The sequence below is a fragment of the Hibiscus syriacus genome, unplaced genomic scaffold (assembly GCF_006381635.1).
Source record: "Hibiscus syriacus cultivar Baekdansim isolate YM2019G1 unplaced genomic scaffold, ASM638163v2 tig00110893_pilon, whole genome shotgun sequence".
NCBI classification, from domain to species: Eukaryota; Viridiplantae; Streptophyta; class Magnoliopsida; order Malvales; family Malvaceae; genus Hibiscus; species Hibiscus syriacus.
Window position 1 is genome coordinate 610,021 of NW_024062901.1, and position 65,252 is coordinate 675,272.

Below are 65,252 nucleotides of genomic sequence, written 5' to 3' on the forward strand. Positions count from 1 at the left end.
GATGAAGGGGAAGGAGAATAAGTAGAATTCAACCCGAGTCCTCTACTCAACAAGAAGTACGCACTACTGCTTGAGTGTATAACATCAAGACCCATGAAGAGCGTGATGATCCAGAGATAATTGCATGTACTTTTCTATTGTATGATAAATGTGTAGTGGTATTGATTGATCCAGGTTCCACATATTCATAAATTAGTAGTAAATTGGTGAGAGAATTGAGAATTCAGTTAGAAGCCACTAATAGTGATGTGATAGTGACAAATCCATTAGGGCACAGTGCTCGGGTAAATAGAGTATGTCGAGGGTGTCACATACGGATTCAGGGAATTGAATTCCCTGCTAATCTGATAGAATTAACCTTTGACAAATTCAAAGTGATACTAGGAATGGACTGGTTATATCGTTATCATGCTAATGTTGATTGTAGACTGAAGAGGGTAATGTTAATCAGATCAGAAAGATTGGAAGTTATAATGTTCAGTGAGAGATAGAATCCATTGGCAAACGTAATATCAGTGATGTCAGCAAAGAAGTTATTGCTATAAGAATGTCAAGGTTTCATTGCGAATGTGCTGGATATTAGAACCAAGGAGAAAATGATTGAAGAAATTCTCATAGTCAAAGAGTTTCCAGATGTTTTTTCCTGCAGAGTTGCCAGGTTTACCTCCAGATAGTGAGGTGGAATTTTAGATTGAGATAATGCCTGGAACAACGCCATTGTAATGACACCGTACAGAGTGGCTCCAAAAGAGTTGCATGAGTTAAAGATTCAATTACAAGAATTGTTAGATAAAGGATTTATAAGACCAAGTGTGTTGCCTTGGGAGCTCCAGTGTTATTCGTTAAAAAGAATGGTGCGTCGATACGTCTCTGCATTGACTATAGGTAACTCAATAAGGTGACTATTAAGAATAAGTATCCTCTCCTAGAATTGATGATTTGTTCTATCAGTTGAAAGGAGCTTCAGTTTTCTCTAAGATTGATTTGTGATATGGATATCATCAGTTGAAGATTCAGGAGAAAGATATTCCGAAAATGACTTTTAGAACGAGGTATGGTCACTACGAGTTCATTGTTATGCCATTTGGAGCTACAAATGCACCGGCTACCTTTATGGACCTGATGAATAGAATATTTCAACCTTATCTGGACCAGTTCGTAGTTGTTTTCATCGATGATAAATTGGTGTATTCGAAGTCGAATAAAAAACATTTGCAGATTCTACGACACAAGAAGTTATATGCCAAACTATCTAAATGTGAGTTCCGGTTGAATGAAGTAACATTCCTTGGACATGTGATTTATGCGGAAGGAATTCGAGTTGATCCTCAGAAGATAAAAGCCATTCTAGAATGGGAAGTTCCAAAGAATGTATCTGAAGTTCGAAGTTTTCTAGGACTTGTAAGTTATTATCGAAGGTTCATTAAAAACTTTTCGGTAATAGCTTTACCTTTAACTAGACTAATGAGTAAAGATGTGGCATTTTCTTAGACTCCGAAGTGTCAAGAAAGTTTTGAAACGCTGAAGAAGATTTTGACAGAAGCTCCAGTATTGGTTTAACCTGAATCTGGCAAGAACTACGTTGTTTATAGTGACGCGTCCCATAATGGCTTGGAATGTGTTCTAATGCAATAAGGTAAGGTAGTGGCTTATGCGTCTAGACAATTGAAACCACATGAAAAAAACTATCTGACGCACGATCTGGAGTTTGTTATAGTAGTGTCCGCTCTTAAGATTTGGCGTCACTACTTATATGGTGAACGTTGTTATTTATATACTGATCATAAGAGCTTGAAGTATCTGATGACCCAGAAAGAGTTTAATTTAAGACATAGAAGATGGGTGGAAATTATAAACGATTATGATGTGGTAATCGATTTCCATCCTAGAAAAGCAAATGTAGTGTCAGATGCTTTAAGTCGAAAGACGTTTGTAGCCTTATGAGCTTTAGATGCCAAGTTGTCATTGGATGGTGATGGTGCAATATGTACGGAATTAAAACTTAAGGCAACATGGTTGGATTGAGTTAAATAAGTACAAACCAAAGATGAAGGATATTTGAAGAGGTTACAACAAGTAGAGAATAGAGAGCTTAATGATTATTAGAGTAAATCTGATGGGAATTTGCATCACCGAGAGAGATTAGTGATTCTTGATGATGAAGAATTGAAGAATGAACTATTAATAGAAGCTCACTATAACCCATTGACGATTCATCCAGGAGGAAACAAGATGTATATAGATCTCAAGAGTTGATATTGGTGGCCAGGAATGAAGAGAAATATTACAAAATTTGTATCTAAGTGTTTGACTTGCCAGCAAGTCAAAGCTGGGCATCAAGATCCGTCAGGACTATTGCAACCAATGTCCATTCCTCAGTGGAAATGGGAGCATGTGACGATGGATTTTATGACGGGATTGCCATTGACACCGAACAAAAGAGATTCAATTTGGGTAATTATTGATCAATTAACTAAATCAACTCATTTCATTCCAGTAAGAACTGATTTCTCCATGGATAAGTATGTTGAACTATACATCAGAGAGATTATTCAATTGTATGGTGTACCTATTTCAATTGTTTCTGATCGAGATCCTAGATTCACATCAAGATTTTGTAAGACTTTGCATGGTGCGTTAGGAACTTGATTAAACTTTAGCTCAATGTTTCTTCCTCAGACCGATGAACAGTCTGAACGGACTATCCAAATTCTGGAGGATATGTTGAGAGCTTGTGTAATAAAGTTTAAGGAATCGTGGGAAAAATACTTTCCACTTGCCGAATTCGCTTACAACAATAGCTATCAGTTATTATCAAAATGGCTCCCTATGTGGCTTTATATGGGAGAAAGTGCCGTACGCCTTTGAACTGATACGAGCTTAAAGACCAAGAAGTTCTTGGCCCTGAGTTGATTCAAAAAGTGGAAGAAAAAGTTCAAGTGATTCAGAATAATCTCAAAGCTGCAGCTGATAGACATAAATCATATGTTGATCTTAAGAGAAAAGAGATAGAATTTCAAGTTGGAGATAAAGTATTCTTAAAGGTGTCTCCGTGGAAGAAAGTGTTGAGGTTTGGACGAAAAGGAAAGATTAGTCCTCGGTTTATTGGACCATATAAGATCATTAAGAGAGTATGACCAGTGGCGTACCAATTGGCTTTGCCATAGGAAATGGAAAAGATTCATAATGTTTTTCATGTTTCCATGCTTTAGAGATATAGGTCTGATCCCTCCCATATTGTGACACCAGAAGAGATAGAGGTTCAACCTGACCTGACTTATGAGGAAGAACCGGTAAAAATATTGGCTCATGAGGTGAAACAATTACGGAACAAGACTATTCCATTAATGAAGGTATTATAGAGGAATCACATGGTAGAAGAAGCAACATGGGAACGTGAAGAGGACATGATAAATCAGTACCTTCGTCTTTTTATGCAGTGAAAATTCGAGGACGAATTTTCTTAAGGGGGATTTGTAACATCCTCAACACCGGGTTAGTGACCAAATTGTAAAACTTCAAAATTTAGTGACTAAAGTAGATAAATTGAATAGTTTAGGGACTTATATGGAAAATTCTCTGTAGGACTAAATAGTAAATAAGGATGAATGGAAGGGAAAAATGGTTATTTGCTAAAGGAAATAATTAAATCTAATAGTGGTTATATTATAACCATGTGAATTGAAGGGAGGCAAAAATCAAGTTTCCAGATAACTCTTATTCTTCTTCTTTAAGAAGTGAAAGCCATTGGAAAAAGGTGAGTTTCTTGTTAGCTGATTTTGTATTGAATTTAAGCTTGGTTTATGATTCTTAGATGATATTTAAGCTTAAGGAAAGCTTAAGTTGTTTTAAAACTATAAGATGAAGGAGTTAGGAAAGATTAAAGATAAGGGGACTCTAAATGAAATCTTGGAAGAGAGTTTATAAGTAGAATTTGAAACTAAATTTGACTTATCATAAGCTAAATTAAGAAGTATGAAGTGTTAGAATTGAAATTAGAACATGTCAGAAATTTGGTAGGATTCTTGATTTTAAGATATATGAGGAGATTTGGAAGATAAGGACGTGTTATATGAATATAAATTGATTAGAGTACGTGTATGTAATTTTAAGTGTATGAAAAGGGTAAAAGAATGAAAGGTTTAGATTAATATGGGTAAATTTCGAGTTTAAAAGTGATTTACGGGCTATGAGTATCGGTACTGCTTCATCCATTATCGATACTTCAAGGATAAATGAGTGAAACTTGGAGTAGAGGTATCAATACTGGTTGAAAAATATCGATACCACAATCCCGAATTTGACAAGATATTCATGAGGTATCGATACCTGAAGGGTAGTATCCATACCACAACTAAGGAAGTATTGGTACCATACATTGGGTACCGATACTACTCTAAGTGGAAAAATGAAATTAAGCCTTTCTTTTAGTTTAAGAAATTAAGAATTGAATTATGATATTTGGAATGCTGATATGAATATAAAATGTATGATTATGTAGATATCAAGCATAACCAAGTTCGGGAACGACCGTAGAGTTAGGATCGATCCAGAGAGATAAAATCATAGAAGTGGATTTGGAAGTTAGTGAGACTAAGGTGAGTGCATACTATAGATGTAGTTTTATGGAAATAAGACTTGTGATAAGTCTATTTCCTATGTTAACTTTCATGGTCCAATAGTTATGATCATTCATATATGATGATCATTATAAACACATGGATAAGTGTTATATGTGTATATGTTTTGATACATGCTATATAACCTATGTGAACATAATTAAACAACATAAGCTACATGACATGATATAGTTGATTATATGTACATGTGGTATATGGTATGAGATAAGACAGATGTGATTAGAAGGGAAATGATATAAGTACATGAACATATGATGAATTAATGATTATATGGAATATATATAAATATTTAAGCCCATGTCACGTGAGATGAGAGCTATAGGTATAGTTAGCATGCCAAGAGTCGAATGATTATATGAGGTCCTTCGGGACATATACGAGGTCCTTCGGGACATACATGAGGTCATTCGGGACAAATTTCACATACCACTTAGTGGATCTTTATACGAGATGTGGTGATATCATATGTGTACAACCTCAATGTACTCACATACCTTAAGTTCTCAGTAATGTACATGGGCCTATAAAAAATACAAAAAGTGTTTACATTATTATATGTTATTATTGTTTATAATGGATCATATATGACATGATTGAATAATGATATGATAGTTGTGATTGTATTTGAAATAATTAGATTGCATGTTCATATTTTTAGGAAATGCATTATTGTATTTTTATGCCTCACTAAGTCTATGACTTAGCGTGTAAGTGTTTTACACGGAGGTAGTAAGAAGTAGGATGATCAAACCTAGGATCTGCAGAACAACATACCTCCACTCGAAGATCGGATCAGAAGTAAATTGCACAGTATGTATTTTGTTGTATCAAAGGTGTTGGCATGTAGAATAATTGTGATTTATGTATGTTGTTATCGGTTTTTGTAATATTTTGATTGTACTTATGTAAATGGTTAACTTTATATTAATGAAAGTTTAAAATTTCCATGATTTCTGTAAATGTAAACGTTTTGAATAGCCAATGTGACACATCGGATTCGTATTCAGGTCGGGTACGAGTTGGGGTGTTACAATGTTATAAAATGGGGTGTTTTGGTTGAGAATTGGGGAGTGAAGTAGTGGTGAGGAAATGAGAGAAGAGGAAAAAATCTAGAGAAGAATTGAAAGAGTAAGCATCCGAGAAGAATATTAGAGAAATTTTGAACGAAATTTTCTTCCAATCATTAATCTGTAAGTATTATTCGAATAAAATTTTATTCATATTCAAATAAAATATCTCTATTTCTTATTATTTAATATTAAAATATTAATTTTAATTTGTTGTTGCAGGTGAAAAAGAAGTGAGTGAGAAATTCGAAAAGGGTTTTTTATAAAATCAACTTGTCGGAAGAAACTCTAAAGTAAGTGTAAAAATATTTTATTTAAAGTATTTTACGATTTATTATTAGTTACATATTGACTTAGTAAATATCAGTTTACGATTTATTGTTTTGTAAATATCATTATTATAATTTTAACATTATTGATTTAATATTTGTAGTAGAAATGTTAAGATGATTAGATTAACATATTTGATTTAGTATTTGTAGTATAAAAATAAGATTTATTATAATGACAAAAATAATATTTATTATAATGACGAAAAATAATGACACCGTTAATTATCCATTAATAACCCGGGTAGGTTGGTGGTTGGTGGTTGGTGGTTGAACGAGAAAGTATAACGAATACCCCGAGATATTATAAAATGGGGTGCTTTGGTTGAGAATTAGGGAGTAATAAATTCGAAGTAATAATAAGAAGTTATAAAATATCTGAAGTAATAAATTTAATCATTATTATAATGTAATCATAGTATTTAATCATTATTTTATAAAAAATATTGTTAATATATTTATATTTTTTGCAAGGTTAAATAATATTGTAGTAGAAAAATAATATTTATTATAATGACAAAAAATAATGACACCATTAATTATCCATTAATAACTCGTGTAGGTTGGTGGTTGAAAGAGAAAGTATAATGAATACCCCATGATATTATAAAATAGGATGTTTTGGTTGAGAATTAGAGAGTAATAAATTCGAAGTAATAATAAGTAGTTATAAAAAATACGAAGTAATAAATTTAATCATTATTATAATGTAATCATAGTATTTAATCATTATTTTTATAAAAAAATATTGTTAATATATTTTCATTTTTTGCAAGGTTAAATAATATTGTAGTAAAAAAATAATATGTATTATAATGACGAAAAATAATATTCATTATAATGACGAAAAATAATCGCACCATTAATTATCCATTAATAACTCGGGTAGGTTGGTGATTGAATGGGAAAGTATAATTAATACACCGAGATTTTATAAAATGGGGTGTTTTGGTTGAGAATTAGGGAGTAATAAATTTGAATCAATACTTCGCTTTGGCTTTGTCTGATCTTGATTTAAAATGTTCATGTTACCTACAAAATTCAAATTAAGAATTAAAAACATAAAAGAAAAGAAAAGAAAAAATGAAATTGAAAACTAAAAATTAAAAATAAATTAAAATAAAATGAATTAAGCGAAAACGAAACGGGTTGCCTCCTATCAAGCACTTTTGTTTAACGTCGTTAGCTCGACAACCCGATTTTAAAGGGTGGAATCTTCCAATTCATTCTCCTCGACTAATCCAATCGAAGCGTGTTCGAAATATGGATTTGATCTTTGGCCATTCACTTTGAATCGTGTTCCTGAATTATCTTCTATGAGGAAAAATCTAAGTCATCGTAAATGGTCCTAGCCACTTCGATCAAAGTTAACCTTCAAAAACTCAAGTTAAGAATTAAATAACAAAACCTTTTGATTAACATTAAATGATTTAAAGGATATCCTTCGATCGTGGAACTCTCATCTTTTCTTTAAAAATTTGAGCGCTATCGTAAGCGTTTTTTAGATTTTTTCTAACTCTTAAATGTGTAGTTTTTGTGTTTCTTTAATTGATTCCATTTCCATATTGAATTACCTCACCTCCCAATAGGCTCGATGTTATAGTTCAACTAGTAAATGACACGGTTTACCAAAAGCAAGGCAGTATGGAGACATCCCAATCGACCCTTTATAAGCCGTTCGATATGCCCAGAGCACATCAGGTAACTTTAAGCTTCAATCCTTCCGATCTAGCTTGATAATATTTTCTAAAATTTCCTTAATTTCATAATTTGTTACTTCCTCTTTCCCATTTGTTTATGGATGGTAAGCCATGGCGATTCTTTATGTCATGCCAAACTTCTTGATAAGCACCTCGATAATGCGATTGATGAAATGTGTTTTTCTGTCACTGATAATCGCCCTTGGTGTGCCAAACTTGGAAAATTAATTTTTTTAGAAAATTCAAAGTAGTTCTCGCATCATTATTGTGGGTTACTTTTTCTTCAATCCATTTCGAAACATAGTCAACACCGAGAATAATATAAGTGTTACCAAAAGACGAAACGAAAGGACCCATATAATCAATACCCCAAACGTAAATTTTTTTTTGCATATATGGATTGGATTTAAGGGCATTTCATTTCTACTACTCAAATTACCTGCTCATTGACACTTTTCACATGATTTTCAATGAAAATAAACATCTCTAAAAATATTCAGCCAAAACCACATTTTAAGATCTTGTGAGTAGTGTGCTTCATCCAAAATTACCGCCACACGAGTATTAATGACAAAAATTAAGGATTGCGTTCACCTCCTCTTCAACGAAACAATGCCGAATTACCTAATCAAAGCAGTTCTTCCAAAGATAAAGGTCATCCCAAATCTAAATTCAGGATTCCCTCTTGATTCGGTTAATTACCGCTCTTGGTAAGTGTACCAAAATTTTACCCGTCGCTAAGTAATTCACTATGCCGACAAACCATGTCAAGTTTTTTTGCTACGCCAACATTAAGTGTTCTTATAGAATTTCTTCTTTAATTGGCGGGTCAGATGTGATGATAGGAATTTGGCTCAAGTGATCGGCTACTAAGTTTTCTCGCCCATTCTTATCTTTTATTTCCAAGTTGAATTCTTGAAGGAGTAGAATCCAATGAATTAATCTCGTCTTTGCTTCCTTCTTGCTCATCAGGTATTGTAATTCTGCATGATTAGAAAAAATAATAATGTTAGTACCAAGTAAATATGATCGAAATTTTTCTAAAGAAAAAACTATGGTAAGAAGTTCTTTTTGGGTTATAGAGTAGTTTTTTTAGCCGAGTCTAAGGTGCTGGACGCATAAGCAATAACGTGCGGCTCATTGCCAATTTGTTGGACAAGAACCATGCCAATGCTAGTGTCAGAGGCATCACACATCAGCTCGAATTGATATTCCCAGTTTGGTAGTTGCACAATTGGTGACGTGATTAGCTTTTCCTTCAATGTGTTCCACGATTTTTGGCACTTCGGATTAAAGTCAAAAGCTTGATATTTTTCGAGAAGATTGTATAACGGCTACATTATCATCAATAAGTCCTTGATAAATCGTCGATAAAATCCTGCATGGCCAATAAAAGAATGTATTTCCCTTACCGTAGTGTGGTAAGGGTGTAAGTGAATAACATCGGTCTTGGCTTTATCAATCGCAATATTGTTAGAAGAAATAATGTGTCCTAGAATCAACCCTTTATCAACCATGAAATGATATTTTTCATAGTTTAAAACAAGGTTGTATTATAGGCACCTCTTTAAAACATTTGATAAATTAAAAAGGTATTCAGAAAAAGTATTACCATATACCGTGAAGTAATCCATGAATACCTCTATACCTTTCTCTACAAAATCAGAAAAAATGTTGAGCATGCAATGTTGAAATATGGAAGGCACATTGCACAGTTTGAAGGGCATTCACCTATAAGCGAACGTTCCGAAAAGGCATGTGAACGTCGTCTTTTCTTGATCTTCATGCGCCACCAGGATTTAGAGGAAACCTGAAAATCCATTGAGACAACAATAATGAGTTTTACCAGCTAATGTTTCTATTAATTTATCAATAAAAGGTAAAGGAAAGTGATCTTTGTGAGTTAGAGAGTTTAACTTCAAGTGATCCGATAATTTCTTTAATTTGATCTGAGGAGCTTGCAAAATAGAAAGTAAAAGTTTAGATTTCAAAGGTGTAGTAATTTCATCAGAACAAATAGAATTAATGGAAAACGTTTATTCAAACTCCCTAAATTCACCATCAAAATCGTCCAATTCTCTTCAAAACTTGTCGACAAAGTTAGTTTCAATAAATTCATCAACCGAAGGCTCAATCAATTCAACAAAATTAATACTTTGAACATTTTCATGATATCGTATTACTTTATAAACATTAAATTTAATGATTTCATCGTCGACTTTCATTGTGAGAATACCGCTCCTCACGTTGATTTTTGTATTGGCAGTGCTAAGGAAAGGCCGCCCAAGGAGAATCTCAGATGAAGTATTTGAGCTGTCATTTTCCATGTCAATGACATAGAAATCAGGTAGAAAGATTAGTTCGTTCACCTTTACTAAGACATTCTTCAAGAGTCCTTCTAGGTAGATAATTGAGCGATCCACTAATTTAATGGTAACTCTTGAGTCCTTCAATGGTTCGGCTGAAAGAGTGTTGTAAACAAATAAAGAAATCACATTTATTGAGGCTCCCAAATTGCACATCACCCTCTTAATGCCCACTTCGTCGATTTTGCAAGGTATGGCAAACATGCCTTGGTCCTTCAACTTCGGTGGAAGCCGTTGGATCAGAACCGCATAAATGTGCTCTCTAAGGTTTACTTTCTCATGCTTAGTAAGACTTCTTTTAGTAGTACAAATCTCTTTAAGGAAATGGGCATACCTTGGGAAAGTTTATTTCAACTTTCCGGAAGACGTCTAGGATCTCTTTCTCCTCGACTTGATTGTCTTTCTTTATGAATCTTTATGGAAAGGAGGTGGAATGATATATGAGGATGGTGCGTATTTGGGTACCGAATTCTTTTTTTTTTAAATTATGGTGTCATCCTCCTTTTGGGATTTAGCCACCCTGGATTCACTTGTGCGCTCACTTCTTCTTGTAGTGTTGGGCAGCAATCGGTTGGGTGGTCTGGCATCGTACAAATCCCACATACTCTGGCTAATTTGTTCTTTCCTACAACAAAGGAATTAACAATATTAGTTAATTTATCAATCTTATTTTCAAGTGAAATAGTAATTACCTCGTGAATCTGTCGGCTAGGTTCACTCGTGGTGCCAAACTGCTAAGAGTTGGCTGTCATTGTTAAAATTAGCTCCCTTGGTTGGTTTGGTGTCATGTTGATGAGAGCTCCACCACTAGCAGCGTTGATCATTTTCATCTCCATGGGAAGCAAACCTTCATAGAAATATTGTTGAAGTGTATGTTCGATCAATCCGTGTTGCGGACAGCTCGCATATATCGTCTTGAATCGCTTTCAGTAGTCATAAAGTGACTCATCGTTCTTTTGTTTAATTCCTAGGATGTTTCGCCTCAGTTCACTTGCCTTCGTTGTTGGGAAAAACCTATCAAGAAAAATAAGATTTAAATCAACCCAAGTTTTTATCAAATTTGGTGGTAAGTAAAATAACCATTATTTTACAACGTCATAAAGAGAAAATGGAAATGCTCGTAATTTAAATTGGTCTTCGAATATTCCCTAGGGTTTCATGCTTGAACAGAACAACTGAAATTCAGCTAAGTGCTTGTGCGTACTTTCGTTAGGAAGTCCGTGAAAGGTCGGAAGTAAATATATCAAACCCGTCTTGAGTTGAAACGGTGTTTCGCCTTGAGAGAATGTGATGTAGAGTGGTTGTTGTACCGCAGGAGTTACGGGTAGTTCGCAGATAGTTTCATCACCCATTGGTTCTAGGTGTTGTACATTGTGCGTCAGAGCAACAATGGGTGTTTTATCGGCATTGATTGAGTTGGTGGATTGCATGGAATCTGTTGATTCCTCGTATGTGGCATCAGTTGTGTCTTCGAAACTTGCTTGTTCTTGTCGTTTCTTTATTTTATACTAAAGTGTTTGACCTTGGATTCGTCTCGCTCGCGCTTCGATTTATGGATTAAATTCTTCTAATGTGCCTTGATTCTTCCTGTTCATAAATAAAAAATAAATAAAATTAAATCAATAATTCTTCCAAATCACCGGAAACGGCGCCAATTTTGCCACATGTTGTTATTATGTCAAAATAAATAGCCTTAATCTCAATAAAATAAATAATAATAAGTATAATAGGGAGAGTAAGGGTCTATCCACAGGGACTAAGAGTTTGACGATTTCCTCACTTTTAATCTTACTTCAGGCGTGATTTGTAAAAAACAATTAGAGGGGAGATTTTGGAGGGTTGAAGTGAAGTAATAAAAATGATTGAAATAAAATAAAATAGTAAATTAAGAAAATAAAATTCAATTGGTAAAAATCAACCTTGTGCTAAAGCTTTTGCCTTGATTTAATCAATCTTTGAATAGGATTTTACGTCTGGGCTCATGCCGGTTACAGTCTACAGGGCCCAACCCCTGTAACATGTTTCTCTCTCAAATGAATCGAGAATCTAAAATCAATTTTCATATCTCAACTCTTTTTGAATTAATAGTGGCAATCGCTTATTAATTCAATGCTTTTAAATTCTGGAAAAACCTGACTCAGACTCTATCGTGTCAATTGAGAATCTAACCCAATTTCAGTTTCCCTTAGCGGACCGCCACTAATTGTGTTCACAGGAAGTCGAATATGCTATAGGCCGATCTTTCCTCCGAACTATTACTCGAAACCGAAATTCAATTCCAACGTGCACTTTTTGAAATCAAATCGCTTTGATTGTAAAAGTATGAGTGATTATCGATCTTTGATTTTTGAAAACTGAAAATGTAACCCTTGAGGGCATGAAGCGCTTTTCGATCCTCACGGCTTAGAATCGAGTCATTGCTTTAGCCTTTGGCTATGAAAATCTTAGCTAAGCATGATTGAATTCATGCTTAGCACTTTAAGAAAGTAACCTAAAAACTTGAAAAAAGAAAGACATAAATCTTTTATAAAAACTTAAAGAAATAAACATGAGTTGAATGAATTCTGAATGAAGAAATCGATGATTTAGAAGCTTATCCCAATGGGGTATTTATAGTCCTAAAAAAAACTAAAAGATAACATTTAAAACTAAAAAAAATAATTCCTAAAATAAATCCTAATTTGAATTCAAAAATTTGGCTGAGTCTTTGATCTTCACACCACTGCAGACTGGATCTTCTAGAAGTTGTTGACTGAGCCTTCTAGAAGTTATTGATTGGGCGCCACATCAACTGCCACATCATCGCCATGTCAGCTGCCACATCAGCTGCTTATTAGATGCCATGTTGGGTGTATCATGTCCCAAGTTGTGCCCACTAATCCGATCATAAATCTAGAAAAATAAAAAAATTGTATGATTTCGTTGTTCTTAGCATAATTTATGGAATTCAATATCTTGCATCAAAAATTAATGAAAATACCCAAATTAGTAACTAAAATTATCTAATGAATGAATAATTAATCATAAAATAATTTATAATTTAAGCAATAATCACATACAATAGAGTATGAGTCTCGATATCAAACATTAATAGACATATTTTTCATTTTAAATCTTATTTTAGTATTTATACTAACATAAAAGTATCGGTATCATGAATTCATGTCTTTTCATTTTTTACTTTCAAAAGTTAAATCGATACTGATAATGTGTTTTTTTATCATGTAAAAAAGATTTATTGAGGTTGAAGTTATCTATTTATTTCTTTTTCACATTGTAACCCTTTAAATGTTTAAAGTTATTGCTTAATCCCCTTTAGTCAAGGTATGCGATTCGCGTCTAACTCTCATAACATAAAAAAGGATTACAAGATTTAAATATATATTTATGAAATACTCTTCTCTTCTGTGCATGAAATAATAATGAGTTATGTACAGCGGCAGATATATATGGTTTCAGGGGAGTCATTGCGCACATATTATTTTGAGAAATGTGTTAAGTTATTTAATTAAACTATATATATATATATAATTTATGATTCTTTGGTTATTTTGATTATTTGTCAACAGAATTTGTGTCAAGTAATTTCATTGATAAACCTTACATCTCGCAAAGCCAACAATTTGTCTCTAAAAATATGTAAACCATCCCTCTCCGGTAGTTAAAATTGGACATTTTTCTCTCAATATAATCCCTTGTTACGGTTCCATCTTCATTGCAAAAGAAGCCTTGAGCAGACCAAGGTGGCCAATAATGAAAGCCCTTCCGGCCTTGGGCTGCTTTCTTTTATTCTTTTGTTTTTTCTTGTATAAAGCAGTACCCACTTCTGCATTATCCGACAACGAAGCGTCTTATATCGCTCGCCGTCAGCTCTTAGCTCTCCCTGAAAATGGTGATCTCCCCGATGGGTTTGAATATACAGTAAAAACAACAGAAACATTCGAAAATGAAAGGCTTAGGAGGGCTTTCATCGCTCTTCAGGCCTGGAAAAAGGCTATGTACTCCGACCCTTTGAACATTACCAGGAACTGGTTTGGGTCCAATGTGTGTAGCTACAAAGGTGTGTTTTGTGCTCCGGCATTGGATGATCCGAAGTTAACGGTCGTGGCTGGTATTGACCTCAACCATGGCGACATTGCCGGTTATCTTCCGGTGGAGTTGGGGTTGATGACCGACCTTGCATTGATCCATTTAAATTCCAACAGGTTTTGTGGTATTATCCCCAAGAGCTTTTCAAGGCTTAATCTTATGTACGAATTTGATATAAGCAACAACAGGTTCGTTGGCCCATTCCCTGAAGTTGTAATGACATGGACAACCATTAAGTATCTTGATATAAGATACAATAATTTCGAAGGTTGTTTACCACCAGAGATCTTTGAGAAGGAGTTGGATGCATTGTTTTTAAACAATAATCGGTTCACTTGCTCAATCCCTGAAACAATTGGAACATCTTTGGTCTCGGTCGTGACATTTGCCAACAATAAGTTCAAAGGGTGTATTCCACGTAGCATTGGGAAAATGCGGAGATTGAATGAAATTCTTTTCATGAACAATGACCTTGGTGGTTGTTTTCCCCCAGAAATTGGATTGCTTGCCAATGTCACTATTTTCGATGTTAGCTTCAACTCTTTTACCGGTAGTTTGCCACAAAATATATCGAGCTTGAAGAGCATTGACATTTTGGATATTTCTCACAACAAGTTGACGGGAGCTGTGCCTGAAAATGTTTGCAAGTTGCCAAGCTTGTCTAATTTCACCTTTTCCTACAACTATTTCACCGAGGAGCCTAAAGGCTGTATATCGCCTGAAAGGAACAACGTTGTGTTGGATGATTCTGATAATTGTGTGGCTGGTCGGTTAAATCAGAAGTTGGATAATGAATGTCAATCGGTGGTGAGTAATCCGGTTGATTGTAGCAAGGACGAGTGTTCTTTAGGGCCTTCACCTCCCAAGCCTAACTCACCAAAGCCACCGGTTCAAGCTCCTCCAATGCCGAATCCACAACCAAAACCATCACCTGGTCCAATTCATCAATCTCCAGTGACTCCTATTAGACCACCGACTCCTATTGTTCCTTCACCTTCACCCTCAGTTCCGGTACCAGTTCAATATCCACCTCCAACTTCAGCACAAATTCAATCTCCACCACCAGTACCAGTTCGTTCCCCGCCACCACCAGTTCCGTCTCAACCTTCGATACCAGTTGAATCTCCACCTCCGGTACCAGTTCACTCCCCACCTCCAGTACAAGTCCACTCCCCACCTCCTGCACCAGTCCACTCCCCACCTCCTGTTCCAGTCCATTCTCCACCACCACCAGTCTTCACCCCACCTCCGGTACCTGTTCAATCTCCACCTCCGATACCAGTCAATTCCCCACCTCTGGTTCCAATCCACTTCCCACCTCCAGTTCCAGTCAATTCTCCACCACCGTCAGTCTTCTCCCCACCTCCGGTACCAGTTCAATCTCCACCTCAACCACTCCACTCCCCACCTCCACCAGTCTTCTCTCCACCTCCGGTACTAATTCATTCTTCACCTCCGCCAGTCCATCCTCCACCACCACCTGTTCGTTCACCACCACCGCCAACACATGTTCTCTCTCAACCCCCGTTGGTACACTCACCACCACCACTGATATACTCTCCGCCGCCACCTGTCTACTCTCCACCTCCACCTGTCTACTCTCCACCTCCACCGGTTGTCAAACTTGCACCACCTACCAAAGTGGATATTGTCCTCCCACCAAATATTGGATTCCAATACTCGTCACCACCTCCACCAATGTTTCCAGGCTACTAAATAGTACTATAGTGTTAATGTATTTCTATTGTATGTTATGCCTGTTGGGTATAGAAGGAAAGGAGCAAAGAACATAAATACATCTATGCTGTTATTTAACTTTCCTAAGTGGGTTTTCAATTTGTTTTTAATAGTAGCATATGATCGACGAAAAAACTCTTACATACAAGAAACTCCACAATTGATTTCATCTATTCCGTTTACACCTTTTAAACAAATAATGATAATATGAATTGAATGCCTTAACTCCTTTTATGTAATAAAGAGCTATATAAATCACAAATGAGAAGAGTGAAACAAAGAACAAGGCAAACTACATCACATAAATTATTATATGAAATCTTCTACCACCTCATATATAAGGATGAATATGAATTGGGTTAGGTTAGGTTAGGTTTTCAATCAATCTAACTTGACCCGATAAAAATATATTTTCCACCCGAAACTCGACCCAATTCAGGTTTAGGGTATCTTCATCCGACCCAAAACTTGAAAAATCTTTTGAAATAAAACTCGTACTCATATCCGACTCAACCCAACTCAAAAAATAATGTATATATAATTCTTAATTTTATTCAATACAGTAAGGATTTAATTGAAAAAATAATATAGATAGTATTATTATTGTAATTATCCTTAAACATATACGATATAATTATATTATTTTTTGAGTTTGGTCGAGTTGATATTTTCAATTGTAAATGTAACACTCCAACCCGTACCCGACCCGACCCGGATACGAGTCTGAGGTGTCACATTAACTTTTCAAACTTTGACTCTTGACGAAAAACAAGAAAATTTAAAACTTTCATTAAAATAACATTGTTATTTTACATAAGATAACTAAAACAAGACAAATTCGATCAAAGCATTCGTAACTAACACTTTTCTTACATGCCAACACACTATACACAATCAAAATACATACTTTCTTAGTTACTTCTGATCTGATCTTCTAGCAATGATGTCATTCTTGTCACCCCTATTTCTGCTCTTCTGAATTCTTGGTGCCTACGTGTAAATCACTTATACGCTAAGTCACAGACTTAGTGAGGCATAAAATAAACATACAACAATAATATCATGAATACACACTACTATCAATCCACTAAGACATTGCAATGCACTTGTAGATATCCCATTATGACAAATAAGTATGATATGCATGAAAGAACAATTATGTGTCATAAGAGTTTTCTTTTAATTTATCTTTGAATGCCCATGTACATTATTGAGAACAGAAGGTACGCGAGTACACTAAGGTTGTGCACAATGTTGTTACCACATCGAATAAAATCCCACTAGGGGTACTGAATATTTTTCCCGAATGACCACTATGTCCCGAAGGACAACTGATAATCCATCGACTCTTGGCATGCCAATTATACCTACAACTCTCATATTAAATAACATGGGCTTAATTACCAATACCTTTCTCATTTCATATCTCTTTCATCACTGTCCATGTAAACACATAAGTCACTTCATATGACCATTTTCATTATTTCACATACCTGGAAGGATTCTCTGATAATGGCATTCATTCATATAATATCATGTTAAATCATGAATGAATTATGCATGGAATCACTATAACATTAACACATATATATCTATGCATGTGCATGAATAGAGAATCATAAATTTAATTATAAGAGATAGACTTATCGCAAGTCTTATCTCAATACAATTCTATCTAGGATATGCACTCACCTTAGCCTTGCTTGATTTGACTCGATTTTAATCCTTCGATTGTTCCGGAACAAGCTTACGTTCACTATCTACATAATTATACATTTATAGATATTAGTAATCCAATTGTATACTCTAATTTTCCAATTCTTAAGCTAAAGGAAAGGTAATTTTCATTCTTATTTATAATAGGTATCGATACCACCATAGGGTATCGGTACCCCTACAGCAACCTGAAAATTTCATCTTAAAGGGGGGCATCGATACCCCCTATAGGGTATCGATACCCTTATTGCATTCTGTTATTTTTTTTCGTTCAAGTGGGTATCGATACACCTTCATAGGGTACCGATACCCTCTGCCCAAAAATTACATTTTGAACACGAAATTTGCTTCTTTTTAGCTCAACACTTCATATTTCACCTCCTTTAATATCTCTAACTTGCATACACCTACTTAAACTAATTTATACCCATTCAATACCTCTTAAACTTAAAAATCCAATCCTCCACATAGAATTCAAGAATCTCACTCAAATTCTAACATGTTCTAAATCTAATTCTAACACTTCATATTCCTTAATCAAGTTGGTGACAAGTCAAATTCAACTTCCAATTCTCATTATGAACTTTATTTCAAAATTTCATTCAAGAACTCCTAACCTTTAATTCTTCCTACACCCTTCATCTTGTTGTTTTAAGATAAATTAAGCTTTCCTTAAGCTTAATTATTGTCTAATGATCAAAACCAAACTTAAATCTCAACTATTAATCAACTAATAAGAATTTTTACCTTTACCTTGGCTCACACGCACAAAGAAGAAAGAAGGAAAAGAGTTGTCTAGAAGCTTGGATATTTGCTTCATCTCATGCACGTGGCCTCCATATATATCTAACCAAATTTAATTATTTACTAACAAAATGACCATTTTGTCATTCCATTCTTAATTCTTTGAAATTTGATCATACACAACATTTTCATATAAGTCCTTGAACTAATCAATTAATCTACTTTAAGTACCAAATTCCATAACTTTACAATTTAGTCACTAACCCGGTATTGAGGATGTTACAAATCTACCCCCTTAAGAAAATTCGTCCTCGAATTTTCATTGTGCAAAGAGATGGGGGTATTGGTTCCTCATATCTTCTTCACGTTCCCATGGTGCTTTCTCTATCTTATGATTCCTCCACAAGACTTTAACTAATGAAATAGTCTTGTTCCTTAGTTGTTTAATCTCATGAGCTAAGATTTGAATTGGTTTTTCCTCATACGACAAATCCGGTTGAATCTCGATCTCTTTTGGAGTCACAATGTAGGAGGGATCAGATCGATATTTTTGAAGCATTGAGACATGAAAGACATCATTGATTTTCTCCATTTCAGGTGGCAGCGCTAGTTGATATGCCACTGGTACAACTCTCTTTACGATCTCGTAAGGTCTAATGAACCGGGGACTCAATTTTCCTCTTCGGCCAAACCTTAAAACCTTCTTCCATGGAGACCCTTTTAAAAACACTTTATCTCCGACTTGAAACTCAATTCCTTTTCTTTTTAAGTCTGCATACGATTTATGTCTATCAGCTGCTGCTTTGAGATTACTATGGATCACCTGCACTTTCTTTTCCACTTCTTAAATCAATTCAGGACCAAGAACTTCTCGGTCCTTAAGTTCATACAAATTCAAAGGTGTAAGATATTTCCTCATATAAAAAGCCTCATAGGGAGCCATTTTAATACTTGATTGGTGACTATTGTTGTACGTAAATTCAGCAAGTGGAAAGTACTTTTCCCACGATCCTTTGAATTCTATAACACATGCTCTCAGTATATCCTCCAGAATCTAGATAGTTCGCTCAGATTGTCTATATGTTTGAGGTTGGAATGATGTACTGAAATTCAGTCGAGTGCCTAATGCTCCATGCAATGTCTTCCAGAATCTCGAAGTAAATCGAGGATCCCGATCAGAAACTATGGAAACAGGAACTCCATGAAATCTAATGATCTCCCTTATATATATAACTCAGCGTATTTATCCATGGAGAAATCAGTTCGCACCGGAATGAAATGAGCTGACTTAGTCAATCTATCTACGATCACCCATATTGAATCTCTTTTGTTCGGAGTTAAAGGTATCCCCGTTACAAAATCCATTGTTACATTCTCCCATTTTCACTGAGGAATCGAAATTGGTTGCAATAATCCTGACAGAACCTGATGCTCAGCTTTGACTTTCTGATAAGTCAAACACTTATATACGAATTCCGTAATGTCCCTCTTCATTCCAGGCCACCAATATTGATTCTTGAGATCCATATACATTTTATTTCTTCCAATATGCATGGTCAATGGGCTACAATGAGCTTTCGTTAACAAGTCTTCCTTCAATTCATCATTATCAGGAATCACTAGCATCCCTTGATAATATAGGTTCACATCAGTCTTCAATTCATAATACGTAACCTCTTCATTCCTTATTTGATGTAGCTTCTTTGAACAATTTTCATCTCTAGCTTATAATTCTTTAATTCAATCTAGCCATAATGGCTTGAGAGTTAACTCTACACATATTGCACCGTCTCTACTTAACGATAGTCTGGCATCCAAAACTCGTAATGCTGCAAACGTCTTTCGAATTAAAGCATCTGCTACCACATTTGCTTTCCTCGGATGAAAATCGATTACTAAATCTTAATCCTTTAAAAATTCCACCCATCTTCTTTGTATTAAATTCAATTCTTTCTAATTCATCAAATACTTTAAACTCTTGTGATATGTATATAAATAACATTTTCCCCATACAAGTAGTGGCGCTAGATCTTAAGAGTGAACATTACTGCATCCATCTCCAGATCGTGCGCTGGATAGTTCTTTTCGTGTAGTTTTAATTGTCTCGATGCATAAGCCACCACTTTACCTTCTTCCATTAACACGCATCCTAAGCCATTATGAGACGCATCACTATACACTACAAAGTTATTGCCAGACTCGGGTTGAACCAACACTGGAGCTTCTGTCAAAATCTTCTTTAACCTTTTAAAACTCTCTTGGCACACCGGTGTCCACACAAATTTTATCTCATTCCTCAATAATTTAGTTAGGGGTAATGCTATTATCGAAAAGTTTTTAACGAACCTTCGGTAATAGCCAGCTAACCCCAGAAAACTTTGGACTTCTGACACATTCTTTGGAACTTCCCACTCTAAAATGGCTTTAATCTTTTAGGGATCCACTCGAATTCCTTCTGTAGAAATCACATGTCCAAGGAACGTCACTTCCTTCAACCAGAATTCACATTTGGAGAGTTTAACATAAAGCTTCTTTTCTCTCAAAATTTGTAGAACAATATTTAAATGTGAACTATGCTCTTTTTCTGACTTTGAATTCACTAAAATATCATCGATGAACACCACTATGAATCGATCCAAATAGGGTTGAAATATTCTGTTCATGAGATCCATGAAAGCAGCCGGTGCATTCGTAACTCCAAATTGCATAACAATAAACTCATAGTGCCCATATCTCATTTTAAATGTCGTCTTTGGAATATCTTTATCTTGAATCTTCAATTGATGGTAACCAAAACGTAAAACAATCTTCAAAAACACTAAAGCTCCCTTTAACTGATCAAATAAATCGTCAATTCGGGGGAGAGGATACTTGTTCTTGATGGTCACTTTATTGAGTTGTCTATAATTAATGCAAAGACACATGGATCCATCATTCTTTTTGACGAACAAAACTAGAGTTCCCCATGGTGAGACACTCGTTCTGATAAACCCTTTATCCATTAATTCTTGTAATTAGATCTTTAATTCTTATAACTCTTTTGGGGCCATTTTGTATAGTGACATGGCAATAGGTGCAGTTCCTGGCATTACTTCAATCTGAAATTCTACCTCTCTATCTGGAGGCAAACCCGGTAACTCTGCAGGGAAAACGTCAGAAAACTCTCTGACTATAGGAATTTCTTCAATTCACTTCTCTTTAACTCTAACATCCAGTACACTAGCAATAAACCCGTGACATCCCTATAGCAATAACTTCTTTGTCGACATCACTGATATTACATTATCTAATGGGTTCCATCCTTAACTAAATACAATGACTTCTATACCTTTTGGACTTCTCAACGTTACTTTTTTCAGTCTACAATCAATATTAGCGTAGTAACGATATAACCAGTCCATTCCCAGTATAACCTCGAATTCGTCAAAAGGTAATTCCATCATATTAGCAGGGAATTCAATTCCCTGAATCCGTAGGGACACCCTTGACACGTCATATTGACTCGAGCACTGTGCCCTAACGGATTAGCCACTATCACCTCACTACTAGTAGCTTCTAACAGAATATTCAATTCTCTCACTAAATTACTGTAAATATAAGAATAAGTAGACCCTAAATCAATCAGTACAAACACATTCTTGTCATACAACTAAAAAATACCTGCTATTATCTCTGGGTCATCTCGATCCTCGTTAGTCTTAAGATTATACACACGAGATGTATAACGTATCTCTTGTGGAGCCGATGACTCTGATTGACTTCTTCCTCTACCTCTACCTCTTCCTCTCTGGTTAGCCGAGGCAGACCTATCTGGCTGTGCAGATTCACCAGCTAACATGGGACACTCCCGAACAAAATGCCTGGTGTCCCCACATTTAAAGCGGGATCCAGAAATCATCCTGCAAATCCCCGAGTGATTCTTTCCATAATATGGACATGGTTTAACTTGACTCAGATTAGATCTTCTATCTCCATATCCCACTGATTGTGTTTGTCGTCCCCTCATCGTATTTGATCCCCTCGCGGAGGATGCCATAGACTCTGATCTCGCTTGGGGTCGAGAACCAACATCTCTACCCCTTTTTGATGGTGCAACACTCGATGATGCACCCGATCTTTCTTATGTCTGATCTTGGGAATCTCCGAACCTCTCATTCTGAGCTCTTTCCAGAGCTTTAGCACGATTCACCACTTCTTGAAATGAATATATATTCAACACAATAACACATATCTTTCAAACGATGATGCAATCCCTCAACAAACCACTCGCAAGCATCCTTCTCTGTAGGAATTAACTCAACAGCGAAGCGGCTTAACTTATTGAATTCACATTCGTACTCATACATTGTACGGTTCCATTACTTCAGATTCATGAACTCTTACTTCATTTGTCGGATGAACTGATCTATGATATATTTATGCTTGAACTCTTTTAAGAACAAGGACCAAGTTACCTGATCACTTGTCATTCTCAAGGTAACGTTGGTCCACCAATTCCTTGCTTGCCCTCGGAGCAAGGAGACTACTCCATCCAACTTGTCAACATCAAAACAATGAAGTCCTTCAAGTATAATTTTCACGTCATTAAGCCAAAGGTCTGCAGCAACAGGACCTTCTTCAGCTTCACCTCTAAACTCTGGTGCTCCTAAACCCTTCAACTCCTTTGTTACATTCATTCTTGGAGTTGAAGTAGCAAAAGGTTGGAAACGCGCCAAGACAGCGTCCAGTGTTCTGAAGAACACATCTTGATCACTCACAGGCACTCTGGAGGGTGCCTGATCTTCACTCTACCTAGCCAAGACATGTGAATTACTGCTTTCAGTGGGCCTATCGTCTCCCGCTTCACTTCTAGAGTTATCATGTCCGAACATCTATAAAAACCTTCACATATCGTTCTATTAGCAAAACAACATACTTACTATTATATCAGATCAAAAGTTTTCACTATTTTGGTGGCACGTACACTTTATAAGACTCTCTAGACTTTGGTTTATGCCGAGAATCGACTAAACCATAGCTTTGATACCATTAAATGTAACACCCCCAACCCGTACCCAACCTGGATATGAGTCTGAGGTGTCACATTGACTTTTCCAACTTTGACTCTTGACGAAAAACAATGAAATTTAAAACTTTGATTAAAATAACATTGTTACTTTACATAAGTTAACCAAAACAAGACAAATTCGATCAGAGCATTCGTAACTAACACTTTTCTTATATGCCAACACACTATACACAATCAAAATACAAACTTTCTTAGTTACTTCTGATATGATCTTCTAGTAATGATGTCGTTATTGTCACCTCTATTTCTGCTCTTCTGAATTCTTGGTACCTACGTGTAAATCACTTACACGCTAAGGCACGGACTTAGTGAGGCATAAAATAAACATAAAACAATAATATCATGAATACACACTACTATCAAACCACTAAGATATTACAATGCACCTGTAGATATCCCATTATGACATATAAGTATGATATGCATGAATGAACAATTATGTGTCATAAGAGTTTTCTTTTAATTTATCTTTGAATGCCCATGTACATTATTGAGAACAGAAGGTACGCGAATACACTGAGGTTGTGCACAATGCTGTTACCACAGCTCGAATAAAATCCTACTAGGGGCACTGAATATTTTTCCCGAATGACCATATGTCTCGAATGACCACTATATCCCGAATGACCACTGATAATCCCTCGACTCTTGGCATACTAATTATACCTACAGCTCTCATATTAAATAACATGGGCCTAATTACCAATACCTTTCTCATTTCATATCTCTTTCATCACTGTCTATGTAAACACATAAGTCACTTCATATGACCATTTCCATTATTTCACATACCTGGAAAGATTCTCTGATAATGGCATTCATTCATATAATATCATGTTAAATCATGAATGAATTATGCATGGAATCATTATAACATTATCACATATATATGTATGCATGTATTATACATTTATAGATATTAGTAATCCAATTGTATACTCTAATCTTCCAATTCTTAAGCTAAAGGAAAGGTAATTTACATTCTCATTTATAATAGGTATTGATACCCCCATAGAGTATCGGTACCCCTACAGCAATCTAAAAATTTCATCTTAAGAGGGGGTATCGATACCCCCTATAGGGTATCGATACCCTTATTGCATTCTGTTATTTTTTTTGTTCAAGGGGGTATCGATACACCTTCATAGGGTACCGATACCCTCTGCCCAGAAATTACATTTTGAGCACGAAATTTGCTTCCTTTTTAGCTCAATACTTCATATTTCACCTCCTATAATATCTCTAACTTGCATACACCTACTTAAACTAATTTATACCCATTCAATACCTCTTAAACTTAAAAATCCAATCTTCCACATAGAATTCAAGAATCTCACTCAAATTCCAACACGTTCTAAATCTAATTCTAACACTTCATATTCCTTAATCAAGTTGGCGACAAGTCAAATTCAACTTCCAATTCTTATTATGAACTTTATTTCAAAATTTCATTCAAGAACTCCTAACCTTTAATTCTTCTTACACCCTTCATCTTGTTGTTTTAAGATAAATTAAGCTTTCCTTAAGCTTAATTATCATCTAATGATCAAAACCAAACTTAAATCTCAACTATTAATCAACTAATAAGAATTCTTACCTTTACATTGGCTCACATGCAAAAACAAGAAATGAGGAGAAGAGTTGTCTGGAAGCTTGGATATTTGCTTCATCTCATACGCGTGGCCTCCATATATATCTAACCAAATTTAATTATTTACTAACAAAATGACCATGTTGTCCTTCCATTCTTCATTCTTTGAAATTTGATCCTACACAATATTTTCATATAAGTCCTTGAACTAATCAATTATTCTACTTTAAGTACCAAATTCCATAACTTTACAATTTAGTCACTAACCCGGTATTGAGGATGCTACAAATCTACCCCCTTAAGAAAAATCATCCTCGAATTTTCATTGTGCAAAGAGATGGGGGTATTGGTTCCTCATATCTTCTTCACGTTCCCACGTTGCTTCCTCTATCTTGTGATTCTTCCATAAAACTTTAACTAATGGAATAGTCTTTTTCCTTGGTTGTTTAATCTCATGAGCTAAGATTTGAATCGGTTCTTCCTCATACGTCTAATCTGGTTAAATCTCGATCTCTTTTGGAGTCACAATGTGGGAGGGATCATACCAATATTTCCAAAGCATTGAGACATGAAAGACATCATGGATTTTCTCCATTTCAGGTGGCAGCGCTAGTTGATATGCCACTAGTCCAACTCTCTTTATGATCTCGTAAGGGCCAATAAACAGAGGACTCAATTTTCCTCTTCGGCCAAACCTCAAAAACTTCTTCAATAGAGACCCTTTTAAAAACACTTTATCTCCGAATTGAAACTTAATTCCTTTTCTTTTTAAGTCTGTATACGATTTATGTCTATCAGTTGCTGTTTTGAGATTACTTTTGATCACATGCACTTTCTTTTCCACTTCTTAAATCAATTCAGGACCAAGAACTTCTCGATCCTTAAGTTCATACAAATTCAAAGGTGTAAGACATTTCCTCATATACAAAGCCTCATAGGGAGCTATTTTAATACTTGATTGGTAATTATTGTTGAACACAAATTCAGCAAGTGGAAAGTACTTTTCCCACGATCCTTTGAATTCTATAACACATGCTCTCAGCATATCCTCCAAAATCTGGATAGTTCGCTCAGATTGTCCATCTGTTTAAGGATGAAATGATGTACTAAAATTCAGTCGAGTGCCTAATGCTCCATGCAATGTCTTCCAGAATCTCAAAGTAAATCGAGGATCCTGATCAGAAACTATGGAAATAGGCACTCCATGCAATCTAATGATCTCCCTTATATATAACTCAGCGTATTTATCCATGGAGAAATCAGTTCGCACCAGAATGAAATGAGCTGACTTAGTCTATCTATCTACGATCACCCAGATTGAATCTCTTTTGTTCGGAGTTAAAGGTAACCCCGTTACAAAATCCATTATTACATTCTCCCATTTTCACTGAGGAATCGAAATTGGTTGCAATGATACTGAAAGAACTTGATGCTCAGCTTTGACTTGCTGACAAGTCAAACACTTAGATACGAATTCCGTAATGTCCCTCTTCATTCCAAGCCACCAATATTGATTCTTGAGATCCATATACATTTTATTTCTTCCAAGATGCATATTCAATGGGCTACAGTGAGCTTCCGTTAACAAGTCTTCCTTCAATTCATCATTATCAGGAATCACTAGCCTCCCTTGATAATATAGGTGCACATCAGTCTTTAATTCATAATCCGTAACCTCTCCATTCCTAATCTGATGTAGCTTCTTTGAAAACTTTTCATCTCTAGCTAGTAATTCTTTAATTCGATCTAATCATGATGGCTTGAGAGTTAACTCTGCACATATTGCACCGTCTCCACTTAACGATAGTCTGGCATCCAAAACTCGTAATGCTACAAACGTCTTTTGACTTAAAGCATCTGCTACCACATTTGTTTTCCCTGGATGGAAATCGATTACTAAATCGTAATCCTTTAAAAATTCCACCCTTCTTCTTTGTCTTAAATTCAATTCTTTCTGATTCATCAAATACTTTAAACTCTTCTGATCTGTATATAAATAACATTTTTGTTCAAGGGGGTATCGATTCACATTCATAGGGTACTGATACCCTCTGCCCAAAAATTACATTTTGAGCACAAAATTTGCTTCCTTTTTAGCTCAAAACTTCATATTTCACCTCCTTTAATATCTCTAACTTGCATACACCTACTTAAACTAATTTATACTCATTCAATACCTCTTAAACTTAAAAATCCAATCCTTCACATAGAATTCAAGAATCTCACTCAAATTCTAACATGTTCTAAATCTAATTATAACACTTCATATTCCTTAATCAAGTTGGTGACAAGGAAAATTCAACTTCCAATTCTCATTATGAACTTTATTTCAAAATTTCATTCAAGAACTCCTAACCTTTAATTCTTCCTACACCCTTCATCTTGTTGTTTTAAGATAAATTAAGAGTTCCTTAAGCTTAATTATCGTCTAATGATCAAAACCAAACTTAAATCTCAACTATTAATCAACTAATAAGAATTCCTACATTTACCTTGGCTCACACGCACAAAGAAGAAAGGAGGAGAAGAGTTGTCTGGAAGCTTGGATATTTGCTTCCTCTCATACACGTGGCCTCCATATATATCTAACCAAATTTAATTATTTACTAACAAAATGACCATGTTGTCCTTCCCATCTTAATTCTTTGAAATTTAATCCTACACAACATTTTCATATAAGTCCTTGAACTAATCAATTATTCTACTTTAAGTACCAAATTCCATAACTTTACAATTTAGTCACTAACCCGGTATTGAGGATGTTACAGTAAACCCGAACCTCGCCTACCCCGATCCTATATTCCAAAGAAACTCAACCTTACCTAACCCAAACTTAAAATTCTTTTAAAAAATTTGATCCAAACATAACGATCATGTTAGCTCTTACGAAAAACCGAAATATGCCAAGAGGGGGTCAATTTGGGTGAATACAACCAAAAAAGGAAAAGATTTGCACAGCAATTTAAAGTGGTTAAGCTTTTCTAAACCAAAATCTACATCCACTACCTTAGCATCCACACTAAGGATTTCTTAATTCCACTAGATTTGCTTACCTTCAAGCACAAGGTGTAACCTTACAAACTCTTCAAGGTTTATACCCCAAAACCTTGAATACACACTCTATCAAAGAGTAAATACAAATTTAGAAAACAAAAGAAAATCTCACAAAGGAAATTTATTTTTTTAAATATATTTTTTAATTAATATATGGTAAGTACAAGACAATATATGTTTAAAGATAACTCTCAACCTTTCGACATTGAACGCTTACACCCCTGACATATATGGTGCTCGAACCTGAGTCCTCAAGAAATGATAACAATTCCTTTACCACAGAAGCCACTTGGTTCGTGCCACAAAGGCAAATTAGTTTACACAAATTAAACACTGGCCCAATACACACTTGAGAAAAATAAACAATGTAGCTCACAAGTGTGTTTGTAACAAAGAATTTGATAATTTATGCACAAAAGAATACTTTGATGTTGGTAGGTTGGTTCAATATGATTCTTGTAGACCTTGGGAAGCTGTGACCTTCAATTTATATCTTCTCCATCAATTCTAGCCATTTGGAGCCGTTACCTACAACCAAAAACAACATTTAATACACAAGGGATCGATCCTTTGATGAAAGAGGTTGATCATTTTTCAAATAATTCAGCTGTTTCAAGAAAGGGATCGATCTTTTAGGGGAAGGGATCGATCATTTTCATCGAGGGGTCGATCTTTTTGATGAAGGGATCGATCCTTTTCCTTGAGGGATCGAACTTTTTGTGAAGGGATCGATATTTTCAAGTTAATTTGGACTTTGAATTTTGTTTTATAAATTTTTGATAAATTCAATTAAGTCCAAAATTAAATTTGCAATTAATTGTTATATCAAAATCTCAATTCAACAGTCTCACCCTTTTTGATATAACAAAACTTTTTGAATTTTTTTTTAAAAAAAATGCTCCCATTTGAAAAATAATAAAACAATTCAAGAATTTATGAAAAATTTTAAGCTCTAATTTTAATTTTAAAAAATTATTATTCATTTTATACTCACTTCTCCCCTTTTTGTTATATTAAAAATAATGCAACAATCTTAGTATCATATAATAAAGGAGATAAAAATAAACCTAGAAACAATTAAAAACGTGTGGAGAAATATATATATATATATATAATGTCCAGAATTTTGAAAATTTGATTAAAATTTAATATTTTTTATTAAATATAAATTGAAATTTATTTTTAAAATTTTTTATTTTATAAATATGTGGTATTTTATGTTCGAATATGATCGAATATTGAATATCATTAGATGATTATAAAATTATAATATTGATATTAATTAAGATAACATTTTATTAGATGTAAGATAGATGAGTGTTTGATTAAGAGAAATAATATAAAGTATATTATTCAAAACATGGGAGTCACACGTTTTGGAAGATATTTTTGGGAGAGGGCCTGATTTTTTAAAAGGGGGAAATGGAGAGAAACAAACGGGAGGAGTCTTCTACATTTTCCAAAGGAAAAGGCCAGCCATGAAAGAAGAATTAAAAAAAAAGGAGGAAAGGTAACAAATTTTGCTATTTTAGTCCTAGATTTTCCACTTTTAGGTTTTTTATATTAAATACAAGTTTGTTCTTCATTAAAATTTCTGTTATATGACACCAATAATTCATGGATTCAAATTTTTATGTTATTCAATTTCGAGGTTAAATATTTTAGGATTTATAGACCCAAATGAAATAAAGTTAGATTTTGAAGGATCAAAAGTGGTTTTACCAGTACCGAGGAGATTTATAGGAAAATCTGGGTAAGGTATCAGTGTGGTATTGGTATCGAAGTTATAAGTATCGATACTAATGAGGGAGTACCAATACCAAAATTGAGAGAATCAATACTCTATAAAGACTTGGAAAATTTGAGAATTTCATTATGCTATTTTGGTATCGATAATTGTTTGAGTATCGATACCTGCCAAGTGTGGTTTCAATACTCTCATATGAGTACCGATATTGCTAAGCTTGGATAATTCTAATTGTTGAACTAATTTGATAACATATAGAAAGTGAAGATCATTGATGATTGGGTAATGTATTGAACGAAAGACAATGATGTTAAAGGTAGTATCGATAATCGATATATATATTACCGTACGAATAATTATTCCGGGTGTCTCGCACGGGAGCACCTAATCATTTATTTTACATCCGGTGAGTCACACGATAGCACCTAGAGGAAGGTGATGCTTCGCACGAGATACACACCCAACGACTAAATATAAGAAAAATATACATATAAAAGTTTATAGTTGTTGTACTAAAATGGGAAATGAAGGAACACTTTTGTGACCCAATGTGATATTTTTTATTCGGGTATAATTCTCACTCTGGGTGGATGATAAATTTAGTTGGTATAGTTCCTGGGCTAGGTCGAGGGTGTTACATTTATTGGTATAAGAGCTTAGTCGATTATTGGATAACTTGTTTGAGTCCTACATGCCCAGATCAAAAAGATACTCGAAAACTGAGACTATGATATTATTCTCTCATCGTTGGTTCGAAAGTTTTTATGCAGCTTTGATCAATAAAAGTGTAAAGATAGATAGATTGGATAAATGCTTTAAAGTGATTGAAAATTTAGGGTAAACTTCCCATCGAAAATATATATAATATATTAAAATATGTAAAAATAAATAAATAAATAAATAAATAGAGAGATTGAAATTAATCTTTTCATAAATAAGAGAATGAAGTGATTCTCCATTAATAAAAGTGCATTTGAAAAAAAAATGATAATGGTGATATTATGGAAGTAGAATGAAAGCTAATACTCTAGTGATAAGACATGAATAAGATTGAAAATATTTGAAAAGTGATAAATGATTCTTACGATTGAGATATTGATTCAGACAGTCTTCTATAGTTAGTATTGTAAACATAGAATAAAGACGAAAACTTTCTCATAGCCACATCTCGATTATCAGGGTATGCAACAATCATTATTTCTATTAACATGAGCACAATACGAATTGGTGCTAAGATTTCATGTGAACTATAAAAAGTTAATTGAGTTAAAATAATAATAATAAGCACTTATTTCCTAAGTTGATATGACTCGCGAAACAAGTCTAATAAGATATCTTGATTGTTAAGAGTTGGTTCCTTATATGAATCGTATTCGTACCTTTGAGGTTGCTCACTATGGTGAATGTCTTTGTAGATATTATAAAACTTGATACTTCAATATTATCTTGTCGTCTCTATGGTTGATTTCATCGGTGACATTCTTAGATGTGTCCTAAGGCTAGAGTCATTTGATATAACCTTTTATTACTTTGATAAAGGTATGTCTTCTAAAATTTTATTATATAAGCTAAATGATAGTATTAAGTTTCGTTTGATTTGACCTTAGACCAAGAAGTTGAAGACTAATGTTATTAGTGATAGATGATGCATGGTTGCCCGTAGTGGCCTTAAGTGACAATTGGAGGATTCAAAATAGACTGGGGATATGGTTAAAAGGGTTCTCGAACTGAAAAATGTTAAAATTTAGATTTGATATTGATAATGTTGAAACAATATCAATATTTATTGATCCTAGAGAAGTACATGAAAATAAATAAATAAAATGTTATGTAGTATCAATATTGTTATTCACAAGCATCGATATTGTTAATATGATATCAATATCATATAACCTCTCAAAATTTTTTTAAAAAAAAACAAGTGAGTTATTTTGGTATTGATGCCTAAGGTTGATACCGATACTGATGAAGGGTAGTATCAATACTCAAGATAGAGTACCAATATCTCAAAATTTTAAAAAAAAATCAAGTGAGTTATTTTGGTATTGATGCCGTTAGGATACTTCAACACTTTTAAGGATTCTGAATTGACCTCCGATATCTTGATGTGTATTTTAAGTATAGATTGATCTTACAGATCTTTTCATTATCCCGATAAGTTAAAGTCTTCTTAGTTTTGATAATTTCTTACTTGTAATTTTAAAATGATTTTTCCCTAAGTGATTCGATAAATCTTTTAATCATTTTGATAAATAAATGCTTTCAAAACTTGATAAGCTCCTAATAGTTTTTTGGAAGTGGTGTTTCTTATTCAATTTTTGATAAAGTTTAGTGATCGAGTTAGACCTTGAGGTTATGTATCGAGTCTTCGTAAGAGCTTAATAGGATAACCCTTGTGTGTATAAGAAGAGAAGTCTCTAATATTAATCCTAATTCATTTTAAACAATTATTATATCAAATAATTGATTTGAAAAATCGGACATCTTAATACGAAAGCCAAATCGAATTATTCCCTAAATTAAAGGGCTAAGGTGAAATTAAACCTAAAGTTGAGGCTCTAATTATTAGCCTAATTGATTGTGTTAAATGAATATCTAGTTAAAATTTCAATGACTATGTTGTGAAGAATATAAGGTTAAGGCTTTAATTATTACCCCGGATTAATTTTAATCAATTATTAAGTCGAATAATCAAAATGGAATCTCAGACATTTTAATGCGAGGGCCAAATTGAATTATTCCCTAAATTAAGAAGTTCAGGGAATAATCAAAACGTAAAACTTAGATATTTAAACTAGGGACTAAATTAAAAGTAATTTAAACCTAAGAGTTCAATCTACAATAATCTAGAGCTAAATTGAAAACATGCAAAATAAGAGGCAAAAATTTAAATATTTAAAAAAGGTAATTCAAGAATTTAAAGAACTAAATTAGAATGCACAAGAAATATAACAACATAAATACAAACATAGAAAGTTAACAAATCGAATAAAAATGTTTAATAATTAAAAGTTAGTGAATTAGTAACTAATGAATTAATATCTTATTAATACTATTAAAGTAGAGATTAAATTAGAATATATAAAAAATTGCAATTGTAAATAAAATAGTGACCAAAATCAAAGAATTAAAAAATCAAAACCATATTCGAGATAAAATTAAAAGGAAATAATCCAATGAATAAAATGAAAAGTAACAGAATAACATGTCCAAATTCAAAAATAACAAAATAGAAATCAATGACCATTATATAAATCCATGCTAAAAGTAGATGAACTAATGGGTTATTTTTCGCTTTATTTTAACCTTAATAGAAAAGAAAAGAAAATTGGGAAAATTGGCAATACTTCTTGTTGAGAATTTAATGCTTAATTTATCACATTTTGTTCCAATAAGGTCAACTAATCTTGTAACTGATCTCGTAAATCACCTTAAGATTGCTCTATCGCTTCCGACCTCTTATCCATGACTAGACAAACTTGGTGTTACTTCCACGTAACCCTCCATGAATTATTTTCTTGGTTTTATAACTTTTTCTTGTAAAATATTTAAATAAATAAATGAAATGCATGTATGTAAAAAAAAGGTGTTGCTCTAGAGTGATCATCTTAAAATATTTTCATTGAACACAACGGTTTCAGTACATCAAATGGTCAAACTTTATAGATAATGAATAGCTTTAACTCATAGCTTTTCTATCTCTTTCAGGAGCCAAGTTAAGTTCCAAGCAGAATCTGGTGGTAAGTTGTCAATTTGCTTTAATCTCTTGCAAAACCTGCTAAGTCGAACAACTTGTGACTCCAATCACTTGCTTGAGTAATAGCCTCCTTTATTACATTGTCTTTTTCGTCCACCTTATGTTTCAATCCTTGAAGTTGCAAACAATATTGATCATTTTCCCTCGTAAGTAACTTGATGCAGTTATAAAGTTCTTGCGCAAGATTTCTATAATCATGTATCATCTTTGTCAATGTGCTCAACATCTCATTCTTTGCTTGACATATCCCTAAATCGTTTAAGGTTGTATTGTGTTTTCCTTCTACAATCTGTAGATCATGAGATAACTTCTTAGCTCAACCTTTATGCACTTTGCACTTCTTTTAATTTTCATTGTTCAGTGTCATTCTTTAATTTAGAGACTCATTTTGCCCATTCCTCTAGAGTATCGTCTAAACCAACATTTTGCAATGCTCGACTATTTCTTTGGAAAACCATCTTGTATGGCTTCCATTTCTCTACTCAGATTATCCTTTTCGTTTTGCAACTGACGTACTTGAGCTTCGTACTTCAGTAGACGCTCTTCGTCTTGGATGCCCCCATTAATGCTTTTATCCTTGAACACTCTAGGCTCTACCTCAACTAGACCTTTAAATATCGAACTAGGTTGACCTTTTATCTCAAGCTCCAATACTTTATTCTCTAACAAGCACTGAATTCAAAACTTAATGGCAATGCAATTCTCTATATAATGTCCTTGAGTTCCTGTATGATATTCATAATTGGCTTTGACATTATACCACTTTGGATATGGAAGTGGTTAAGGCTTCACATATTGTAGGGTCACTTCTCGCGCTTCCAACAGCTTACTATACAAGTCTCCATATGAGATAGGAATAAGATCAAAACAAAGACTACCACTTTCTAGCTTGTAGTCATTATTTAGGTGTGACTTGGTTGAGTGAGGACATGTTTTTAGAACTAGTTTGAAAACTAAGTTGCTATAGTTGGGTTTAAATTATCCTTCGTTTTCGCATTTTCAAGCACTATGATGACTATTGGACTTCTAGAGAACATGAATTTACGTTACTTGAAACTCAACAACCCTGCTTGGATACGATCTCTGAGTTTATTTTTCAATGCGCCATAATTTTCTGTAGTGTGTCCTGAGCTTCCTATGTGATAGCTACATTTGCCATTAACATTATATCTCTTATGATATGGAGGCTCTTTTAGGTTGGACTGAATTGGAGTCACAAGGTTATTTTCCACTAGCATAGGTAACAGATTCTCAAATACCAATATATCCTTATCATATGACTCATCTTCATCTCTTTGAACTTTTATAGTTATGACCTCTTACTTGGTATCTCCAGATAACAACTTGATGTTAACGATGACAGTGTGTGATTTCTAGTTTGCTAGGATCACCTCATTTTATAGTAATCTCTTGTGTATCTAACATTAAAGATTGTTCTCATTGTTCTTTTTCCCTCTTATGTAGAAACCTCTTTTCTTTTGCCAATGCATCTATTCTATTCATCATCATATCCATTTACTCTCTCATCTCTTGTATTTCTCGTTGCTCTTTTTCAGATATGTGATCTTTAAGCATATGGCATTTTACTCTTCTCCGAGCGTCTTGACAATGCCACCTCATAGATACATCATGGCCTACTTGATCAAGAAACCTCTTATTCATCGTGAAAACCTTGTAACCAATGAAAACTCACGAATCGACACATTTTATGTATGTCATGAACATATGATGCAAGGAAAAGAAAAGAACAGAGGATACAAGTTATGACATATAGAACCATAAAACAACAAGTAAAGTGTAATGGTAAATACAAATGCGAATATGCAAATGCGGGATACAAATGCAAAAGATATTGATATGTCATGTTTATGTAATGATAATGAAACACGCAAGGCAAAGAGATTACTAAGAAATCAAGTTAGTAAAATTAAAAAAAATAAAGGAAACTAAGAAAATCTAACTGATAAAAAAATTGTAAATACGGTAGATGAAACACAAATAAATTCAAAACCTTAACCACATGCATTCTAATTCTCTTAGGGTATCTACATGGCTCTAAAGGGGTAGACTTGCTAAATTCTCTATATGAAGTTTGGTTATAGAAAAGGTTCTCAAACAGTCTTTACAACATGATAAGGTTAATAAATACTTCAATTCTGACCCATTACAGACTTTGCGAATCGAATTCAATTTAGGGGATCACACTATTAAATGTATATCATGGAAGACAATATCCAAATAGACACTTGGAATGTTTTCCATAGGTATTTTGCCAGACCTACACGAGGAAGACCAATGTTCCCCTATGGTGTGGCGTTTTCCCCTAATTAGGTGAAATGGGATGAAGCTTGGGTATAGAGCTTATGATATGCAATAGTTCTAAATATATTCAATCAAGTGAAAGCACTAACAAAAGAGAAAATCTTTTTCAATTTTTTTAAAAACATAATGAATTGTAAATTAAATAAATTCAAACTCAAAATTTCTAAATTCCAAATATATGGTAACCGTATCGTGGCTCGACTCTAAATTTTTGTTCCAAAAAAAGTTCTCAGTAGAGTCGCCAAGTTGTCACAACCAGCCTTTCGAGAAAAAGCAAACTAGTTGCAACGATGAGTTTTTTGAAATGATTTTGAAATAAAATGTTGGGAGTAGCCACCGATCATTTTTAAGGTGCGGTGGGAATACAATGAAGGGTAATTTTAGTAAAATATTTTTATTTTATCGAAAATATCAAATTTGGGTCTGCGAAAACAAGAAAACAAGTTTGGGAGTCAATTATGTGTGGAGAAGGGTTAGCACCCTCAGAGTGCCCATAAATTGGTACCTAGTTGATTACCCTATATTTAAAATTGAAAATTTTAAATTTTGAGGTTTTATTTAATTTAAAATTCATTATGGATGCAAATTTGAAAATGATACTCGTTTATTGAAATCAACAACATTCACCCTTAAGCATTTATGTGAAAGCTCAATTATTGATCACAATAAACAAATAGTGCCTTAGAGATTAAGAAATCATAATGTGAGGTTTTGAAAAGGATGTCGATTTACTTTGGGAATTACCAATGGTCACCCCCTGACCATAACAAAGAGGATACACTATTAATTCCTTGAGCATTGCCTTATTATTTTAAAATCAATATGCAACCAGACAACCATTTAAAGACCTAATTATGCTAGGTGGGTTAATTAAGGTTTTATTAACTTAAAGTGTCAAATTATGAAAAAATAAAAAACCTAGAGGACTAAACCTGAAAATGAAGTCTCTAATATTAATCCTAATTCATTTTAGCCAATTATTATATCAAATAATCAATTTGAACAATCAGACATCTTAACACGAAAGGCAAATCTAATTATTTCCTAAATTAAATGATTAAGGTGAAATTAAACCTAAAATTGAGGCTCTGATTATTAATCTAGTTGATTATGTTAAATGAATATCTAATTAAAAGTTGAAGGACTAGATTTGTGAAGAATCTAAGATTAAGGGTCTAATTATTACCCTTGATTAATTTTAATCAATTATTAAGTCGAATAATTAAAATTGACCCTGAGACATTTTAATATGAGGGCCAAATTGAATTATTCCCTAAATTAAGAAGTTTAGGGACTAAAGTGTGAGAAATCTAAATCTAAGGAAAAATGTAAAACTTAAATATATAAACTAGGGACTTAAAAGTAATCTAAACCTAAGAGTTCAATATATAATAAAGGCTAAAGAAGCTAAATTGAAAACATGCAAAATAAGAGGTGAAAATTTAAATAATTACAAAAAAGTAAAAACAATAATTTAAAGAACTGACCCCACATCGAGCCTAATCCCACTTTCCTCTAATCCTCATTTCTCTCGACTGTGATTCACCAAACCCCTCCCCAAAGCTTCTCTCAACCGCCGTTCAACAACGAAATTTGCTCCGTCAACGTTCTCCTACTCGGGCCACCCCTATTTCAAACTTAATCCTTTTCTATCTTACCCAAAATTTAAACCGAGCTCATCAACCTGCATGTAAGGCTAAACGACTAAAGAGGCACGACTATTTGACTACCACGACCATCCACGACGACCTTGACTCCGACGGGATGTCCTCAACGACTAAGGCCCCGTTTGGTTCATGGAATATTTCATTCCTACGGGGAATGTTTTTTTTCGGGTTGAAGATACCCACGTTTGGTTTTGACTAAGGCCCCGTTTGGTTCATGGAATATTTCATTCCTACGGGGAATGTTTTTTTTCGGGTTGAAGATACCCACGTTTGGTTTCTCCACCTTCTCAAATACCAGTCAAAAATTAATACCAACAGTGTTTTTTTTTTCCGTTTCTCCGGGAATGTTATTCCCCCATCTCCCTCAGGTATTTTCTTATTCCCGTCCCCTGCTTCCTAAAATATCCTTCTCCCCGCTTGGTTCTGCTGAAACAAAATTTTCTTCTTCTTCAATTTGGCGTTGATTTCTGCTTCTGGCAAATTAGGTTTTGCTTGGAGCCCTTCTAAAGACGAGAATTCCTTCTCCTGCTGATGACGAGAAGAAGCTTAAAGCCCAGCAATTCTTCTCCTACTGTCTTTTTCTCTTTCTTTTTTCCTTTCTCCATGAATGCACAAAAGATTTGATGTACAAGCAGTCTGCTTCAATTTCCGCCGCCACTTCTAGGCAATTTTGTTTACTTCTGTCAGAATCTATTTTAGATTTCAGGTTCATTTCTTTTTTTTTCTTTCACAGGGCAAGATTGTTTTCAAAACTGCTGGAGTTTTGCTGGATGAAATGCGAGATAAGGGATTCCAGGCACTTAAATACAAGGTTATTATTCTTGATGAAGTGCATGAAAGATCCATTGAGTCTGATCTTGTCCTTGTTTGTGTGAAGCAATTTCTACTGAAGAACAAAGACCTGAGGTTAACGATTAACATATTCGTTCAGTTTCATGTATTATTTTCTGTTTTCAAATCCATTTAATTTGTTCATTTTAAAGCCAGCATGGAGTTGGGGAATGCTTTTCTGTCACTCAACCGCTAACTCAATCTCAATGATAAATCTGTGAATTCCCCAGGGTGGTTTTGATGTCTGCAACTGTTGATATTGGAAGATACAGGGATTACTTCAGGGACCTTGGTAGAGGTGATAGAGTTGAGGTGCTGGGAATTCCCAGCTCTAGCCAGAAAGAAGTTTTCCAGCGACAAGTTTCATATCTTGAACAGGTCAGCTGAACTTTTGAAATTTTTGGGGATTTTATATCTGTTCATTGAGAGACACATTGTCTGATGGTGCATCATTGAGAATCCTGCAAAAAAAATGTATTCTTCACGAAGTATTAGAGGCAATGTGATGTTAATAACATGTTTAAGGGAAACAACTTTACTGTTAATGCCTTTTAAATTTATCATGAAAGATGAGTTTATTGTTATCTGTGTGTGGTCTATGATAATACTTGGCCATGTCAAATGTGATAGTGAGATTTGGATTTTTTAGATAAGTCGCAGAGGCATTCAATGGTTTTCAAGTGTATATGAAGTAATAAATTATGATACTGGAGCCATTCTTTTCATGGACATATTGATTGTGTTACTTCTTTTTTTACCAGGTAACGATTTTCTTGGAATCAGTTCAGAATTAATAACTTCAAGATATTGTTTTGGTCCATGCCCTTCAATGGCAGATGCTGAAATCAAGCCTGAAGTGTTTTGCCACTAAGCTACATTAATAATATTTTTCATTTTCACATAGCTGAAGCCAAACTTGGATAAAGAGCTAGATCCTATGGCCGGAATCATGGACTTAATGAAGGTAAAGTTTATTCCATGATTTATTCATGGCGTGTTTTATTGACAAATTCCCAATGTCTAAATTAATGCCGGTTTGTGTAAATTACAGAATATGTACGAGGAAGGGGATGAGGATATGAAAAGAACAATTGCCAAAGCATGGACTGATGCAAGATCTGGCAAGACTGGTGATTCTTTGAAGGGTTTTCGTTGAATTCCATATGAAAATGGGTATTTTGGGGTGGATTTTAGCACAATGGTCTTTCTATGCTTATTGTGGGATATTGTCTTCTTGAAGTTGCAGAAAACTTGTTTCTGGATGTTTTTTTTCTTGGTGTGATGAAGTATTGAAATTTGGAAATAGGTGATGTTTTCTCCATGTTTAAACTATTGTTGGATAAGTTAGATTAACATGATTCGTCTGTTTTAGTCTCTTTGCTATTGGATTTGGTTCGGGGGAATAGGTTCCATTGTGACCTGAACTCAGAAAACGTGGGTGTTAGTATGCAGCTTATCCTATGTTTCAATTCCTTCTGATTGCATGAATTTTGACTTCTTGGCAAAGTAATACCCTGCCTCTCCCTTTTTAGATTAGAGAGACAACAGTTGTCTTTAGGAAGACTTCATGATACAAAGTGATTCTGGTGGCCAAAGATTATGTTTATAGCTCTGTTTTGGTACTTAATTTTTCTTTTATGTATATAATATATTAAAACGACATGCACCTCGAGAGTTGAAACCAATAATCGAATCCAACCGTGTAATATAATTTGTTTTTCCATGTCATGCATCTGATAACATATCTGTCCATGGATTTGGTTGTGGCTTTTGTACCCAAATCATTATTCACCAAATAGTAAACTATTTCAAAATTTTATAATTAAATTGAAAAAAAAAACAATTTTCTTTACCATGTACAAACTCAAGTTGGGGCAGGATCCAATACGTAAATCTTTTGTCCAAGATTTGGTTCATACAGGTTGGAAGAATAGTTAGATCTTTAAACGAATCTACTTGAACGGAAGATAAAATAACTATATCTAACAAATAAAAGACAAACATCCCAAGAAAAAAACAACGAAATCTACATTACAAATGGCATAACCCATATTTGCCATTAGTTTCGTTTCCAGAGAGGAAGAAAACTTCTATAGCTCTAAGCCGTATTTGTTTTGTATGCAAGATTTACACATGATCCATTGAGACAGCAGAAAAAGCAATGTTTTATTTTATTTAAGCATTGCAAAAAAATAATGGATTTTAAAGCACAATGAGAAGACATCAATATTTTATTAAAATATTAACAAAGATAATGATGAATGACGATAAAATATAAAATTATAGACAATATGATTTTTGGTGTTATATTTTCTTATTTGAATTATGTTTTTTTAATATAAATTAATGAGATAAATAATAATGATAAAGTATGCATAATTAAGTATAAATATAAAAGATAAATAAATAAATTATTGTATATAGAAGATATAATAAATATTATATCTTAGATAACAAAAATAATTTACATCTTTTTATTATTATGAATATATATGAAGAATTTCCACAATGTAAACATTTAGTTAAATGTTGATGTAAAATTTTAATATATTTTTACATAAATTATGTAAAATTTAATATTAATTAAAATTAAAATAATACATGATATATTTAAATACTCAAGTAATATACTATCAACAAATAGAATTTTTATATAAATAATTTTTATTTAAATATTTAGAATTTCACTTGTTAAAAAACAAATATAGAACAAGGACAATTTGGTAAAATATACATTCCAGTAATATTTTATTCCTCCAACCAAACACTGTAATCTTACATTCCTGCCAAATCAACCAAACACAGTAATGTAACATTCCCAGTAATCCTATTCCCTGGTAATCTTTTATTCCCACTGGTAATCTTACATTCCGTGAACCAAACGCACCCTAAGGGTTACTCTGGTGAGGATTCTCTTGGATTCCTCTCTCTTTCTCCCATTTTATTTGTTTGGTTCGAACATGCCTTGAATAATAATGGAAAATCGTTGCTGAAATATGAAAATAGAATCTCTTTCGAATGGTTTTTTGCTGCTTTGCATTGCTTCTTCGTGTAAATTTTCGAGGGGCCTCTCCATTTGTTACAATTGTTTTGGGTTTTAGAATCCCTAAAATTTATAGATTTACAGAGATTAAAATCTAAAAAATTCTTTCTAACTTCATTCTGTTTTCTGTTTGTACGATGGTGGTGACGAGGACCCGTTCTGGAAGCTGCTGGAATGTTGGTGCAGCTGGCGTGGAGACCTTGTTGGCAGCTTGGACAATCTCCTGGATGTGGAGTAAGGAGCTGGCGGTTGGAACTGATGGCAGCCAGGGTTTCATATACCCTGGCTGTGACAAATCTGAAGTGTTGATCGAGAATGATCCAAGGGCTGAAGTTTGGGCGGCGGCAGCTTCAAATGATGAACACCCTTTGATATTAGGGATTTCAATTGATTGGGCTCGCGTAATAGGTTAATTGGTTGGTTAATATGGCATGGGGTGTAATTTGGGTTTAATTTATTTGTAACTGGGTTATTTGTTAATGAATTGGGAGTTGTAAATGTGTAGGGTTTTAATTGGGTAAATGATAATGTAAATGGGCTACTGTTTGGGTAAAATGTAATTGGTATAGGACTTTTAATTATGGTTGGATATCATAAATGTCATAATTTACATGAGTTGGGAATTGTAAATGTGTAGGGATTATGCTAGAAGATGTCATAAATGTCCATTTACATGAGTTCTACAAACTCCATCATGTATCTCTTCTAAGATCATATTTGCTTTTTTTTGTATATACTCATCTTAACAAGACTTGATCATGGCTTTTCTTATATAAGACTTCCTCATCAAGAACATATACGGTTGTCATCCTTTTGATTGTTCTTTTATCAGTTTCGATGGCTTCTCCTGGATAGCTTTGGTTTTTAATGTATTGCAGAATGTCGTGGTACCAAGGTTTAGTGTCTTTTATCTCTTCAGTTTGGTAACAATTAGCCATATACTCGTATGACTACATGTCAATTAGCATCATGTCAGACATCCCTTCAGCCTTGAATGTTGCTGCCAAGGTAACTAAGGTATCGACCATTTGATTTTCTTCTCTAGGCACGTAATGGAAAGTGGCTTCATCATACTCTTCGAGTATATCCAATATGAGCTTTTTGTATTCCACCAGCTTTACATCTTTTGTCTCCCACTTTCCTTGGAGTTGATAGATTATTAAGGCAGAATCTTCATATACCCGTAAGATCTTTATATTATGTCCAATAGCAGTTTGAATCCCTAAAACACAAGCTTCATACTCCGCCAGGTTGTTAGTGCAATCAAAGTTTAATTTACTAGTGAACAGATAATGATTTCCTTTGGGTGAGACCAGGATAACTCCAATGTCATGTCCTAACGCATTTGATGAACCATCGAAATGCATTTTCCAGGTGTCACATATGGAAGTGCTCGTTTCTTCTAAAGACATGGCCATCAATCTTCATCTGGGAACTCGAAGTCTAGTGGTTCATAGGTTTTAAAGGTTCTTCTTTCCAATAAGTCAGATATAACACTTTCCTTTATAGCCTTTTGGCTCACATATTCAATGTCAAATTCAGATAATAACATCTACCATCGGGCTAACCTTCCAGAAAGAGCAGACACACCCATCATGTACTTTAACGGATCTAACTTGGAAATCAACCAAGTGGTGTGGTACAACATTTATTGTCTGAGCCTTCGTGTAGCCCAGACTAAAGCGCTTCAAACTTTTTCAATGGGTGAATATCTAACATCGCAATTAGTGAACTTCTTGTTCAGGTAGTAAATGGCTCTCTCTTTTCTTCCGGACTCATCATGTTGGCCCAGGACACATCCCATTGAATTCTCAAAGATGGAAAAATACATGGATAATGGTTTACCCGGGATGAGAGACATTAAGACAGGAGTACGAGATAAATACTCTTTTATTTTCTCGAATATAGTCTAGCAATCTTCATCCCATGTTCCATAGTTGTTATTTCGAAGGAGGAGGAAAATTGGGTCGCACTTGTCGGTCAGCTGAGATATAAATCACACAATATAATTCAATCTACCCAGAAAACCTCGAACTTCTTTTTGTGTTCATGGGGGAGTTAAATTCTGTATGGCTTTGACTTTATCTGGATCAATCTCAATGTCTTTCCTGCTAACCACGAAGCCTAACAACTTTCCAAATATTACTCCGAAGGTACACTTGTTGGGATTTATTCTCAACTGGAACTTTCTCATCCTTTGGAAGAGTTTTCTCAGATTCTAGACATGTTCATTTTCAGTTTGTGCCTTGACAATCATGTCATCAACATCATTCTTTAATCCGAACGGCATCACCTTGTAGCTGAAAGTTCCCCATATTATGACGAATGTGGTTTTTCCATGTCATCTAGATGCATTTTAATTTGGTTATATCATGATAATCTATCCATGAACGAAAAGAAAGAATTTCATGTCGTGTTGTCCACCAGAGTATCTATGTGCAACAAAGGGTAGTTTTCTTTAGGACTTTCTTTGTTAAGGTCTCGATAGTCCACACTTTTTCATCATTCTTTGGTACTGACACTATGATAGCCACCCACTCCGGATACTTGGAAACTTGAAGAAAGCCAGCATCAAACTATTTTTTGACTTCTTCCTTTATTTTAAGGAGCATTTCAGGTCTAATCCTCCTGAGATTTTGTTGTATGGGTTTGCATTCTGGCCTGATGGGTAATTTGTGGACTATCATATTCATATCTAGCCCATACATGTCTTGATAGGACCATACAAACATGTCATTGTACTCTTGAAGTAAGTTTATTAGGCTTTGCCTTACTTCAGACAAAAATTTTGTGCCAATTTTAACTTCATTCTTTTCCTCTTCTGTGCCCAAATTCAAAACTTCGATTTTCTCTTCATGTCGCAATATTTGTTTGTCTTCTCTTTCCACCATCCTTAATAATTCAGAAGGTAAGTTGCACTCTTCTTCATTGTCACATTCATCAATTTCCCTAAGACAACTGAGCTGTTCAAAATCCACCTCTGGGTCAGAATCATCATTGTCTGCATCATTAATATCTGGGAAATTGAAAGGGAAAGGAGAAGATAAATGTATATATGCGAGAGGAAGGTATCCCACACGGAATGAAGAAAAATTAAATACGAAATAAAGGAAAGGAAGAAAGGAAGAAATGTTTGCCGGAAAAAAAAACTGCATCTTTTATTGAATGTGAATAAAAACAATTTATTAACCCTTACAAAAGATCACCTATTGCCCCAGGTATAGGTAATAGGGAAAGTTTGAGTATTACTATGAAAGAAATTTAAAAACCACATGTAGTTCTCCACCCGTCCAGTTGCTAAGCACGAACCCCGGCGGTAACGGATGGATTCTGGATATATTAACATCTTCAGTGTTATTCGTTGTTATGGCATTGATGCTTAAGTCTTTCAAAGCAACCTCCAAGTCTGGTAAGGTCATTTCAAACACATAGCCACCAGATCTAAATGTATCTTGAAGAGGAGGGAATATCATTGGTTCCCACTGAATTTCATCCCCAGTCAATCTTGCTAATCTTCTTTCTCGGCACTTCTGAATTTCCTTCATTTTCTGTTGGTGATTAGGCTGAAACCCAAGCCCAAATTGATCTAGCTTTGTGACAGGAAAATGGAGTCAATTCTTCCCTACAAAAGACTTCTAAATCCTTTTACTATCTCAGCACCTTTTCCCAGGGTTTGCTTTAGCTTCATCTTGGTGCATTATGAGAACCTAGGTCTAGAAATCTTTCCATCTTCAGCCATGAATGTGGCATTTACGAATTCTAAATAATTGAATGAACATTCTAAAGCCTCTTCATCCATCTCAATGTATGGGGCATCAGTGGTCACACTTGCCACTATATCTTCCTTAACGTTGATGATGATAAGGTTTCATCAATGACAAACTTCACTTTCTGGTGAAGTGTTGATGGCACTGTCCCAGCTTGGTATATCCATGGCCTCCCTAAAAGGAAATTGTAGGAAGGCATAATGTCAATCACCAAGAATTCGATGTTGTAAGTGGCAGATCCAATGGTTAGGGGTACTTAAATCTTGCTGATTATCTCCCTTTTTGTCCTGTCAAATGCTCAGACTATACTCTGGCATGTTTGCATATGGGAGGTATCCATTGGTAGTATGTTCAAAGTGATCAAAGGCATCACATTCAGAGTAAATCCATTGTCGATTAACACACTTGGCAGGGCACGTCCCTTGTAGTGAGTTGTAATGTGCAATGCTTTACCCCGGCCTCTTTCTCTAGATGATATCTCATCATCAGAAAATGAGAAAAAATTATTAGCCTTATTGTTTTTGACCATTCTGTCCAGCTTGTTGACTGGTATGTCTTGTGGTACAAATGTTTGATTTAAGACCTTCAATAGTGCATCTCTATATGCTTTCGAATTCAGTAGTAGTGCCAACATCGAGATACATGCTAGCAAACTGTGTAGTTACTCTACATTATTGTATTCACTATGTTTTAGGAATTTCAGAAACTCCACTACTTCATCCTCTTTAATAGGTTTATTTACCATTGGTTCGTCTCATTTGAATGGCTCAAATGGTCTCTGTGGTGGATGAACTTTCTGGGAATAACACTCCCCACTTCCAGCAGCATGTCCCACTTCATGAGCACATTCTTTCATAGTGCTCACTTGGCAATTGTATTTCCATGACACTTGTCGATTGTCTTTATAGGGAAAATGTATGGGTTCTACAATCACTACCTTTGTTGGTTCCTTCTCTATCGACTTCACCTTATGGGTGATTAAAAAAGGACGCCTCACGCCGTATCCTTGATCAGATACTTCTCCAGTTGCACATACGTCTGCTTCTAGAGTGTGCTTGTTTTCTTCATAACATTCCAGTTCTTTTCTATCCATCATCAGCTGGATCAAGGCTCTAAATTCTGGACATTTTTGAACATCATGTCCCTCTTCATTGTGATAGTAGCAATAATGGCTACTTGTATCCTCTGTTACACTGGATATGGTGCAAAAAATCCTACCTTTACCATTTGTCACCACACCCAAGCCAAAGGATACTTTACTTCGGAAATAATGGTTTTAAATTTCTTGTCTTTCTCTTCAGAGATTGTATTAATCCCAACATCTTGATGATTAAGCAAATGATTTTGTGCAATATTTGGTGCTTCTGAGTTGTTGAAATGGAACCAATTCCTATTGCACATTCTCTACACAATCCTCTTGAATGCGAGGAAGTTCTCAATAATGTGCCCTAGAACACCGCCATGATATTTGCAATGCTCATTCTCATCATGCCACCTGAGGTATGGGGGCTTCATAGGTTCCACCGGATACGGTGACACTACTTAAGTGTCAAAGAGTTGCTGATAAAGTTCTTTCTAAGTCATGGGAATAGGATCGAAATATTCTTTTTATTTCCTGGGTTCCCTTGAATCTTGTATAAGAGTACTTGACGGTACAACTGTAATTGATTTTGGGTTAGAGATTGTAACACCTTTGTTGGCATTGTAGGTGTTGATGTTGTTGATCTCTCAATCTCTCTTCTTCATATGAGGTTTATTGCTTAACTCCCTTCCTCATATGAAGGCTCCCTTCATATGAGGTTTATTTCTATCATCTTCCCGACCATAACCAAGTCAGAAAAATATCCAGATGTGATTGCAACCAGGTGCCCGAAGTAAGGAGTCTTCAGTGATTGCACAAAGATCTTTCTGGTTTTCTTCTCATCCAAATGTGGAAAAACGTGCACAGCTAAATCCTTCCATCTCTGTGCATATTGTCTTAAACTTTCGTTATCATTCTTCTCCATACTTTGCAACATAACTTGATCTGGTCTCATGTCATTTACATGTTTGTATTGTTCCAAGAATGACTTGGCTAGATCCTTTCAAGTCCTAATATGAGATTGGTTCAACTGGTTGTGCGACCAGATGACTGAACCTGACAGACTCTCCTGGAAGTAGTGAATCAGGAGTTGGTCATTTCATACGTATCTTGTCATCTTTCGACAAAACACGGTGATGTGAGCTGAAGGGAAAATGTTCCTATCGAACTTTTCGAAGTCTGGGACTTTAAATTTTGGAGGAAGAATCAAATCTGGGACTAGGCTTAACTCCAATGCATCAACTCCATAATAGTCATTGTCCTCTTTAACCATCTTCATCTGATCTTCCAACTGCTTGATTTTTTCCTCCATTTTCTTTGCCTTGTCATCTTCATCAAAATCCGGTATATGGTAGTCATCCAAATTATTCTGAGGATTGGATACATCATTTTGTACATTTACAGTGGATGAGTCTTGTGCTTTTGCAGCGGATGAGTCCCCTTGAAGTCCCGGTAGGATTCTTTGTGAGATCACCACCTTCAGGGTAGGTGTCACAGTTACTCCTTCAGATTTCCTTGCCCATGGAGTGCTTGCCTGATTAAAGCCAGATAACTTTGTGATGACTTGATCAACCAATGATTCTTGGCTTTTAATGATCGATTCCAGAGTGCTTTGATTATTCTGACTTATTTTTTCTTTAAGATCCCTTTTTAACCTCAACATATTCACTTCGAGTTGAGCAATCTTAGCTTCAATTTTCTTCTTCTTTGAACGGGTATTATGAGGATGAGCTGTGTCCAATGCTTGGGGTGGTATGTCCAGTATTTGTTTCTTTTTTTGATGAGACATTTTCTGTTAGTTAATGTGAATGTAAAGAAATGAAGGGAAAAATAACAAATGCAAAGTATGTAAAAATGCATGAAATTTTTGAGGCACTGATCCAAAAATACGTCTGTTATTATAAATAATTTTTATTAGGACAAAAGTGTTATTTCTTAAGAGACTAAAACATCTCAAAGGTACATTCTGACTAAGTCTTCTAGCCCCGAACTGCTTCTAACAGGTTGACGAGTTTTCTTCCTTCATCTGTCACCGGTTGAATACCTTGTCGGACTACTCTAGTTTCTCTCCCCAAACCATACAAGTGATGTGCTACTTTCTGTACTTGCTCTAAGAAATCTCGAATCACCATATCTCTGGCTTTCACCCTTTGTTGAGCTTGCTCCCAACGAAAACACCATTGAAATCCTCCTTCAAAGGGAACTATATGAAGCTCACTTACTTGTTCCTTAAATTGTCCGCAATGGCCTCCAGCTCAACTATGGTTTTGTCATCCTATTATTGTTGTCTTTGAAGAAACCTCTCCAGATCGGCTACCTTAGTCTTGAATAATTTATTCTGGTGTTGGCTATCTAACAAACGTATTTGGTACGGGATACCCATTTCTCCTGAACTTGCTCTGAACTTGCTCCTGATACCCATTTCTCAAACCTTTCCAGTATTCGAAAGATATTTTCAGACTGAAATTGTTCTGAACTTGCTCCTGATACCCATTTCTCAAATCTTCCAACTCAAAGCAGACTTTCTTCTATTCTTTTTCTAACTTGTCTTCCCGATCCTTCTAAGAATCGACATCTAACTTCCATTAGAATCTTTCAGTCTTGAGTTCCCTTAGCCTTTGTTTCAGTTCATCATTTTCAGCTTCAAATTATTTCTTTGTTATCTTCAATTCATAGGGAACTAGTTTAATCTGTTATTCCATGGTCCGATTATCTTTATGATCTGGTACGGGAATGATGTCATTCTTCCTTAACTTCCGCCATTCCAAATAATCTAGAGTAAGCATGTCTTTAGCAGCCATGACATCCATACGAAATATCTTCTTCTATGATTCAGCTACATCTTTGACCTTCTTCTTGTAGTTGTCCTCATGGTATGCGAATTTTGATCCAAATATTCCATGCGTAGTTGGGAAAAACTAGTGTGCCTCATACTACCGAAGTGCTAAAACTGGAAAATATCCGACTCCTTCCCATAATCCAAGTAACATTATGATTCTTGAGTTAATTTTTGACCAAGTCCTAACCGCATATTTTTCTAGTTTGCATGCTTTGAACAGAAAATAAAACAGTAAATAACTCAAGCATCCTAGGTTATGAAATAGAGTTTCGGGGTGTGCTCTAATTCCTTGCAGTCTACCGGTTAGGGGTGTTCAAAATTCGATTTTAACCAAATTAACCGACCGAATCGAATTAGTTATGTTAATTTGGTCGGCCACCGAATTAGTTCGGTCGGGGAATGGTTAAAGATTTTTTTTGGAATCTGGTTAACGGTTAATTCGGCCTGAAATCAGTTAATTAACCGAATTAACCTTTAAATATAATTATATTAAGAGACTTAGCCGGCCCAATCCATTTAAAACCCATTTAAAACTCAAATCAATATTAATTAATTAAAATAATCTCAAAACTAAATGAAAAATGTTTGAATCAAATTAATTAGATATTATTTATAATTAGATATTATTTAAATTAATTGTAAATTGTTTTTTTTTAAATTAAAAAATATTAAATTCTAAAATTCTAAAAAAATTCGGTTAATTCAAAAATTAACTGAATTAACTGAAATTTATTCGGTTCGGTTATTACTTTCAGAAAAAAGTTTGGTTCAGTTGACGGTTAAAGAAAAAAGTTCGGTTAATTTGGTTAAGGGTATTTAGGTTCGGTCGGCCGCCGATTTAACCGAATGAATACCCCTACTCCCAGTTTAAGTTCTAAAAAAAAGGTACCCGAGTTCTCCTTGTTGGTGCCCCTTGGGCTTGTCAGACCCTCAATCCTAAGCTCATTACAAGCTTATGTGGACCAAGTTAAACTCAAGAGGACATATTCCCTTATGTCTGTACGGAGAATAAATTCCCACGAAGACATAAGGTATATGAACCTCGAAGGTTACTTGCTAGGCTTGTACGAAGAATAAATTCTCACGAAGGAGTCGCTTTCACCTCTACTTACGAAAAGGTTTAGAGCTCGAGTATAGAGCCTGAGAGAAATTTTGAAAAGCTGAAACCAATGAAAAATATCAGTACAATTATTTATTTGAAAAAACATCAAAGATAAATAATAAGGATCGAACAGATAAATTAAAATTTAAACTAACAATTTTCGCTTAAGAAGACAACCGAAAATTAATTTTGGCCTGACTCACTTACCAATCCTCAGCAGAGTCGCCAAGATGTCGTAACCGTCCTTCGGGTGGGCCATGAATTAGGCTTCGACTTAAATAAAACATGCTAGAGCCGCCATCGATATTTATTATTTTTTTTAGAAAAATTTAGGTTGACCGAACACCTTAATTTACCACCTTATCTGATCTGCGATTTACTAAAAATATGTTAGATTCAGAAGTCGATTACAGTCAAAGAAGGATTAGCACTCTTGCACTACCCTTTTGGTACCAATTTAATTTTCCAGTTGTCTTAATTGCGAGCATTAAAAGTTAAATTGAAATTTAAAAGTTTGACCCGAACTACTTACCATTAAAGGATTTGAAATTGACCTAAAAATATAAATCAAATCAGTTTTAATTATTAAAGTAAAACAAAATTAAATTAAGAAAATATAGAGTAAAAGAAAACTCTAAATTAAAAGGGTTTAAATGCAACAAATTTAAAATTAAGGACTAAATTAACAACATTTGGATGATGCAAGAAGAAATAAAAAGTCAGGAGGGGTCAATTTGCGAAATATAATAAAATTGTACAATGATTAAATTGAATAAATTCAAAATTCATGGGAAATTTACAAAAGGTGACCAAAATGAATTACACATCAAAAAATCAAAGATTGTAGAAATAATTAAACTATTTTCTAATTACCCTTCGGGCCCCCTATAATTACCCCATAAATCCTAAAAAAATTCTTTTCAACCCTATTTCCTAAATATCACTCTTCTCTTATCTTCTAAACTTTCACAACCTAAGCCAACCGACCGAAGGGCCGACCACCATTCCTAGCCACGCTCCGTCACCTGGCCTGTAACACCCCCAACCCATATCCGGCCCAGATACGAGTCCGAGGTGTCACATTGAGTTTTCAAATCTTTTACTTTGACAAAAAAAATAAAATAATTAAATAAAGATTCAGTTCGACATTTTAAATAAACCAAATAATTGCTATTGTGTAAAACATATTGATTTACAAAAGTTATCAGAGCGTATCTAACACCAATCTTTTATCTTACATGCCAACTACATTAAAAAAATGCATATAATTCAAGATTTTTCTGATCCGAACTTAATGAAGGAGATGCTGACCTGATGAGCTCATCTTCGATCTCTTTTTCCTCTTCTCGAAACCTACGTGTGAAACATTCACACGCTAAGTCGATGACTTAGTGAGGCAATAACACTTAAATATAAAATCTCAACTCTAATTCCTAGTCTACACACTTCATAGAATTATAGCAATTTAATAATCTCATAACACCTACAACACATAATTACATATATATATATATATCATACCAAATCATATATTATTTGATGTACTAATTACACATAGACACACATATCATCATTTACATTCATAATCTTTTATATGTTATCATCGTTTCTCCCTTTTTATATTATCCTCTTATTCTTATCTTTAATACATATACATATCATATAACATCACATCATCAACAAACATATAACATCACATAGAATTTTCACATATTATATCTTTAATGGCCCATGTACACATGTGAGAACTATATATATGTGAGTCTATAGAGGTTGTGCACTAATGTTGTTACCATAGCTCATATAAATGCACCGAAGTGCCACGTAGAATTGCACTGAAGTGCCGCGTAGAATTGCACCGTAGTGCCATATAAGATGTCCCTAAGGACCATGTAGAAAATTCCTTAAGAACCACAAACATATGATAAAGACCAAATATGTGTCTCAAAATACCTCATACATGTTCCAAAGAATACATATATATCCCGAAGGACCGCGTAGACCCTCGACTCTTGGCATGCCAACTATACCTCTAGCTCTCAAGACATATAACATGGGCATTAATATTTATGTTTGTCACATATTCACACATTCACATCAAATAGGCATATAATCTCATAGCTTCTTGTCACGTAGATCATGTAATATTCTAGTAGAGTCTCATATCTTATTATCATATATATATCATATCACATATCTTGGTATTCACATAGACAAATAGTCCTATAGATCACTTTCTCATAGCTTATATTATACTTTCATGTAATTACACATTTTTTGTCACATGTCTTATATTTTATGATCATATACTCCTATAACTTATTATCACGTATCTTATAATCACATACCTTATTTCATTTCTCCCTTTAATTACATAAGTCAATTATATTAGTTCACATGGTTTATCACATACACATGCATTCACATAGATCATGTATAAAAATGCACTTAACATCTAGACATAGGTATATACTCATGTAAACATAAGCATTATAGCACTACATGCTTGTATTCGTGTACTCATGTAATCTAATATCAGAATTAGACTCGTCGCAAGTCTTAATTCCATAAATAACTTATACTTAATATCATGTACTCATTTTCATATAGTCTATTTATATATATATATCATAACTCCATGTTTTACATAATTACTTATCTCCCATCATTTATTTACTAATTTCATATATTTACCTAGTATAGTTTCACATAGCTTATCACATATACAAGTCTTCTAATAAATTATCATCAAAAGCTCCTATAATATCTCTCTATGACTTCATAGATTTTTACTATATATCTTATTTATTAAAAATTCATTTAAGCATATAAATCTTTCCCATATAATTTATCTTACATGTTTATATAGTCACTTCCTCTTGTTATCACATAAGTAATTGGTATTTTACATAGTTCGTGATCCTATAATTTATATCTCATATTTATATAACTAATCTAACATTTTCCTATAATACATAAATCATTGTCATATAACACATATCATATAAATTCATATCACATAACATGTAATACAACTAAGCATATTCACGTAATATCAAACATAATCATACTTCTAATCATATAATAATATATTCAATATATTATAAACAGACTTGTTGCAAGTACAATTTCCATATACAATACATATATTCTAATAATACGCACTCACCTGGCCTCACTAGTCAATACCGATCTATTATCTTTTCCTTGATCGATCTTACTTGCCAAGTTCCGGAACTTGTTTAGGCTCTGAATCTACATAGTAATTCATTGATACTTATCAGTATACTAATTAATATATTCTAAACTATCATTTCTTAGGCTAAAAGAAAAGCTATTTCCATCTTTTAATGAAGGTATGCATCGATGCACTACACCATGTATCGATGCATCCCTTGACGATGCACTATCTATGCATCGGTACATAAATCCAATTCGATGTTTCAATCTTAAGGGGGTGTATCGATGCACTCCTTATGCATCGATGCACTAATTGCATTCGGTGTTTCCATTTTTAATGGGTGCATCGATGCACTTCCTGTGCATCGATACACACTGAACAATTTCTGGAAATTTACCTTGATGCATCGGTACATGTTGAATGTGTACCGATGCACACTGGTCCAGAATTCCAATTTATGCACGAAAATCACTCAACTTAGCTCAATAGTGCCATAATTCAACCCATTTCATATCCTTAACTTACATACTCTTACTTAAACCACTTAATACCCATTTATCACATATTAAACCTCAAAATCCTATCCACCTCTGGGATTCAAAATTAAACTCAATTTTTCAATATGTTCTAAGTCCATTTCTAACACCTCATATCTCTTGATTAAGTTGAGGACAAGTCAAATCTCACTTCCAATGCTTATTATGAACTCTATTCCAAGATTTCATTTTTCTACTTCCTTTCTTAAATTCTTCATATACTCCTCATTTTGTGGTTTTAAGATAACCTAAACTTTCCTTAAGCTTAGTTATCATCTAATGATTATAACTCAATCTTAAATTCAGTTAAATATCAACCAATAAGAAATCTTACCTTTGCTCTTGGCTTCCACACGTGAAGAAGAAATGAGAAAAAGAGAACTCTGGAAACTAGAACCTTGTCTCTCTTCATTTCCACGTGTTATATCCTATGTAAAGGAGGAAAAAATCTTTCTTGTGGAATTACTATTATACCTTTCAACATTTCCATAATTATCATCTAATCCAATAAGGAATTATTCCTATTTAAGTCATTAAACTTTTAACTTGTTTCGAAATCAAGCACATAGTTTTCAAAATTTACAATTTAGTCACTTACCCTAATTTCATGATGTTACAAATCTCCCCTCCTTTAAAGAAAATTCGTCCTTGAATTTTCACTGCATACCTTTATAATATCATGCCTTCTAATATTTTCATGTTGCTTCCATTTCTTAATCTTTCCTGTTACCGCTAGCAAACTTATTATTTCCTCATACTCAATTCTTCATATACATCCATATCTTTATAAGTCCATATAATATAATTCATTATATAGACAGTAACCCCAATCCTTATTCCTCAATATTATGGATCAATTGATCTTTTTCATCATTCTCTATGTGTTTTGCACATAAATAAAGCTTTTGCTCATTTCTTAATCCTTGTCTGTATTACTATACACACAATCTTTTCATATAACCCTCAGGTATTTGTTCAAAGAATCATCATTCATTCTCGTTCTTCTAATAATTGAAAATTGTATCATTTTAATATCAAACTTATAACTTATATCTCAATATACCTCTTGTCATACTTTATCTTTTAAACTCCATCTTTGACTTTTCTTATCCCTTATTCCTTCATTCCTTCAAAATTAAAATCTTCTTATGCACATATCATATCTTTTCTTTAATTTTCACATATTCTTTTCTTATCATTTATACTCATCTCTGATTACTGATCTTCATCGCATCTTCATAACTTTGATATTCCACTTTACTTATACAGAATCTCATTCTTTACCATCACTTGTACTTGTATTTCCTTTCTCAAAGCCCCCTTTTTAAACATACAAATACTTATTTCCTTGCCTACATTATATCTATATGATCAAAACCATATCCAAATCCACATCATACTTGATTAACTTAAATTTATCTTTTCTTCAAATCTTATAACTTTATTATCCATACTATTACAATTAATCAGTAACAATTTTCTAATTTAGGGCATAAGCCCTAATCAGACTACTCATATTCATCTTCTCAGTTGAAATCCAACCAGTACAATTTACTCACTTATCCAACCCACACTCTTATTCATATACATTATTATTCTCTTATCTCTTCTATTACCTTACATTTTTGTGATCAAAATACATAATCATGTCTCAATTCACACCATACTTAGTTAATTTACCCTGACATCATCTTTTGATCCTTTAACTTTAATATACTTATCATCACATAATTATGTTAGTCAGCACCAATTATTCCAATCTAAAGCATAAACCTTCATCGAACCATTCATACACATTCCTTTCAGTCGGAATTATCTCAGCAATAGTTTACTTAACTTATCAAATCCACATTTACTCTCATACACCATGTAATTTCCGTTGTTCCAACTCAACATTCTAACTTTCTTTATCTTATAAACTGATCACTGATGTACCTATTCTTAAACTCTTCTTATCAATCCTTAGCTTTACTCAAACATACAAATCCTCGCCTTCTTCACTATGTCACATTATTATGATCAAAATATACAATTGTATCCCGATCCACCTCATCTTTGGTTGTCTTATCCTGACAACATATCAAAATATTAAATTTCTATACATTTTCCATCACATAATCTAGTTAGTAAACGCTAACTCTTTCCATCTAAAATGCAAACCCTTATTCTATCCATATTCTTGCTTATACACGGTACTATTCCTTTATTTCAAATTCATAAACTCTAGTTGTATATATATCTCATATGATTGTCACTGATGCACTTATTCTCGAACTCTCTACAAATTCTAACCACATCATTAGATCTTTTAACTTTCTTATGGTGACACTTGTTCACCATATTCTATCGTATCCATGAAATAATAAGAATACTTCACATCACTTTTCCGATTCAAACCTGTGAAAACCTTCTATCACTATTCTAATATGATTTCAACTTTATGAAATCAATCTTTGATCTTACGAGGCACTTCCTGATATGTTCGCTCTTCATCCTGCCTGGCCAGGGCAAGTGAATTGCTATCACCATCAGGTTTACCTCCCATTTTCCTTCAAAACTCTCATGATCTGATTTCTACTATATTAAACTAATCTTATTCTATTAACAAGACAGCATACTCCTTACACTATCATATCAGAAATTTTCACTCTGTGTTGGCATGTACATATTTTAAAACTCTTTTTACCTTCGGTTTCAGCCTAGAATCGGTCAAACCTTAGCTCTGATACCATTAAATGTAACACCCCCAACCCATATTCGACCCGGATACAAGTCCAATGTGTCACATTGACTTTTCAAATCCTTTACTTTGACAAAAAAATAAAATAATTAAATAAAGATCCAGTTCGACATTTTAAATAAACTTAATAATTGCTATTGTGTAAAACATATTTGATTTACAAAACTTATCAGAGCGTATCTGACACCAATCTTTTATCTTATATGCCAACTACATTTAAAAAATGCATATAATTCAAGATTTTTCTGATCTGAACTTCGGAAATGAGATGTTGACCTGATGAGCTCATCTTCGATCTCTTTTTACTCTTCTCAAAACCTACGTGTGAAACATTAACACGTTAAGTCGATGACTTAGTGAGGCAATAAAACTTAAATATAAAATCTCAACTCTAATTCCTACTCTACACACTTCATAGAATTATAGTAATTTAATAATCTCATAATACCTACAAAACATAATTACATACATATATATATATATATATAACATACCAAATCATATATTCTTTGATGTACTAATTACACATAGACACACATATCATCATTTACATTCATAATCTTTTATATGTTATCATTATTTCTCCCTTTTTATATTATCCTCTTATTCTTATCTTTAATACATATACATATCATATAACATCATCACAAACATATAACATCACATAGAATTTTCACATATTATATCTTTAATGGCCCATGTACACATGTGAGAACTATATATATGTAAGTCTATAGAGGTTATGCACTAATGTTGTTACCACAACTCATATAACTGCACCGAAGTGCCACGTAGAATTACAATGAAGTGCCGCGTAGAATTGCACCGTAGTGCCATATAAGATGTCCCTAAGGACCACGTAGAAAATTCCTTAAGAATCATATACATATGTTAAGGACCAAATATGTGTCTCAAAAGACCTCATACATGTTCCAAAGAATACATATATGTCCCGAAGGACCGCGTAGACCCTCGACTCTTGGCATGCCAACTATACCTCTAGCTCTCAAGAGACATAACATGGGCATTAATATTTATGTTTGTCACATATTCACACATTCACATCAAATAGGCATATAATCTCATAGCTTCTTGTCACGTAGATCGTGTAATATTCTAGTAGAGTCTCATATCTTATTATCATATATATCATATCACATATCTTGGTATTCACATAGACAAATAGTCCTATAGACACTTTCACATAGCTTATATTATACTTTCATGTAATCACACATATGTTGTCACATGTCTTATATTTTATGATCATATACTCATATAACTTATTATCACATATCTTATAATCACATACCTTATTTCATTTCTCCCTTTAATTATATAAGTCAATTATATTAGTTTACATGGTTTATCACATACACATGCATTCACATAGATCATGTATAAAGATGCACTTAACATCTAGACATAGGCATATACTCATGTACACATAAGCATCATAGCACTACATGCTTGTATTCGTGTACTCATGTAATCTAATATCAGAATTAGACTCATCGCAAGTCTTAATTCCATATATAACTTATACTTAATATCATGTACTCATTTTCATATAGTCTATTTATATATATATCATAACTCCATGTATTACATAATTTCTTATCTCCCATCATTTATTTACTAATTTCATATATTTACCTAGTTCAGTTTCACATAGTTTATCACATATACAAGTCTTCTAATAAATTATCATCAAAAGCTCCTATAATATCTCTCTATGACTTCATAGATTTTTACTATATATCTTATTTATTAAAAAATCATTTAAGCCTATAAATCTTTCCCATATAATTTATCTTACATGTTTATATAGTCACTTCCTCTTGTTATCACATAAGTAATTGATATTTTACATAGTTCGTGATCCTATAATTTATATCTCATGTTCATATAACTCATCTAACATTTTCCTATAATACATAAATCATTGTCATATAACACATATCATATAAATTCATACCACATAACATGTAAAACAACTAAGCATATTAACGTAATATTAAACATAATCATACTTCTAATCATACAATCATATATTCAACATATTGGAAACAAACTTGTCGCAAGTCCAATTTCCATATACAATACGTATATTCTAATAATACGCACTCACCTGGCCTCATTAGTCAATATCGATCTGTTATCTTTTCCTTGATCGATCTTACTTGCCAAGTTCTGGAACTTGTATAAGCTCTGTATCTACATAGTAATTCATTGATACTTATCAGTATACTAATTAATATATTCTAAACTATCATTTCTTAGGCTAAAAGAAAAGTTATTTCCATCTTTTAATGAAGGTATGCATCGATGCACTACACCATGTATCGATGCATCCCTTGACGATGCACTATCTATGCATCGGTACATAAATCCCATTCGATGTTTCAATCTTAAGGAGGTGTATCGATGCACTCCTTATGCACCGATGCACTAATTGCATTCGATGTTTCCATTTTTAATGGGTGCATCGATACACACTGAACAATTTCTGGAAATTTACCTTGATGCATCGGTACATGTTGAATGTGTAACGATGCACACTGGTCCAGAATTCCAATTTATGCACGAAAATCACTCAACTTAGCTCAATAGTGCCATAATTCAACCCATTTTATATCCTTAACTTAAATACTCTTACTTAAACCACTTAATACCCATTTATCACATCTTAAACCTCAAAATCCTATCCACCTTTGGGATTCAAAATTAAACTCAATTTTTCAACATGTTCTAGTCCATTCTCTAACACCTCATCTCTTGATTAAGTTGATGACAAGTCAAATCTCACTTCCAATGCTTATTATGAACTCTATTCCAAGATTTTATTTTTCTACTTCCTTTCTTAAATTCTTCATATACTCCTCATTTTGTGGTTTTAAGATAACCTAAGCTTTCCTTAAGCTTAGTTATCATCTAATGATCATAACCCAATCTTAAATTCAGTTAAATATCAACCAACAAGAAATCTTACCTTTGCTCTTGGCTTCTACACGTGAAGAAGAAAGGAGAAGAAGAGAACTCTGGAAACTAGAACCTTGTCTCTCTTCATTTCCACGTGTTATATCCTATGTAAAGGAGGAAAAAAATCTTTCTTGTGGAATTACCATTATACCCTTCAACATTTCCATAATTATCATCTAATCCAATAAGGAATTATTCCTAATTAAGTCATTGAACTTTTAACTTGTTTCGAAATCGAGCACATAGTTTTCAAAATTTATAATTTACTCACTTACCCTGATTTCAGGATGTTACACGGCCGCCGCTACACCCACCTCCGCCGGTGGTCAGAATCCTAGGGACTACCCGAAATTGCTCCTCTATACGTTCTGAAGCCGAACCTAAGCCCCAAATTCCCTAAAAAAACCCCAAACGACATAGATCTATGTTCAAAGTTTCAACTTTACCTTTACTGATGGTGACTTTTTTACTCTCTGGTGACTCTTCCCTTTCGGCAAGGCCTCTGTGCGTTCCCGGCGTTCTTTGATGAGACAAAGCCTCCAGCTTTATTTTTTTGCTTTCGATTTCGAACGCTTTTTTGCCTTTGGGTTTCTATATTTGGCACACTATTTTTTTTTGTTCTTCACTTCGATGATGTTCGTGATTTTTTTTATATTTTTGTGATTCCATCCATATGTTGCTTGGTTGCTATTGGTTGCTTGATTGGGTTTTTTTGCCTCGTCTTATTGTTGTCTTCGTTGCATGTTCGAAAGCTTTTATAGCCCCATAACTGGACGTTGTGGTCTCGAATATCTCAGGGTGTTACCGCTTCTTCCGGGATGGTTCAGTCCCGTTCGGCAACATTGGTTGTTAGTGAGGCCAGAAAGCTCGGGATGGGTCAGTCCTGGGTTGTTCGGTCGGAAATATCGTTGGTTGTTGGCGCGTGGCCTTCACGCGCGCTGCTTGCTTCCTCTCATACGGCGCCCCTAGTTAACATGGAACCATATCTCTTTATTGGGCTTATCGGGTCGGTTGGCAGGGTCAGGCCTGTCTACCCGGTATACTAGGCCCCTTGGACTGCTGGACCTGTACTTTGACCGAAAAAATAAAAGAAAATTAAATTAAATTAAAAATTAAATAAATAAATAAATAAATAATAATATGTAATAATAATAACTATATTATATGTTTTCAATTTTTTTAAATATATGTTTTCAAAATCGTTTTAAAAAAATCATATTTTATACGTTTTCAAAACCATTTCAAAAAATATATTATATATGTTTTCAAAACCATTTTTAAGACTATATATTATACGTTTTCAAAATTATTTTAAAAATATATTATATATGTTTTCAAAACTAATTTTAAACTATATATTATATGTTTTCAAAATTATTTTAAAAACTATATACTATATGTTTTCAAAACCGTTTTCAAAACTATATATTATACGTTTTCAAAACTATTTTTTTAAAAAAACTATACATTATATGTTTTCAAAATTATTTTAAAAACTATATACTATATGTTTTCAAAACCATTTTAAAAATTATATATTATACATTTTCAAAAATAAGTTTCCAAAAACTATATATTATATATTTTCAAAAATTATATTTGAAAAGCTCCTGGTCCAGACGGATTCACCCCCTCTTTTTTAAAAAGTCCTGGTGTGTGGTTGGAGATGATGTGGTTAATGTTGTTAAATTCTTCTTTTAAGAGTCATCCATTCTGCCTGCTTTCAATGCCACCATCATTGCATTGGTCCCAAAGATCTCTAATCCCATCAAGGTTAAAGATTATAGACTTATTTCCTGTTGCTCAATGGTGTACAAGACTATTACTAAGATCTTTGTTAAAAGATTGATAAATATGCTCCCAGAAATTATATCACTTAACCAGTCAGCTTTTGTAAAACTCTCCTTGCTCAATAATTGGTGAAAGGTTATGACAGGAAGTTTATTTCCCCAATGTGTGCTTTAAAAATTGACCTTCAAAAGGCTTTTGATTCCCTACACTGGAGTTTCATTTCTGCTGTTCTTAAGGCTATTGAGCTGCCAACTAACTTCATTGGTTGGATTGAAGCTTGCTTTACAGAAGCTAGATATTCTATCTCTTTCAATGGAAGCTTAATTGGCTACTTCAAGGGTGAAAGGGGTATAAGACAAGGTGATCCTTTATCTCCTATCTTATTTGTTCTTGCTATGAACGTTCTTTTAAGAATCCTTAATATTGTTGTTGCCAAAGGTATGTTCGGGTACCACCCTAAATGTAAGAAGATTCGGCTCACTCATATTTGAAATTATTATGTGTACTATGGTATATAAAAAAATTCGGACAAAAATAAGTGTCTACAATATTAATAGTGGTGTTTCATATATGTAAGAGCTTCTTTGTCGATAATGCCACAATTAAAAAGGGAATTGAAAACCTATTTAGAAAAATTAAGGTAACAACATAGACATATCTATGATCTGTTTTTGCTCACTTCTATACCCAAGAGGCATAACATACAATGGAAATACATTTGTTGGAAAATAATTGAGTGTTGCAAAACTAGGTATTAGCGTTGAACTAAAAATATTAATTAAAATAACTAATCAGAACGATAATTGTTTCGTAGTATTAACCACTTCCTTAGAAGCGAATTCGCCCCAATGTATAATCGCTACAATGGACAAATGTCCCCCTTCCCCGAGGTTATCATGGCTCTCCAAATTTCATAAACTCAAAAGATGGAGTGGACTTGGTGATACTGTCATTCTCTCAAAACTCAAAGTGACACTCTAAAACAGGTTTATAAAAACCAAAGAGAGTGTTCCTAAAGCAAACAATTTCTTAGAGATATTTCTCTTGAAGTGTCATAACCTAATTTTGTCCGAATTGTTTGAAGTGGATGAAAAAATGATCAAAGATCAATTGTCGTCTAGTAATGTTCCCAGTACATTGGCATTGATCGCATGCCTTGCAAAACTCATGGGCATCTTTGAAGAGTGTATGCCAATAAAAGCCTGATTGAAGGACCTTTGCAGTGGTCCTTGGACCTTTGCAGTGGTCCTTGGACCTCTAAAGTGGCCTCCTCATAGGGTCGTATGGAAATGGTGTAGGAAGCCCTTCTGTTACTCTTCAGGGACACATCTTCGGGTCATCTGATCTGCACATTACTTCAACAATATGGCTCATCCCAAAAATAAAACTTTGCATCATGCTTGAACTTCTTCCTGGCCTACTGTTCAAATCATAAGGTAAAATTCTACTAACAAGAAAATTAACGATGTCAGTGTACCACGAAAATGTCGTGGCATATAAGATTTTCTCATCAGGGAAGTTCTTTTGAATATCTAAAATGTCAGGGTATTCTAAATTATTTTCTAGACTAGAAAGGTGATATGTAACTTGATTCTCTTTACATTTCCTATCTACAACCTCCAAGTCAAATTCTTGCAATAGTAGTATCCACCTAATGAGTCTAGGATTGACATCCTTCTTGTTCACTAAATATTTTATAGTTGAGTGATCAGTGTGAACAATTACTTTAGTGCCTATTAAATATGGCATAAACTCATCAAATGCATATACCACAGCAAGTAGTTCTTTCTCAATGATTGTGTAATTCAATTGTGCTTTATTTAAAGTACGGCTAACATAATAAATAACATGGAAAATTGTACCTCGGTGTTACCCAAGCACAGCTCCCACGACATAATCGCTCGCATCACACATCAACTCGAATGGTGAAGTCCAATTGGGGGGAAACAATAATAGGTGTTGAGATAAGTCTTTGTTTTAACTATGTGAATGCTCCATGGTAATATTTATCAAACACAAAGGGTTGGTTTTATTGAAGTAAGGTACGAAAGGGCTAGGAGATCTTGGAGAAGTTCTTGATGAATCTCCTATAAAAACCACTGTGTCCAAGAAATCTCTTAATGCCCTTGGAAGAGGTTGGTGGAGGCAATTTCTCAATCACGTCAATTTTGGCTTTACCACCTCAATGCCTTTGTGCGAGATCTTGTGGTCCAGCACAATACCTTCAATCACCATGAAGTGGCATTTCTCCCAATTAAGTACAAGTTTAGTCTCCTCAAATCTCTTGAGCACTCGTGCCAGATTGCCAAGGTATTTCTCAAAGTTATCTCAAGAAACGGAGAAGTCATCCATAAAAATTTCTAGAAAATCCTTAACCATGTCGGAGAAGATAACTTGTATGCATCATTGAAAAGTTACCGGTGATTGGCAACTGAAAGTTTAATAGTTTTATCATGCTTATTTTACTTCTTTATTTCTTTTGTATAGTTTCCTTTAGATTCTCTCGAACACTAAAGATCAATAACATAGTTTCTCTTGAACACAAAGTAGTATACTTAAGAAAAGACTACTCTCATAGCTTTTATAATCTTAAGTAATTAAAAAAATAAGCAAAACAAGTAATAAAAGTGAAAATATTAACCATCCATTAAAGAAAAAACTTAATCATCTGTGATAAACCCCACCAAATAAAGTTTAGTTCATGGTGGGGTTCGAATAATCCATGAAAATAATTCGTTCCTTACAACCCATAAACATGAATAAAAAAAAGCATAAGGGTGGAGAAAAAAATTCCCAACGTGCGTTGTCGGAGCTCCCTCGTCCACCATTAACCACCTTAGTGGTGCTAGATCCTCTCGGACGCCTAGATCGCCACTTCCTCAAGCTTGAAAATGGAAGAAAACCATGAAAGAGATGAGAAAAAGAAAGAAAAAAAAGTTGGAAGCTTGATGTTGCCTTCTATTCTCTTGTTCAATTTGGTTTTTTTCAAAAAAATATTATTTTCTTCATTTGTGCTGGCATAATCTATATACACCAAGGGAATATACCTAGGATTTTGTACCAAAATTACAAAGGTACCCTAAGGTATATTCCTCACATGTGAGGGGTTGTACAATAGGTGGCGGTGGGACCCTCTTGTGTGGCTAGCGGCAAAGAACACATGATCAATTGACAGTTGTCTTTGTGTGAAAATATATTTAACTCTTACACATCAACATCCAAACCAAACATTCCCTGTGAAATAGCAGCATTCACAAAATAAAATGCTAAGGTAAAATAAATCTACCAAATGCAACTACATGCTCTTAAATGCATTCAAATAAACCTATATGAGCCTTAAGACAATCAATAACTTAAGTAAAAAGGCCTCAAATATAGCCTTTTTACGGAGTTATCAGTACTCGATGCACAAAATTCTCTAAGAACAACTATTGGTGGATGTATCGCATCCAACAAAGTCATGAGCTTTACCTTACTAGCATGATCTTCAACAATATCGCGAGTGTGATCAAATCAAAGGCTCGATTGAATTTTATCTATGAGATGTACCTTAGCCATTTGTTCGACCTTCTTGACATCGACACTTCTTACGAGCATGACACTTTCCCTTCCGATGAGAGGACCATTGGTCGTAGCACCATGGCGAAGATTGGCTACTCGAATGATCCCAAGGGATCCATGCATTTGGTTCGTAGTCTTCACGGTGAGTATATGGATGATGAGAACGATGGAGATGAGCACATGGATGATGCTCATGACGATGAT

The 65,252-nt window shown here is 34.1% G+C and overlaps 2 protein-coding genes and 1 long non-coding RNA gene across 3 annotated transcripts; all 3 read left to right on the forward strand.

Annotated features, from left to right (window-relative positions):
• The first annotated feature begins 13,843 nt into the window (after positions 1-13,843).
• On the forward strand, positions 13,844-15,997 carry LOC120145340 (pollen-specific leucine-rich repeat extensin-like protein 3). Its single transcript, XM_039159206.1, has one exon. It carries the CDS (start codon positions 13,856-13,858, stop codon positions 15,905-15,907), a length of 2,052 nt encoding a protein of 683 aa, XP_039015137.1. The 5' UTR covers positions 13,844-13,855; the 3' UTR covers positions 15,908-15,997.
• A 13,551-nt stretch (positions 15,998-29,548) lies between these two features.
• LOC120145504 lies at positions 29,549-35,433 on the forward strand. The gene is made up of 3 exons (XR_005518134.1): positions 29,549-29,611; positions 33,557-33,588; positions 35,162-35,433. It is a non-coding gene; the product is annotated as an uncharacterized LOC120145504 (long non-coding RNA).
• A 2,903-nt stretch (positions 35,434-38,336) lies between these two features.
• LOC120145149 (DExH-box ATP-dependent RNA helicase DExH8-like) lies at positions 38,337-39,628 on the forward strand. Its single transcript, XM_039159041.1, has 4 exons — positions 38,337-38,500; positions 38,656-38,803; positions 39,330-39,389; positions 39,477-39,628. Exons 1-4 carry the CDS (start codon positions 38,370-38,372, stop codon positions 39,579-39,581), a joined length of 444 nt encoding a protein of 147 aa, XP_039014972.1. The 5' UTR covers positions 38,337-38,369; the 3' UTR covers positions 39,582-39,628.
• Positions 39,629-65,252: the final 25,624 nt, after the last annotated feature.

Coding starts and splice junctions, on each gene's coding strand:
- LOC120145340 (XM_039159206.1), top strand. CDS start 13,856: ATGAAAGCCCTTCCGGCCTTGGGCTGCTTTCTTTTATTCTTTTGTTTT.
- LOC120145149 (XM_039159041.1), top strand. CDS start 38,370: ATGCGAGATAAGGGATTCCAGGCACTTAAATACAAGGTTATTATTCTT. Junction 38,501..38,655: donor CTGAAGAACAAAGACCTGAG/GTTAACGATTAA, acceptor TGAATTCCCCAG/GGTGGTTTTGATGTCTGCAA. Junction 38,804..39,329: donor AAGTTTCATATCTTGAACAG/GTCAGCTGAACT, acceptor ATTTTCACATAG/CTGAAGCCAAACTTGGATAA.